Here is a 56,713-nt window from a genome sequence, read left to right on the forward strand (position 1 = left end):
ACATCCCTCTGTGGGGGATAATGATCATCTCAGTCCTTATGTAACAGTTATAGAAAGGCTCATTTGCTTATATCCTGCTCTCCTGTGGGAATCCTACTTGCCTCCAATCTGATGTAGCTGACTCTGTAATAAATTAAACCAGAGCTACCCAGTCTTATCATTAACAGGTGCTTTCTGCTTGCTCCTCACACTTGGCCTAAAGGCCCTTGTATATAAATCAGAGATCTTGGCTTCTGGAAGAAATATCAAAATAAAATTTACAGCCTTGGGGGTAGGGGCTGAAGGGGCTGTACCAGGCACTTTTTTTTTTTTTTTTTTTTTGAGACAGAGTCTTGCTCTGTCACCCAGGGTAAAGTGCCGGGACGTGATCTCGGTTCACTGCAGCCTCGACCTCCCAGGCTCAGGTGATCCGCCCGCCTCAGCCTTCCAACTATAAGCACGCGCCACCATGCCCAGCTAATTTTTTTTTGTAGAGACAGGGTTTTGCCATGTTGCCGAGGCTGGTCTCGAGCTCCTGGGCTCAAGCAATCCTCCTGCTTTGGCCTCCCAAAATGCTGGGATTACAGGCTGCATCACTGCGCCCGGCCAAAATGCACATCCTCTTTACAGGGGAAATTCCCTACTGTAGATAGCTTTGCCTGAATGAGCTCAACTACAGTGCGAATGCTGGGGCTTATTGTGTTGACTGTACGGTCACCACAGTTGCCGCATCCCGAGGACATGGTCACTTCCTTGACTACCTATCTTGCCTCAAGTTGAACATTTGAATTGTTCCCACTTGTTGGCTATTATGAATAATGCTACTGTGAACATTCATGTGCAACCTTTTGTGTGGAAATATGTTTCCACCCGCTGGGCACGGTGGCTCACACCTGTAATCCCAAAACTTTGGGAGGCCGAGGCGGGCGGATCACTTGAGGTCAGGAGTTCAAGACCAGCCTGGCCTACATGGTGAAACCCCATCTCTACTAAAAACACAAAAATTAATCCGGAGTGGTGGTGCATGCCTGTAGTACCAGCTACTCAGGAGGCTGAGGCAGGAGAATTGCTTGCACCCGGGAGGCAGAGGTTGCAGTGAGCCAAGATCAAGCCACTGCACTTCAGCCTGGGCAACCAAGTAAGACTCTGTCTCAAAAAAAAAAGAAATATGTTTCCAATTCTCTTGGGTATATACCTAAAAGTGGAATTGCTGAGTCCCACTCTATGTTTTATTTTTTATTTATTTATTTTTTATTTTTTTGAGACTGAGTCTTGCTCTGTCACCCAGGCTGGAGTGCAGTGGCGCGATCTCGGCTCACTGCAAGCTCCGCCTCCCGGGTTCACGCCATTCTCCTGCCTCAGCCTCCCGAGTAGCTGGGACTACAGGTGCCCGCCACCACACCCGGCTAATTTTTTTCTATTTTTAGTAGAGACAGGGTTTCACCGTGTTAGCTAGGATGGTCTCCATCTCCTGACCTCGTGATCTGCCTGCCTTGGCCTCCCAAAGTGCTGGGATTACAGGCGTGAGCCACTGCGCCCGGCCTCTATGTTTTAATTCTTAGAAGTGACAAGCTGTTTTCCAAAGTGGCTACACCATTTTACATTCCCACCAGCAGTGATTGACAGTGTACCATCATATAACTACTGATACTGCAGGGAGTAAACTCAGGAGTTCAGGCCTCTTTGTGTGAACTGATTTTGCCGCTGCACATGGATACCTGGCACATTGTACCAGAGCGCTTACATCTCAGGATTGCCAGGGTGCCTTTGTCTAGAAGCAGATAATTCTGCAAATGTGGACTGCTGACCCAGGATCCACCTATGGAGAATTCATTATGTAGAACTGAATGAAACCAATGATGAAACTCAGATTGTGTTTTGAAATGTTGTCGGTATTTTTTTTTTATGTTCTATATTCTGCTAGGCATGTGAAAAACATCTCTTTAGTCCTTTATGTTCCACCTCTAACTCTCAATTTAGCAGGCTTTAAATGTTCAAACTGAAAGGCACTTTCAACACACATAGTTAAAGGAACTACCCTAAATCTCCCTGATTATTAGCTTTGTGAGTCCTACCCTTGGTTGCTATATTATTTCAGAGGACCCCTCAAAATTCATGAAATGAATAATATTCTATACTTTAGATCATCCAGTTTTCAGAAATGAGAGACTAAATGCCTCAGAATACTTACCCACATTGCCAAACCCCCTTAGAATCCAAGATGTATTAAATGTTCTGTCTAGGAGGTCAAGACTGTAGAAAATCTTTTTTTTTTTTTTTTGAGACAGAGTATCTTAACTCTGTCCTCCAGGCTGGAGTGCAGTGGCACGATCTTGCCTCACCGCAACCTCCGCCTCCCGGGTTCAAGCAAGCGATTCTCCCACCTCAGCCTCCTGGGTAGCTAGGATTACAGGCACCCGCCACCATGCCCGGCTAATTTTTGTATTTTTAGTAGAGACAGGGTTTCTCCATGTTGGCCAGGCTGGTCTCAAACTCCTGACCTCAGGTGATCCACCTGCCTTGGCTTCTCAAAGTGCTGGGATTATAGGCATAAGCCACTGCGCCTGGCCAGAAAATCTTAAATGGAAAATTTAATCCAAATGGATAAATTAATATACAGGTAAATTTAAGGATGATGCCTCCAAAAAGTGCAATTTGTTGTAAAATGGGTTATGCTTAGCAAAACAAAATTTTCCTTAAATTTTTTTTTTCTTATTCTAACTATCGTATGCCTGCACATAATCAAGCCAGGCATGGTGGCTCACACCTATAATCCCAACACTTTGGGAGGTCAAGACAGAAGATAACTGGACGCCAGGAGTTTGACAGCAGCCTGGGCAAGACCCTATCTCTACAAAATTTTAAAAATTAGCCAAGTGTGGTGGTGCATGCCTATGGTCCTAGATACTCGGGAGGCTGAGGTGGGAGAATCACTTGAGCCCAGGAGATTGAGGCTGCAATGAGCCATGATCATGCCACTCCAGCCTAGGCAACAGAGTCAGATCCTGTCTTAAAAAAAAAAATTAAAAAAAAAAAAAGAGGGCTTACTTGCCTGTGAATGGGAGGGACAAAACTGAGACAAATTAACACACAATTCTTACTTACCAAGTTGTTTGACATTCCTCAAACACATTATTGAACAATATGTCTGCAAAATGAAACTATTCATAGTGCTGTGTCTGAGAATGATTAAACTTTAAGCACCTCCTATAGCTAAAAGAAACGCTGATAGACTTTGATTTTATTCTACTCTTGGACTCTGGTTTAGTAGGGGACTGAAGAAAATTTTTGGTTATACTATAACCAGGAGCAAGAGGTCAAAGACATAGAAATAATTAAGGATTATGAATAAGGGTCAGCAACATAGATAGTCTCAAATGCTATCGATAAGATGAAAGGGATTAAGGTGGTGGCTGCAGAATGTCTTTTCTTGGAGAAAGTACATATTGTACTTGGTTTTACTGTTTCACACCAGTTTTTGCCAAACTTCCTATACTTTGCAAATATTCTTGAAATGCTTCCAACAAAACATGTGTCTGATGAAAAAGACTTTGATCATGGACATCCTTTTACTTTGGTATAAAGATGACTTCCCTTTGAACAGCTGTCACTCCTCTCAACCATCCTATTACAGATGAAGGCCTCAAGTCAGTGCTTCACTGGAAATAATTTTGGACTTACTTCCCCTACCTTTTGCAAAAATGTCCCTCACTAATTCCACTGTTTGTTTTTTTTCCTCTTCTGGGTTTAACATAAAAATTAGCCCCTAGAAGAAATATGTGGTTCCGTTGGTACCATAATTTAACCACTCCTCTGATCTTCGATATTTGTATTTTTGTTACAAAAAAATTTGTGTTTTTTTTGTTGTTGTTGTTGTTTTTCTGAGACAGAGTCTCACTCTGTCGCCCAGGCTGGAGTGCAATGGCACAATCTTGGCTCACTGCAACCTCTCCCTCTCGGGTTCAAGTGATTCTCCCGCCTCAGCCTCCTGAGTAGCTGGGATTATAGGCACCCACCATCATGCCCTGCTAATTTCTTTTGTATTTTTGTAGAGATGGGATTTCACCATGTTGGCCAGGCTGGTCTTGAACTCCTGACCTCACGTGATCTGCCCACCTCGGCTTCCCAAAGTGCTGGGATTACAGGCGTGAGCCCCTGCGCCCAGCCAACAACAACGAAAAATTTTGAGACAGCATCTCACTCTGTCGCCCAGGCTGGAGTACAGTGGTGGATCATGCCTCACTGCAGCCTCAACCTCCTGGGCTCAAGCAATCCTCCTGTCTTAACCTCCCAAATAGCTGGGACCACAGATGCATGCCACCATGCCTGGCTAATTTTTTTTAGAGATGAGGGTCTCACTTTGTTGCCCAGGTTGGTCTCAGACTCTGGGTTCAAGTGATCCTCCTGCCTCAGCCTCTAAAAGTGCTGGGATTAGACAGAAGCCACCATGCCCACTCTTTTTTTTTTTTTTTTTTGCTGTTTTAAATAATGTTGCAGTGAACATTCTTGAACATACATCTCTGCTCCCATGTGTCATCATTTCCTTACATCACCACTTTCAGATTTCATTTTATTTTCCATGAAGTTTACTGAGAAGATAACGTGCTGTCATCAGGGACTTGGAAGAACTGTTGTTCAAACTGAATTGTTAAACTGGCTTCTACATGTAAGTGATGCTTGTGAAAATGAGGGTGAGAACAAACAGCTAGCCAAAGGCCTGTCCACCCCTCCTGGCGCCAGCTGATGATAGATGGCCCACCCCAAGGAGCAGAACAGACTGCCCTGGAAATGCAGATCAGTTTCCACCACTTTGAAACCTTTACTGGCTGTCAGCCTAGCAGGCGTCACATCTTCAGCATGGGGAGACAGGAGGCTGAGACGCAGGAGGATGCTTAGCCTCAGGCCCTGAAGGTCAGGGCAAGACTCTGCCTCCTGGAACTTAACCCTGAGCTGAGGTTAAAGCGTCCTCTGCAATCCAGCTGAGGGGTCAGGTTTCTGGACAGCTCAGCCAGTATTCCCTACCCTCTAGCATCCATCACAATTTAGGGAAAAAGTTCTCTTTCATACTGGTGTTTTACCTTATTTAGCAGAAAAGCCAACTGGTTGACCCCAGGTGGAAATCTCCCATGTTTAAAGGGCCTGGACTTTGTCATTACACAATTGGCTCCTTCTGATAATAGTTTCTAAAATCCTTTGCTTTTTCACTCCTTGTAGAACCTTAATGGGTTTTGATAAAAACTTGAGGTCCCAGTGACTAGCTCAAGATCACACAGCTGGTCAGTAGCAAAGATGGGCAGGACTAGAAGTTAGTTCTGCTGCCATGTTATTTACTTATCCAATAAACCGTTTTTAAACATGCAGAATGTATGTATTAGTTACAGTACAGAGTAAGTTTCTGTAACAGGGAGATCCCCAAACTTTTCCTGTACCTAACACTTTCAGAAGCTGATAGGTGGTCCAGGGCAGGTAGGCTGCTCAGCTACCTGAGGTTAATCAGGAGCTCAAATTCCTTCTATCTTGTTGCCTGGGTTGTCTTTTTTTTTTTTTGAGGTGGGGTCTCATTCTATTGCCCAGGCTGGAGTACAGTGGTGTGATCTCAGCTCACCGCAACCTCCACCTCCCAGGTTCAAGTCGTCCTCCTGCCTCAGCCTCCCGAGTAGCTGGGACTACAGGCATGCGCCAACAGCCTGACTAATTGTGTATTTTTAGTAGAGACAGGGTTTTACCATGTTGCCCAGGGTGGTCTCGAACTCCTGAACTCAGGTGATCCACCTGCCTCAGCCTACTAAAGTGCTGGGATTACAGGTGTGAGTCACTGCACCCAGCTGGCACTTTTTTTGTTTGGTAAATGAGGACCAAATGGCAAATATTTTAGGCTTTGTGGGCCAATCGTCACAACTGCTCCATTCTGCTAATGTAATGCCAAAGCAACCCTAGACAATATGTAAACAAATGAGCATGGCGTGTCCCAGTAAGAATTATTATTATTATTATTATTATTATTATTTACAAAACCAGGCTGCAGGTCAGATTTGGCCCATAGGCCAGGTGCAGTGGCTCACGCCTGTAATCCCAGCATTTTGGGAGGCCAAGGCGGGCGGATCATGAGGTCAAGAGATCGAGAACATCCTGACCAACATGGTGAAACCCCATCTCTACTAAAAATACAAAAATTAGCTGGGTGTGGTGGTACGTGCCCGTAGTCCCAACCACTTGGGAGGCTGAGGAAGGAGACTCGATTGAACCCGGGAGGCGGAGATTGCAGTGAGCCAAGATCTCCCCACTGCACTCCAGCCTGGCAACAGAGCGAGACTCCATCTCAAAAAAAGAGAAAGATCTGGCCCATAGGTTAACAACCCCTGTCCTGAGATGTCCTTTCCACCATCATATCTGTGTTCCAGAAAGAGGAATGAGGAAGTGGAGGGGTTGAATTTTCTCACAAAAACATGATCCACAGGTAGAAATAGTGCAGCATAGTCACACAATAGAATACTACGCTACAACAAGAATGAATGAACCACAACTACACACAATGCGGATGAATCTCACAAGTATAATGTAGAGCAAAAGAAGCTGACACAAAAGATTGCATATTGATTGATTACATTTATATAAAGTATAAAAACAGACAAAATTAATCTATGGTATTAAAAGTCAGGTTGCCTTTGTAAGAGATAGTGACAAGAGAAGACTTCTGAGATCTGGAAATGTTCTATTTCTTTTTCTTTTTTTCTTTTAGAGACAGGGTCTTACTCTGTTGCTTAGGCTGGAGTACAGTATGCAATGGTGCAATTGTTTTATTTGTTGATCTGGATGGCATATGTTCCCATGCATGAGTGTGTCCACATGTGAAAATTCACTAAGCTTACCATTTGTGTACTTTCCTGTATGTATACTCCAACAAAAAAAAGTTTGTATAAATTTCAAAAAAAAAAAAAAAAGTGATTCTGAAGTTGCAATCACTTCTAGGTCTCTTTCGGCCAAAACTTAGAGGACCACTTATGACTGCAGGGAATCTGGGAAATGCAGGTTCATTAATTTTTTTAATTAATTAATTAATTTATTTATTTATTTTAAGATGGAGTCTTGCTCTGTCACCCAGGCTGGAGTACAATGGCGTGATCTCAGCTCACGCCACCTCCCAGTTTCAAGCAATTCTCCTGCCTCAGCCTCCTGAGTAGCTGGGATTACAGGTGCACGCCACCATGCCTGGCTAATTTGTATTTTTAGGAGAGATGGGGTATCACCATGTTGGCCAGGCTGGTCTTGAACTCCTGACCTCGTGATCCGACCACCTCGGCCTCCCAAAGTGCTGGGATTATAGGCATGAACCACCACGCCTGGCCTGGGAACTGCAGTTTCCAGTTGGGTGGCCATATGCCTCTAAAATTTAGAGGAGTCTCTCATTAAAAGGAAGAAGGGAAGAATGTAATCTAGGGGGAAATTAGCAGGCTGTGCTGCAGTCCACACAGCAGCACAGGCCCATGACAGTTATCAAATCCTGCTGGGCATGACCTGTGAAGACCTCCACCCTGGCAGTAGAGTAAGTTCTTTGGTTAGCCCACCTGGCTGCCCTTGCTACTGTTTTCTGGGAATAACTCCCTTGACCTTAGTTCTCTGTATTATCTGAGTTTACTCTCAGATAGGTTATTCGTTTACTATACAGCATGGTCGCACCTTTTTGTCCTTTTTCCCTTTTGCTTTTTTTTTCTGCTTGGAACTTGGATATAATGGCAGGAGCTGCATCAGCCATCTAGGGGCCATGAGGGAGTCTTAGAAACCTCAGCCCTGATTTCCTTGGTCTTATGACATTAATAACTGGCTACTTCTGACATTCTTCTATGAGAAAATAAACTCTTATGGTTTAAACCACTGACATTGGGTCTTTGTTACCCAGAGCCAAACACAATTCTCAACTGATATGGAAGGCCTCCCTAAGAAGATGACATTTAAGCTGAGGCTTGAAGGGTTAGCAGGTGGCAGATACCAGAATAGCAGAGGAAAGCCAAAAGCCCTTTCCACTCCACTACACTGCTGACTGTCTATCATCCTCTAGGTAGGGAGATAAGAGACTGGAGAAGTCAGGAGAGGAGATTTCAAGGTGGGATTGATTGGCCAGGAATGATAGTGATGCTGTGAGGAAAGGAGGGCTTGGTGATGTGCTCTCATCTCCATGTGTATGTTTCCTTCATGGCACTTGTCACACAGAAGTTGTGATGACATGATGAACACCCGTCTGTCTGTTCTGCTAGACTGGAGTCTCCATGAGGGCAGGGACAATCCTTTCGACTGTTTATCACTGGCATAATGCCTGGCACATGGCAACCATGGAACAAGTTATTGGATAGGCCGTAGTAGAAAGAACTAGGGTAAGAGGAGGGAAAGAAAAGACACAGAAGCAGAAGAGTGGAAAACCTGGGATTGTGCAGGCTCCTTGTTAAGGGGACACCATCCCATTAGAGCACCACAACACTCCTCAGAGGCAGACAAGGGGGATTGTGGTCAAATGGTTCCTTCAGGCACCCACATGGCATGGGCTGTCCAGCTCACAGCCTGTCTCTCCTGGCTACCCAACAGGCATTAGCTCTGGGTTGGCTATCAGTGGTACCCCCCTCCCTAGCCATAACAATTGATCCAAGACATAGGTACATGACTCAGGCTGGACAATTAGAGTCCTTTCCAAGAATTTTTAAACAAGAGCTAAGAAAAGTAACTACTTCCTCTGCAGCTATGAGAGCATAAGCCTGGGTTTCCTATCATCTGGTCAAGCTTCCCGGAGGTGGCCAGCCTGGGGTAATGAGCCTGGCACCCAGAGAAAAGCAGGGAAAGAGCCACAGAAACAAAGCACTACGGGTTGTCAAATCCCTGGTTCCCGTATGCCTCAGGTCAGCTCCACCCTGCCCTTCCTAGTTTATGAGCCAATAAATTCCTTTTGTGTTTAAGAGAGTTAGTGTTGAGCTTCTCTCTTGAAATCTATCAACTACCTTTCTCTCCAAAATGCACCCTGAATCTGACCACTTCTCATCATCTCCACTGCCACCAGCCTGGTCCAAACTACTAATATGTTTTGCCTGGATGAATATAACAGCCTCCCAATGGTCTCCCTGTTCCTCTCTTGCTCTCCTACAATCCATTTTCCACCCAGCAGGCCAAGTGATCTTAGACAAATGTCAATTAGATTACGTCACTTTCCTGCCTAAACCCTCCAGTGGCTTCTCATCACTTTTAGGGTAAAATACAAACTCCTTACCCTGTTTTACAAGGCCCACCATGAGGAGTGGATACTCCTGTCTATCCTCCGACTTTATTCCATGCCACTTCCCCCTCATCACTATGATTCAGCTATATTGGCCACCTTTTTGTCCCAGACACATTAAGCTCATTATTTCTTCAGTGTCTTTGTACCTGCTTTCTTTCTTTCTTTCTTTCTTTTTTTTTTGAGATGAAGTCTTGCTCTGTTGCCCAGGCTGGAGTGCAGTGGTGCGATCTCAGCTCACTGCAACCTCCGCCTCCCGGGTTCAAGCAGTTCTCCTGTCTCAGCCTCCTGAGTAGCTGGGACTACAGGCGCCTGCCACCACACCTGGCTAATTTTTTTATTTTTAGTAGAGACGGAGTTTCACCTTGTTGGTCAGGCTGGTCTTGAACTCCTGACCTCAGGTGATACACCTGCCTTGGCCTCCCAAAGTGCTGGGATTACAGGCACGAGCCACCACGCCCGGCCTTTGTACCTGCTTTTTCAGGTCTTTGCATGGTTAACCCCTCATCATTCAGTTTTTAGTGTAGTAATATAGTAATCATGGCTCCCCCATCTCATCCCTTTCTATCTTATTATGTTGTTTAAGATAGTCACAGAAATGATCACTGCTATAATTATCTTTTAATTATGCTTTTGCTTACTTTTTTGTTGGCTATCTCCCCTGGAGTTTGAGCTCCAAGGGAGCAGGGCCCTCACCTGTCTTATTTACCATGTATCTACACAGTAGATGCTCAAGTAACATTTATTCAATGAATAAATGAATGCATTACAAAATGAGGAGGAGGTGGAGTTCCAGGCAGCCCCTAGGTTCCCTGTTGGGTCTTCTTTCCTCTGCCCCATGCACACACAGTACACACTGTTGACTAATGTTTAACTCATAGAGGAGTTTGGGCTTGACATGTGACCTCACTCAGCCTCTGTTTCATTTGTGAAGTAAGAAATAAGAGTGGGCGGCTGGGCGTGGTGGCTCATGCCTGTAATCCCAGCACTTTGGGAGTCTGAGGCGGGCAGATCACGAGGTCAGGAGATCAAGACTATCCTGGCTAACATGGTGAAACACCATCTCTACTAAAAATACAAAAAATTAGCCAGGCATGATGGCACATACTTGTAGTCCCAGCTACTCAGGAGGCTGAGGCAGGAGAATTGCTTGAACCGGGGAGGCGGAGGTTGCAGCGAGCCAAGACTGTGCCACTGCTCTCCAGCCTGGGTGACACAGCGAGACTCCATCCCAAAAAAAAAAAAAAAAAAAAAAAAAAAAGGAGTGGGCTTATTTCACATAAGCCCACTCCTTGCTAAACCAACAATGATTGTCTAAGATGCACGGAGCCAGTTGGTGGAAAAGTCCATAGACTATCAGAGTCGAATGGTGCTGGTCAGGTGGGAGGAGCACCTCATTCCTGCTTCCCCATCAAGTTGCTTGCCTTGGCCTGCTTCCTACTCTCTGGGTCACTGGTGCTCACACAGCCTTTCCCAACCCCCACCTCCAAAGGTCATATTTTACAGCTCCTTGTGAGGAATTCACATCATGCCATGACCTTCACTATGAGAAAGCACAGGCTGTAAAAGGCCAGCCTGGCTCCCTGCTCCGTGGTTAAATATTGATGATATTGGGCAATAGAGACCTGGAGTGGGCACACTACATATCCCCCTGCAGTGATGGAACCCACAGACTGCAGGTCCTCTGCAGTCCATTCTCCTGCCTGTCCAGAGGATTCGGATGTTTTCTCTTTACTTGAGGCCAACACATAACAAAGAAAGCACTGGGCTACTGGTGCTTCCGGATTGTGAAAGTCAGGTGGAGCCTGTTTGCACTCTGAGTGCACTCATTCAAGAGGTCAGTCACCCCGGAGTGATACAGAAGGCTCCAGGCCTGGGCGTGTGCTAAGGCCAGAGCTATCAGATGGGTCCAGCTGCCGCAGGCTCTCCAGGCACTGTCCCCTAAGTGACAGCTGTTACTGCCTGGGAGAGCTCAAGTGCAAAGACTATCCTGTTCTCCCATAAAGAGGAGGAAAAGGAAGATACAGAAATCAGTGCTGCTCCCAACAGCAGATCAAGGCAGTCGTCAGGAACTCAGGATCCGGGGTGAGTGTCCTCATCTTGCCTTGGGGATGGGTGGCCCAGGTCTTTGGCAGAAGTCACAGTCCAATGGCAGATGGTTAAGCCCTGTTTAAAATGCAGAGATCTCCCAGAGGGGCTTAAGGAGACAAGACAACTAAATGCAGTATGACATCCTAAATGGGATCCTGGAACAAGAAAAGAACATTAAAGGCAAAACTAATAAAATGCAAATAAGGCATAACGTTTAATTTAATCATGCAGATGACAATATGATGCTCACTTTAGAAGCAAACTGGATACGTGCTTTGATAGAAATATGTCTTTGGCCGGGCGCAGTGGCTCACGCCTGTAATTCCAGCACTTTTGGAGGCCGAGGCAGGCCGATCACCTGAGGTCAGGAGTTCGAGACCACCCCGGCTAACGTGGTGAAACCCCATCTCTACTGAAAATACAAAATTGGCCGGGTGCGGTGGCTCATGCCTGTAATCCCAGCACTTTGGGAGGCCGAGGCAGATGGATCACCTCAGGTCAGGAGTTCGAGACCAGCCTGGCCAATGTGGTGAAACCCCGTCTCTACTAATAATACAAAAATTAGCTGGGTGTGGTGGCGGGCACCTATAATCCCAGCTACTCAGGAAGCTGAGGCAGGAGAATCACTTGAACTCGGGAGGCGGAGGTTGCAGTGAGCTGAGATGGTGCCATTACACTCCAGCCTGGGCAACAAGAGTGAAACTCTGTCTCTAAATAAATAAATACAAAATTAGCTGGGCATGGTGGCGGATGCCTATAATCACAGCTACTTGGGAGGCTGAGGCAGGAGAATCACTTGAACCTGGGAGGTGGAGGTTGCAGTGAGCTGAGATCATGCCATTGCACTCCAGCCTGGGCAAAAAGAGTGAAAGTCTGTCTCAAAAAAAGAAAGAAATATGTCGCTTGTTTCTGTGGCATCTAACATAGCTGAGGAGGGCTGACTCTCGGTTCTGGATTTGTATCCAGTTTGTCATTTTGGTTTTTTGTTGGTTGGTATGTGTTTATTGTAACAATATTAAACATATTTTAAACATATTTTGGCCAGGCGCGGTGGCTCATGCCTGTAATCCCAGCATTTTGGGAGGACAAGGTGGGCAGGTCGCTTGAACTCAGAAGTTCAAGGCTGGCCTGGGCAAGATAATGAAACCCCATCGCTACAAAAAATACAAAAATTAGCTGGGCGTGGTGGCACATGCCTGCTGTACCAGCTGCTCAGGAGGCTGAGGTGAGAGGATCGCCTGTGCCCGGGAGATGAAGGTTGCAGTGAGCCAAGATGGTGCCATTGCACTCCAGCCTGGGCGACAGAGCCAGACTCTGTCTCAAAAAACAAAAAACAAAAAAACACCACTCCACTGTGGACAATAGCTTACCTGCGTCTTTGTACACTGATCTGATTAGTTCCATTAATTAAATATCAAAAATTGGAATTGTTGTCTCAAAAGGTATAAGTACAATAATACCTACATTTAAAAATGCATACAAAGGCTGGGTGCAGTGGCTCACACCTGTAATCCCAGCACTTTGGGAGGCTGAGGTGGGCGGATCACCTGAGGTCCGGAGTTCGAGACCAACCTGGCAAACATGGTGAAATCCCATCTCTAATAAAAATACAAAAATTAGCCGGGTGTGGTGGCCCATCTCTACTAAAAATACAAAAATTAGCTGGGTGTGGTGGCACATGCCTGTAGTCCCAGCTACTCAGGAGGCTGAGGCAAGAGAATTTCTTGAACCTGGGAGGCGGTGGTTGCAGTGAGCCGAGATCACACCATTGCACTCCAGCCTGGGCAGCAAAAACAAAACTCCATCTCAAAAAAACAACAACAACATACAAATAGACAAAATATACATAGAAATATATACACACATTAAAAATGGAATTACATGTATTGTTCTCATGAAAGCAGTGTATACCCATAAGAAACCACACAATACAGAAGTGGTCAACATGAATATCCCATGTGTCTAAATCTCATCCCACACCCTAGAAGAAGACTGTGTTTGGTTTCTCAACTTCAACACTTTTCTTTGTGAGTTCAGGGGTTTGCATATGGCACAGGGGCCTGTGGCTGATGTTACTAATCAATCCAGGCACTCTTACATCTGAGACTGGATGGAATGTCACAATCCTTCTTGGACAGTGCTCTGGACAGTCAGTTGGAGCTAGAACACAAGATCACATCTGTTGGCCATTCTTGTAACTTTGTCTTTCCATGATTTTAGATGGGTAGGTAGGCAGATAGATAGATAGACAGATAGATCGATAGATGATAGATAGATAGATAGATAGATAGATAGATAGATAGATAGATAGAATCTCCCTCAAATGAGTAAGTAGGCAGTGTGCATGTGAGTCCTTGAAAGTCTAAGAAAGGGCCAGGCACAGTGGCTCAGGCCTGTATTCCTAGCATTTTGGGAGGCCGAGGCGAGTGGATTACCTGATGTCACGAGTTCAAGACCAGCCTGGGAAACATGAGGAAACCCCATCATTACTAAAAATACAAAAATTAGCCTGGCGTGGTGGCATGCCCTGTAGTCCCACTACTTGGGAGGCAGAGGCACAAACGAGAACCGCTTGAACCCAGGAGGCATAGGTTGCAGTGAGCTGAGATCACGTCACTGCACTCCAGCCTGGGCGACAGAGCAAGGCTCCATCTCAAAAGAAAAAAAAAGAAAAAAAAAAAGTCTAAGAAAGGTCTTTTTTTCTCCCTGACTTCCATCTCCACCTTGGCATATGAATGATCATTCACATATGAAAAGCTTAAGTCAGTATTGTATTTGTGTCAAAATATTTTCCCTTGCAATTTGTAGATATGCCTTTTTAGTTTTCTCAGAGCATTTAGTGCTAGAGGAAACTCTGATGTAAAGCTAGTCCTTTTGTTGATACTCCGATTTTCTGTCTGGCTGTTTGCCATCCAGCTGTTTTTGAATGCCCCTGGCTCAGTGTCCAAAGGCTATTTGGGGCTGAGATTGTTGAGCACCTAAGGCAGTGACAGAGTGTGAGGGGACCTGAGAATGCTTCGATCCTCCCTGTACACTTTTTTTTCTTGGTGCCCTATGGCATGTTTTATAATTGATCTGTTCAAAACACTTCTCTTGTTTTATTTTAGTTACGTTTATCTCCATTCCTACTCTCTTCCTCCTCCTCCCCAAGACACAGCTTAATGTGTTTAATGTGTGTCCTTTCAAAAAAATGTGTTATTGGGCCGGGCGCGGTGGCTCACTCCTGTAATCCCAGTACTTTAGGAGGCCAAGGTGGGTGGATCACCTGAGGTCAAGAGTTCGAGACCAGCCTGGCCAACATGGTGAAACCCCGTCTCTACTAAAAATACAAAAATTAGTGGGGCGGTAGTGACATGCGCCTGTAATTCCAGCTACTTAGGAGGCTGAGACAGGAGAATCGCTTGAACCTGGGAGGCAGAGGTTGCAGTGAGCAGAGATCGTGCCACTGCACTCCAGCCTGGGCGACAGAGTAAGACTCCGTCTCAAAAAAAAAAAAAAAAAAAGAAGCGAAATAACTTAACAATTTTAATATTGGCCTGAATAATATATGTTGTCAAAATTAATTTTACCTATTTCTTTTTGTTTTGTAAAGTATGGATGCTAGAAAATTTTATATTAAGTAGTAATAATGCAGTTAGTACAAGAAGACGTCAAAATGTCTGACTGTTTTGAGATTGACTGAGGTTCAGTTTATTATTAATAGTTGGGATGGAAATAGGCCTACATGAAGTAAGGGATTTATCCAGAGAGCATGGATTCAGGTTCTTCCCTTGCAAATAACAGAAACCAATTCTGCTAACTTGTCCAAAAAAAAAAGGAAAAAAAAACTCTCGGGGTCGGGGCAGGGGGTGCCCTCTCAGCATCAGGAGCCGGCAGCTGCCTTTCCCTCCGGCACTTTTCCCTTTTCTCCGCTCTGTGTCGTAGGCGTGCCAATCCCCAGGAGAGAGGCGTGATAGGCCCAGCCTTTGACACGTGGGGAAACACAGGCCTGTGATTGGCTACCGCATGACACCCAAGGGACAAGTTGCTATGGCAACGCGTGGGCGCGCTGTGGGCTCGTAGAAGCCAGGTACGGACGCTGAACAGGCGAAGACCCGAGATGTCCTTTGCAAGGGTCCCAGAACTCGCCAGTGGCTCAGTCCTCCTCACTCCCAGAACTGCTCCTCCACACATGCGATGGCTTTTAATAAATATTTGAGTCACTCCCACTTCCACAGTCTCTGCCCCTCCAGGCTCCACGTGCTCCTGGGTTCGTTTGGGTCGTTTTTGTCCCATAACTTTGGGCCAGAGGAGATCTGGATTTGGGCACAGAGGGAGATCAAACTCGGGTGGGACATCCAGTCATGCTGTCTGCTTTGTTTCCAGGGGTCTTCACGGCTTCTCTGCCCAGGGGCCAGAACCGAGGAGGCCAGGAGGGCTGCTGGGGCTAAAGGGTCTAAGGACCTCGTTGCACACGCTACCAGGAGCAGGGGCATGGAGCACAGTGAGGGGGCTCCCGGAGACCCAGCCGGTACTGTGGTGCCCCAGGAGCTGCTGGAAGAGATGCTTTGGTTTTTTCGTGTGGAAGATGGTAAGTGGTGAGAGATTGACGGCAGGGGTGGGGGTGTGCCCCTCAACACAGAGCAGAGTTTGGCTGAAGGCCCTGACACTGTCGTCCCCTCCAGGTCAGGCGGTACATTTCCTCCAAGACAGGGAATCAGTCGGGGTGTCTCAGTACCCAGAAGGGTCTGGCTGGACCGCCCCTTCCTTTTCTCAGGGTGTGGTTGCTTATTTATACAGCCCTCCAATCATCACAACATTTATTAAGCTCCTACTCTGTACCAGACACTGTTCTCAGCACTGGGGCGACAATAGTGAATAAAACACAAAAATCTCTGCCTTCATGGAATGTACATTCTAGTGGGGATTAAAAATGAACAACTAAAACGCATAGTGCGTTGGTGATGAATAATAAAAAGAAAAATTAAACAGAGAAAGAGAATAGGAAGTATGCAACAAGGGCAGTAATGTGGTCAAGGAAGACCTCACTAAAAAGGTGACATTTTTATCATCAGGAAGGTGACTTGCAGGAAACTAAGGAAATAATTAGCTATGCAAATTATTTGGGGGAGGAACATTCCTGGAGGGAGGACAGCAAATGCAAGAGCTCTGAGGCTGGACCCTGCTTCATTTGGGTACAGCATGGACAAATCTTGAGTAGCCACATTCAGTTTAGTCACTTCATGTATTATCTGTGGGCAGTTGCCATTCCTTCCACCCTTCTCCCTGCCTTCTTTCTTTCCTTTTTCTTTTTTTTTTTCTTCTTTTTTTTCTTTTGCCATTTTTTTGAGGCAGGGTCACTCTGCTGCCCAGGCTGGAGTGCAGTGGTGCAATCTTGGCTCACTGCAAGCTCTGCCTCCTGGATTCAAGTGATTCTCATGCCTCAGCCTCCTGAGTAGCTGGGATTACAGTGTATGCCACCACACCCGGCTAATTTTTGTATTTTTAGTAGAGACAGTGTTTCACCATGTTGGCCAGGCTGGTCTTGAACTCCCGACCTCAGGTGATCCACCTGACTCGGCTTCCCAAAGTGCTGGGATTATAGGCGTGAGCCACTGAGCCCAGCCTTCTTTCTTTTCCTTGTGCTCCGCAGGTCCAGCCCCTGGCAAAACTGAAGATTGTAAAGTTTATCTTGGCCCACCTGTCTCCTGCCCTCCATAGGCCTCTGCCCTTCACCCCTGTTGCCCCACTATTATTTAACAGCAGTACTGTCTCCTCCATTAGATTAGGGCTTCTCCAGAGTAGAGACTGTGTCTTCCACCCTCCCACCTGTTAGACTGGGAGTGCCCCAGGGCAAGGGGCCCATCTTTGATTAGGGTCTCCACGCAAAGGACAGTTGATGCTGTAAGCTGGGTCTGAGCCCAGGCCCCAGCTGTTAGCGGGCTTGAGAGGTGCCTGGCCATTCCTCAGGGCTCTGTCCTGTGTGTCCTTCCCCAGCATCTCCCTGGAATCATTCCATCCTTGCCCTGGCAGCTGTGGTGGTCATTATAAGCATGGTCCTCCTGGGAAGAAGCATCCAGGCAAGCAGGTGAGGAGCTGGTCCTGGGGGGATGGGGTGGTCTCTGTGGGGTAGAGGCCCTGCCTTCCCAGAGGGAAATCTAGAGAGGGGTCACTTAGGGATCATTGCTGTCCACCCTTTGGGACAGCAAAATTCAGTCTTCAGTGTCCTTCGAGAACCCAAAGCTGTTAAAAACAAACAAACAAACAAACAAACAAAAAACAGCAACAGTCCCTGATTACCACCCCCTGGCCCTGGACAGGAAGCAGGCATGACCTGGAGGAGTGTAGCTATTCAGAAGGCGAGCTTGCCCCTCTCACCCTATCAGCACACATGCACCTCAGCAAAGTCAACTCAGAGATGAGTGGCTGTACAGCAGACCTGTTCCCCCTACGACCCAGCCAGAATCTCTAGGCAGACAGCTTACCACCGCTGGGTCCCTCCACTATGGCCAGGAAGTCTAGGGGTACCTTGAATAAAACCAATCTGGAGAGAGGACAGACACATGGGAGTTATTAAGGAAGTGGGCAGTGGGAGCCAATGAAGGTGGCTGGGGGAGGGGAGTGATGTGTACACGATGGGGTTTTAGAAACATGACTGGTGTTGTGCCTAGGCTGGTTTGGAGAAGGAAACACCTAGAGGCAGAGAGATTAGTTAGAAATTTCCTGCAGTAGTGTGAGGGATGAGGTGTGAGGTGACAAGGACCTATGCTAAGTAGGATGACAGTCCAAGGTCAGAGACAGTGTGGTTAGGTGAAAAGAACACAGGATTCAAGAGTCAGGAGGCTTAAGTGCACACACTAGCTATGTGCATCCTTGGCTTTTTTTTTTTTTTTTTTTTTGACACAGTCTCTCTCTTGCCCAGGATGGAGTGCAGTGGCGCAATCTCGGCTCACTGCAACCTCTGCCTCCCAGGTTCAAGTGATTCTCCTGCTTCAGCCTCCCAAATAGCTGCAATTACAGGCACAACCACACCCAGCTAATTTTTGTATTTTTAGTAGAGATGGGGTTTTGCCATGTTGGCCAGACTGGTCTCAAACACCTGGCCTCAAGTGAGCCACCCGCCTCAGCCTCCCAAAGTGCTGGGATTACAGGTGTGAGCCACTGCACCTGGCCTCCTTGAAGCACATTTCCTCACATGGAAGGTGCGGGGGTGGCAATGATACTTGAGCTCACAGGTGACAGTAAGGATTCCTTGAGATGACACACACGCAAGGGTAAGCCATTTCTCTGTTGAAGGAATATCCAACCATTGCCGCTTCTCCTCTAGTAGCTCCCAAACTGCATATAGGATTTTCCCCTTAGACTCTTTAAGCCATTTGGGGGACCCAGTCCTGCCCCAACCACTCAGCCCCCCTCATTAACACTGTTCCCTGTCCCCCCAGAAAAGAAAAGATGCAGCCACCAGAAAAAGAAACTCCAGAAGTCCTGCATTTGGATGAGGCCAAGGATCACAACAGCCTAAACAACCTAAGAGAAACTTTGCTCTCAGAAAAGCCAAACTTGGCCCAGGTGGAACTTGAGTTAAAAGAGAAAGATGTGCTGTCAGTTTTCCTTCCGGAGGTACCAGAAACTGAGAGCTAGTGAGGGTTCAGAGAAGCCCCATCCTAAGCCAGGCACATGATGTGGGCTCAGCTCAGTGGCCTGAAACCTCTCAGGTTTTAGAGTCTCTCCCAAGAAGCCGCTTTTTTCTTTTTCTTTCTTTTTTTTTTTTCTTAGCAGATACAATGAATGAACTGCAAGCAAACTAAAATTCTGTTATTAAAAAAAATATTTTATTAAAATGCTCCTGGAAGTGAGCAGGTGGTATTGCATAGTTTGTTCAGATGGCAGTGGTACACACACACATACACACACAAGTGGCCTGGAGCAAAAGTGCAAAATCCGTAGCTGGCCTGTGGGTCGGGAAGCCTGGCTAGGACTCCACGCATGTGGTCTTGAGTAGTTCACAGCCCCCCTCTGACCTCAGCTCCTCCATTTACAGAATGAGTCCGAAGACTGGGTCAGAGATGCTGTTTGCAATCCAACAGTAGTCCTGAGACTGCTGAGAAGGGAAGGAGCAGGCCTCCAGGCCCAGAATCCCCTTCCCAATCCTTCCACCCACCAGGACCCTCTCTCCTTTCCCTGCTTGTCTGCTAAGAGTCTGTGCAAGACTTCCCTGGGACCTGGCGTGTGGTAAACAAAATCAGACAACTACCACACTGCCTGCCTTGGACAGCCTTTTCTTGCTAACAGTGGGATCTCAAAGGTGTGTCCTGATCCCATGTCTGAGCCATGCTGTCTTAGTATAAGCTGCGGTGACACCACCAAATAACATATGCAAAATTTTGCCTTATTAACCCAAAATGCTTTAGGTTCTAAAGTGGGCTTTGAACACTCAGACTCATTGCTGAGGGTCCTGGGTCCTGCCAAACCAGATGACAAATGGGTATACTGTGTTTCTACCTGCAGGGGGGCAGGCCCTGTAGCCCCTGGATGGGTCTGATGCTGCTGTGGGCTCCCTGGAGCCCTGGGTAACTCACTGGAGTGACAACTTTCTTCTGCAGCCTGGATCATTAAGCTTGAGGGAGCTGATGCTGAGGTTCTTTGGACAGAGTGCTTAACAGTGGGAAAACACATGGGGAATCTGTCTGCTGATCAAAGAACTCTGGGGCTCCTTACATTGGACAACCTACAGTCCCTCCCTTTTATCCTCATTGAGACGCCAAGTGTTGGAAATACCCCTTCCTGGGGCTTCTGTCCATTGGATTATTTTAACTAGATTTTCCTTGGATAAACTGTGGGGTTTGTAGCCTGGGCCTTCTGTGAAGTCAGCAGATGACAGGAGGGCCAGGCTCTGGCCTCTGAAACTGCAGCCGCCCTGCCTTTCCCGTCCACCAGGTGGCACAAGGACCCCAGGCTGTCATTCCGCAGGCTGTTCTCGGGGCTGACATTGACAGAGCTATCCACCCAGACCATCCACTAAGGCCACAGCTGGCCCAACTGTAGCTGGAGCAGGAAGAGCTGATGGCAGCAGGATAGACACTGCAATTTCTTCCTACTTAAGGCTGACCCCAGGTCTCTGGGTTGTCACAGTGGCTGTTTCCCTCTACGGCCACAGACGCGGTGGTTACCATGAAGACCAAGGCCTGGAGGGAACAGAAGCAGCATCCCTGCCTGCCACTCCAGCTCACACAGTGAATTGAGTGTAGGGACACTGCTTGGTGCTGGAGGCGGGGTCTGCTGTCCATCAGACGGAAAGGCCGGTGGTGAGAAGCCAGCCCCTGTCCCGCTGCAGTCCTGTCCAGCCACCGAGCCTAGGCTTCCTGGGGAAGGGCCCTTAGAAGATCTTGAAGCCCTTCAGGAGGGTCAGGGTAGGCGCCTTGCGCTTGCTCTGGGCCCGGGATGACTTCACGGTGACCAGCTTGGCCTGGGCCACAGTGGGCATCTCCTTCAGGCTGACGGTGGAGAGCGTGTTGAAGGTGCAGCTGGCCAGCCCATGCCGGGCGGTGAGCGGGGCCTGGTGGGGCAGGGCCCTCTCCTCGGAGATGAAGAGGGGCCGAGTCAGGGGGCTCTTCTCCAGCTCCCGCCGTGCCTCTCGCACTGCCTCATGGAAGACATGCTGCACGTGCTCAAAGTCCAGACAGGCAGAGACCTCGAAAAACAGGCACCCAAACCTGCCTGCCAAAGCCACACCCTCTGCCTTGGTGACTTGCCTGGTGAGGAAGCAGTGTGAGGCAGGGAGTTAGGAGCAGGCTGTGCCAAGTCAGGCAGACCAGCTCCTACACCCAGCGCCCCATGGACTAGCTGGGTGGCCTGGGGTCATCTTCACCTCTCTGAGTCTCAGCGTTCTTATCAGTACAGTGGGTTACTGCCCTCTGCCTCTCAGGGTTGTTAGGATTACGAAAGACAATTTGTTTCAAGTGCGTAGCACAGTACCTGGCACAGAGTCAGTGCTCAATAAATGGTAGCTGATGTCACCCAAGCCAGAATTTTGGGATGAGGATAAGGGTAAGAAGCTACTCCAAATCCCCTATGCTAGACCCTGCCTGTGGCTGAAGGAAGCAGGCCATTCCCAGCCTCATCTCTTCTCTACCCCATCGTGGGTCCCTGGGGCAGGAAACAGGCCACCCACAGCTCTGGCTTGTGGGATCAGCTCTAGAGAGAAGCAGTCGTTTGGACTGAAGGGTTAGACCATAGAGGTGACTCTAGAAGCCTGTGGTTGGCAGAGTTCTCAGGGCTCCTGGGGTTTGTGTTTGTGAAAATTCATTATTCAAGCCCCCACAATGACAAAGTTGCAGATTCAAGCTCATCATAAAAGCAAATAATAAAACCAGGGCAGAGGCAGGAGAGGGCAGGGGGGACAACATTTCATGGTGAGGAGGGCAAAAGGAGAGAGGGGGCAACACCTATTCTGCCTTGGTCCTACACCACCTCCCGTGAAGGGAGGATAGAATATCCGGAACTTGGGAAGGTCCTGGAGGCTTCTGACCTGAAAGCCATGGGAATCGAGGCGGGAAGAAAAAGAAGACTGGCTCTTGCATAGGTCGGATGTCTAGAAGAGGGAAGAGATGGGGGGGGTCCCTGAGGTCCTGGGGCCAAGACTCCACTGGCTGGATCTTCCTGACCTACTGCTGAGCTGTCCCACTGCCCATTCCCGAGGATAATGGCACAGCCACTAGATGAGAGGAGGCACTCGAGTGGGCCATGGTGGGAAAAGTTTCTGAGCCCAAGGCTGACCTGGCAGGAGCAGGGGCTGAGAGTGGGCTAGCTTCCCAGAGTGCCACTCCATGGTGGGGGGCGCGGTCTGAGAGAGAGTGAGTAACTGGGACAAAAAAGAGTCAGAGGCATCGGATCTATTCCCCACCCTGGGCTGGTTGCCCTGGTGCCAGTAAGCTCACCGCTTCCTGAGGAACCCTTTTGGAAAGAACACTTGCTATTATTTGCTTTTATGATGAGCTTGAATCTGCAACTTTGTCATTGTGGGGGCTTGAATAATGAATTTTCACAAACACAAACCCCATGTGTGCGTGCATGTGTGTGAGTGGGTGACAGAGGCACAGAACATTGTCCTTTTTCTTATTTTGTTGCATCCTAGGGAAAATTTTATCAGTGGCTTGGGAAGCATCAACCTAACCCACATTTTACCCTTTTAACAGTGAGACAGTCGTGGGAGACAATGGCCAATGCTCAGCTAAAAGTTAGACTTCCTGTGCTTCCCAGAATCCTAATCTACTAAACTTGGGACTTGATCGAAGAATGAAATAGGAATACATTGCCCTGAGTTGTTTTTAGGGAACGGGTGGGATCAGCTTCATTTGAGCATGTATTCTTTGTTATTTGCTCCCAAACCATTTTAGACAATCCCTTTGGCAAAGATTGGGGTCAAAAGAGTGATCTGTAGCTTTTTTCCCCGTACTGAAAACTGGCCTACTCACAATCCAGTCTTCTGACCCCTAAGAGGGTCTGCGATTCCTCAAAGACTACCTTCAGCAGCTTTCAGGTCACGTGACTTCCCTCATTCTCTGAGACACAATTTGCCTAGGTCTGAGGGCTTGGCCACATTTGAAGGCCTCTCACCATAGTCCCCTTTCACGGTCCCACACCTCTCTTTTTCCCACTGCCCATCTGACCCGTTCTAAACAAAGGGTCCCCTCCTTGCTAACACCAGTCAATGTGCCCTTGGGGCCTAGGGAAGCAGGACTGACCAACCGTGAACAGGGAGGGATGAGTGGCTGGTGGAAGGGGCTATCCCTTGCAGGTAGACTGGCCACAGAGGACAAAGGTCAGTGCTGGAGAAATCCAGTGGCGTTACTCATCAAGTTCAGGCATCACAGCGTCAAATGCTTCAGGGCCAGGCAGACAACTTGAATGTGTGGAGAGGGTGGAGGTAAACCACGGGGAGTGGTGAGGCCTGGGGTCGGCTGGAGAGAGCGTGCCCCACCTCAAAGCATTCCAGTTCTAGGTCTTTTAAGACACTATGCCAGCCAAGCAAAATATGGCTGCAGTATTCTTCAGTAATGCGTCCTCTGGCCCAGTCTCTGACCTCCGATTCGAGTCCAACCCTTTCTAAGAGAACCTGCTCTCAGCCCAGCCAACTGTGGGAGTGAGAGTCGGAGGCTGGGTCTGGGTGAGGTGAGAGCCAGTTGGACCAGAGCAGACACCTGACCAAGGAGCCCATCAGAGCCTCTCTCCTTAGAATTGGAATTGGGCACTAGACCAGTCAGCTGCTGGGAGTGAGACCGGAAGGTCAGATAGACTCATGCAAGAAGGGTGAGTCCAAGAGAATCCACAGAGACCTAAGAGCGCGGAAGGAGCTGCCACTCTTCTGACTTGCAGGGTGCAGTTGCTGTGTGACCCAGAAGCGTTTCCCTTCAAGTCCTTGGCTGCCTGGAAGACCAACATCTACCATACCCTTACAACATAATCCCTTTAGCCGGGCACGGTGGCTCACGCCTGTAATCCCACACTTTGGGAGGCTGAGGCAGGTGGATCATGAGTTCAGGAGTTCAAGACCAGCCTGGCCAAAAAGGCGAAACCCCATCTCTACTAAAAACACAAAAATTAGCCGGGCGTGGTGGCAGGAACCTGTAATCCCAGCTACTGGGGAGGCTGAGGCAGGAGAATCACTTGAACCCAGGAGGTGGAGGTTGCAGTGAGCAGAGATGGTGCCATTGCACTCCAGCCTGGGTGACACAGTGAGACTCTGTCTCAGAAAACAAACACACACACAAACAAACATATAATCCCTTCTACCACAATTCAAGGGGATGACTGTTCTTAGCAGCCCACTAATCCCTAAAGATGCCACCTGCCCTTACAAGTGAAGAAAGCGAGCTCTGGAGATAAGGGCCAAGCAGGCTGTGCTCACCTGTACTGAGCCATGTCCAGCTTGTTGCCCAGCAGCAGGGCAGGGATGCTGCGCTGTGTCTCCTTCGCGTGCAAGGCAAGCAGCTCCAGATAGCTGCTGCTGCTATCAAAGCTCTGGCGGCTGTCGACGCTGTACACCACCAGGAAGGCATGGGCCCAGTTCAGGTAGCGCTCGCAGTTCCTGGGGGTGTCCTGGGGTGAAGGAGAGAAGCCCCGCCAGGGGGCAGAGGAGGTTGGGGTAAAGGCCTTCACCTGAGCCACCCAATCCCACCTCCCCACTCCCCGGTCTTTGTATATTGTTTCTCAGCAGAGCCCTTTCAAAGGGGCACTTGAGTGTGGATTTGGCTTGGTGTGAAAGGAGACATTGTCTCATGAACCTCCCTCCCACCACCCAGCCAGAGACTTGGAGACCTTGGCCCCTTGGGCCCAGAGCCAAAGACTCTGGCATGCTCCCTACAGAGACCTGGCTGTCCCTGGGCACCGCTGGTTTTGGGTTGAGTTCATGCTGCCCCTTTGGCTTCTGAGAGTAACTGGCATCCAGCCTTGGCAGGGGGTGGTGAGGACATGGGGGGAGACTTGTGTGTGGGAGAGACCTGGGCCGAGGGGCTCTCACCAGGAGCATCTGTGTAGACAGGTGTGCACCTGTCTCCTCGTGTGCACAGGCACAGAGCCCCACAGCACAGGATCTCCGAGCAGATGCCAGCAACCATCATGTCTCTCCAGGCCCTGTCCCATCCTTCTCATTTGGCAAAGGAAGGATTCAGACCCAGAGAGGTCAAGTGCCTCATTCAGGGTTACACAGCAAAGTTGAGCTTAAAAGGCATCTAAATGCCTATCTGAGGTCCCGCACTCTGGGCCAGGACTTCTCAGGAGGCTATACTGACTCACAGCAGTGCATAGGTAATGGAGGTAATGTTACCAGGTCTGCAGTGTCCATGACCCTCAGGTGGACAGGCTGGTGGTCCACAGTCTCCTCGGAGCTGTAGGTGTCCTCTACAACACAGATGGTTAGCCAGGTCAGACACAGTGCCTTGGGTGTAAGTTTGAGCTTCCCTCTGTGCTAGACTCCTGTGTGGCCTTGGGGGACCTTAGCAGCTGCTCTGGGGCTGGGACCACTGGAAAGTCCTTGGTTCTCACCCACATGGAGGCTACAGGCAGAACCTCCCACCAAGGAGATGCTGCTCCACCTGCAGGGCTCAGCGTCAGTGGTCACTCACAGACCACACCTCGGGGGTGGGTCTGTGTTCTGGATCCACACACAAAACCAGCAGGATAGAGTCGAGTGTGTGGCCCCTAGACCCTGTTAGCAGCACAGGCTGGCTCAGGAGCAGCACTGCTAGCCCCTCTATCCCAGAACCCCAGGCTTTCCCACTCTCTTCCCCTACAACCAACCTCCTGTCCCCAGTGGGAGAAGAGACAAGGGAAAAGAGAAGTACATAATACAATGGAAGGAATGGCAGTCAGACCCCTTTTAGAAGTTCCGAGAAGGTTTTACAAATAATCCTTGTCAACATGACAGCAGGGGAGTCTAGTGTAGTCAGAAGTTTTCAGCTGGAGAATGTGGTATTAAACCCAATGTCAGCTGCTTTTTAGCTTTGTGACTTGGCCAAATCACTTCAGCTCTCTGAGGCTGTTTCCTCATTTTAAAATGGGAACACTGTGATAACATTACTAACAGTTTCCAAGTCTTTCCTTTGTCCCAGGCGCTGTGCTAAGTGCTTGACATTAGCTCATTTAACGGTCCCATCTCCCAGGGCTCTGTAAGAACTGGATGGGCCCCCCAGGCATGGGGCCTGGCTCACCATACACGCCTGGTGAGGGCAGTGGGAATGATGGTGTTCCAAAGTTAATAGGGCAGGATCACATTCCCAGGTGATTTTTTTTTAACTTTTGAAATAACTTTAGACTGACATGGAAGTTGTAAAATAGTACAGAGTTCCCGTGTACTCTTCCCCCAGCTTCCCCCAGTGTCATCACCTTACATAACCATAGCCCAATGATCAAAAAGAAATTTACATTGATACCATACTATGAACCAAACTAGTGACCTTATTTGAATTTCCCGAGTTGTTACTTTTTTTATATATATGGTTCTCATGATCTCAAATCTGAGAAAGCAGCAAGTGGCCAGGCATGCAGAGGACCTTGCGGCCATGTTGGCAGTCATTCTCTGCACCCCCAATCTGTGCCTGTGTCATTGGCCCACATGTGTGAGTGCACTTGGTTATCACCTTTCCCTAGGTGTCCCCTGCCCCTAGTGACCGTAAAGAAGACACCTTTTGGCAGAACTGGGGTGGTCTCTGCCTTCCTGGCAGCATCTGCTGTGAGAGGGCACGCCCCCAACCCTGGCTGAATTTATAGTCAAACACTTCTTTCTGAGGGCCACTGGCAGCCAAGCTGGCCTGGACACACTCCAGGTCCACTAGCATCCAGCATGAATCACAGACAGCTTCTTGTCCCCAGCCTGCTTTGGGGACTTGGATAAATAGCTGCTCTTATGCAAAGACAAAAAAAATCTAATGGAAACTATGTTCCAAATGTTTAACTATATTTGGTCCAAGAAGAGCTGCCCCTAGATGCTTACATCTCTTTCAGATCTGTCTTTATTTTCCAGTCAAAGATGTCAGATGCACCCCTTTTAGGAGTTCCCCTCAATGGGCGCAGTGTCCTGCCCAGCCCAGTGAAAGGCGCTAGCCCAACCTTGGTCTCCTGCCCACAGCATGACAGCCTTTCAAGGTTGCTGTTAGCTCCATTGTAGAGAGATGGCAAGGTGAGGCCCAGAGAAGGGATCTCACCCAAGGCCACACAGCACCTAATCAGCAGAAGGAACTTGAACTCAAGGCTTCCAGGCTGGGCTGTGTTCACAATGGGACCCCCTCACCCCGTGACTGCTCAGTGAATCAGCCCACCCTCCAGCTCTGTCTGGGCAGAGTACAAGGGAAGACCAGAATCGCCCAGTCTGGTGGGGATGTGGAACATGCCTGCATGAGCTGGAAGAAGCCTTGGAGCTCATACTGTCCAGCCTCCCTTTACAGAAGTGACAGGCCTCAGGGGCTGGGGCAGGAGTGAGGGGCTCCTTTCCCAGTCACAGTAATGTCCAGACTTCCTATCACCAAGTCCCTGCCTCAGAGTACTCTGGTGTCCTTAAATATATGGGTTTCCTAACACCTGGTTGTAATTAATATCCTGTGGACTTTTGGGTAGAGAGAAGAGTCATTTCCCAAAGTTTTGAATTTGCCAATGTTTTCCTCTCATTTACAGTAATAATTTTTAAATGGCACCACAGAAGCTCACGTCAGAGTGTATACAGGGTGCTGCCTCAGAAATGGTGCCTATGTCAGGCCGGGCGTGGTGGCTCACACCTGTAATCCCAGCACTTTGGGAGGCCGAGGCGGGCGGATCACAAGGTCAGGAGTTCTAGACCATCCTGCTGAACACGGTGAAACCCCGTCTCTACTAAAAATACAAAAAACTTATCCGGGCATGGTGGCAGGCACCTGTAGTCCCAGCTACTCGGGAGGCTGAGGCAGGAGAATGGTGTGAACCCGGGAGGTGGAGCTTGCAGTGAGCCGAGATTGCGCCACTGCACTCCAGCCTGGGTGACCAAAAAAAAAAAAAAAGAAATGGTGCCATGTCCTCGCTGGAGGAGAAGGAGAGCAAGAGGAGTGAGAAGCTGACATTCTTCCCTGGCTGAGCCAGATGAGGCACCCTCAGCCCTTCTGGGAGAGGAGAATATTCTCCTGGAGATGCCTGCCCACTCCTGCGGGGCTCAGCACAGGCAAAGCCCTTCCACAGACACTGCATCTCTCAGCTACTACCAGCTCTAACAGCCACACCCCAGAAAACGGTGCAATTCTTACACAGCCAGAGCACAGGCTATTGGTCCCATCTTCCAGATGGGGAAACCGCAGCTCAGAGGGCCCCATGCCACACAGACCTCTGACTCCAGGCCCTCTATGACATGAGGCTGCCCCTAGCGGAGAGCAACTGGAGCCATGCCTCATCTTCCTTTGTGCCTGAGGGTCTCCATAATCTTAAGGCAAATCACTGAGCCCTCTCTTCCTCCATTTCTCCACCTATAAAATGAGGATCGTGATAGGAGCTCTTCTTTAAAGGGTAATCCTAAAACCAAAATTTACCACCCCCCCCAGTTAAACCCTCATCTACACTGAGGCTAGTACTGTGCTACCTGCTGGAAATGGGAATGAATCTCCACCCTCAAGGCTCACCAAATGAACTCAGGCTCTCAGAAGACCTAGGAAGGGCTTAGAGAGTTGTTTTACCAGCATTGCTGATGGCTAGCTCCCCAGTGGAATGTGGAGGCCTTTATCCACAGAAGGAAAGGTTCTCATCTCAGTCTCTGCTGCTGCTGGAACCAACAATGGGACAGTGGCCGGAATGTTTAGACCCCTCCTAGCAGAACCTTCGAGGAGTGGCACTGGCCTCCCAGAGAGTCTGAGGGGAGAATGTCTGGTTGGCTCTCTGACTCGTGGGCTGTCAGTGTAGTGTGAGAGACCACAGGCCAATGGGACTGACCACTGTGGGGCTGCTCACTTCCCAGACAGTCTGCCCACGCATTCCACTACCAGGTCAGAACTCCAAAATTACTCAATCAGGAGGCTCAAACCACCACCCTAATAGGCTCATCCGGTGGGACCCTGTGACAGTATCGATTGGAAGGCAGGGAGGAAGACAGACTGGAGGTGAGATGCCAGGAAAAATACAAGATGCCCAGTTAAATCTGAATCTCAAAAAAAAAGAAGGAATAATTTTTGGTATAAGCATTACCCATGCAATATTTGAATTAGGCCGAATATGTCTTTTGAGTCCCTGTCCTTGGGAATTCCCCTTGTCCTTTCCCAGACACTGTGTCTGCTTGTGTGCCTTTCCTTCCTGTCCTCCCACCTCACCTCTGTCCTCAGTTTCTCCACCCCATCTCTATTCCATGCTCTGGCCTCTTCCAACACCTCGCCGGCCAGTGCACCATTGCATCCTGTGTCCTCCTCTCTCTGGAGCTGACCTCTGCTAATCAAAGGGCCTCCTCTGGGTGACCTTGGCCCAGAGTCTTCAGCTCCTTGGGCCTGTTTCCTCCACTGTAGCACTGAAGGGCTGTGCCAAGGCACCGGGGGTCAAGCAGAGCTTCGAGGAACAAATCTCTTAGGGACTGTAACCATGTCACCTGCCCTGCATCCCTGACTTACCCATGGGAACCCCTTTGCTCTCTCTGTTTGACACCCTAGGGTTCTGTTTAAAATCTGGAAGAAGGGATTCTGCTACCTAAGGAAAAGCTTTTTTAAACCAGGGGACTAAATAGCCCTGATGTCTCTGCCTGCTGCAACACTGGTGCTGGACTCCAGCCTGAACTAAGGGGCTGGGCACCACTAGGGTAAGGAGCTCTCCCCTCCAGGTGCGGCAGGAGCACTGTATCAGGGGCCTGCTGCAGGGAGCGCAGGGGGTTTCCACTGTGTCACAAAGCCTTGGGCTTCTTTGGAGGGCTCTCAGGGGTCCCATGAATGCTTTAATTGATTTTTATGAATGGGGAAAATAATCCAAGACTGCAACACCCATTTTCTAAAGGCTAAGATCATCCAGACACCTTATGGCTCTCAGTGAACAGTTTACAATAGACAAATGTTATACATGTGAGCTTTAAGCAACATTTATACTAATAAAATCCTGCTTTGATTTGTTTTAGAAGGGAATCTAAGCTATTGTGTATGGGAATCCATTTGAGGAGGAAGGAAAAGCAAAAATGCATTGAATGCCTACTGTGGGTCAAGTACTAGGCTGGATCTTTTACATGGGCTATTTCTTTAATCCTCACAGCAATTCTCTGTTTTTTAATGCCCATTTTACAGATGAGGAAACAGTAGCTCAGAGAGGTTAGCTGACTGGCTCAAGGTTGCCAATAAGGAGCAGAGCCAGGTAGGATTCAAACCCAGCTCTGACTGACACCGAAACGTTCCTTTTTCCAATATACCATGATGCAGCGATGAAAACAACAGTTGTTTTCTCATACGGTTAAAAAACTGGTTCAGAAGCCAGCACCACTAGAGAATTTCTCGAATGTCCTGCCCAGCTTTTCTGGAAGAGAACACTGAGTGACCATCTTGAAGAATAATACCTATTTGTTTTTGAGTTTTTTTTTTTTTTTTTAGACAGAGTCTCCCTCTGTCGCCCAGGCTGGAGTGCAGTGGCACTACCTTGGCTCACTGCAATCTCCGCCTCCCGGCTTCAAGCAGTTCTCCTGCCTCAGCCTCCCTAGAAGCTGGGATTACAGGCACACACCACTGCGCCCAGCTAATTTTTGTATTTTTAGTAGAGACAGAGTTTCACCATGTTGGCCAGGCTGGTCATTAACTCCTGACCTCAGGTGATCCACCCACCTCAGCCTCCCAAAGTGCTGAGATTACAGGCATTAGCCACCGCACCCGGCCCGAGAATAATACCTGTTTGGATGTGGATGTCTTGCTATGTTTATTTTTATTTTTTTAAGTTTCTTCACACCTCATATTTTAGGGTAAATCAGCCTCTCTTAGTTCTGTGAATTAAGCCAACCCCCCAGTTGTCTGGGGTGGGCTGTGGAAGTGGTATTTCTGACACTTAAAACATTTTCCCCCATGGGCTGGGTCATCCTGGCGGCTTCTCCCTTCTGTCCCCAGACATGCAGTCCTGGTCAGTGCCCACTCACGGGGTAGGTCCCAGGGGAGCACTCCAGGTGGGGCGCAGGCAGCAGAAGGTATGGGGAGTAGTTTCTTACCCAAGTTGGGGTCATATTCACTGATAAACCTCTTGGTCAGAAACTTCACGGTCAGGGCTGCAAGAAGCAGAAAGAGGTTGGCTCCATCTCTGCGGCCATGTCTAGCTGCTGGCCCCTCTTTAAGGCAGGCCTTATCTAACCTCTGTGATCCCCGGCTGACACCAAGCTCAGCTCTCCCAGAGAACGAAGCTAGGGAACTGAGGAATTGGTTTGAGAGGCTCAGAAGGAAACCAGAACTACGGGGAGCCAAGTGTCTCTAATTGCACCGTGGGAATTTTTTTTAATGGCAAGGAAAGCAATGAGTGGCGAGCCTAAGGGGTGTTTGTGAAGGTATGAACTCAGGGGTCAGGACCCATGCAACCATTACCCTAGAGTCAGCCTGGTGAAACCTCAACTGAAGGGAGGTGTCGCCCACCCCGGACAAGTCACAGAGATTCTGAAGTGTGGGGCTATTTACTCCAGGCTTTGGCTACAAGCCAAAAACACAGGAAGAGCAGAGTTGATTGCAGTGGTTGATCTTTGGGAAGGGTATAAATCCCCAAGCGCCTGGGCTTTCCAGGTAAGGTCCAGGTGAGGTCTGTGTCCCAAAGAAACACACTCTGGTCCTGGTCTCCCACATCGCAAGTCTTGGCCTCTACACTCATCACGGGTATCTGAGCAGAATGTAAAACTCAAGAATTAAGCTCTCTTTGGTTCAGAGTGTAGCCACATAAAGCAAGGACCAGCCAACTACTATACTGGACCCTCAAAAAGTAATGTTCACTACTGCTTGTTTGGAAAGAAAGAAAAGAAAAGAGAAGAGAAGAGTAGAGAAGAGAAGAGAGAGAAGAAAAGAAAGAAAGAGAAAGAAGAAAGAGAGAGAAAGCAAAGAAAGAAAGAAAAAGAAGAGGAGAGGGATGGAAGGGAAGGAGGGAGGGAGGGAAAAGAGAACAAGAAAAAGGAAGGAAGAAAAGAGAAAGAAACAAAGACAGAAAGAAAGAAAGAAAGAAAGAAAAAGAAAAAGAAAGAAAGAAGGAAGAAAAGTAATGTGATGCCTGTAATTCCAGTGCTTTGGGATTGAGACCAGCCTGGGCAATGCAGTGAGATTGTATCTCTAAAAAAATTGAAAAATTACCCAGGCATGGTGGTATGCCTGTAGTCCTAGCTACTCAGGAGGCTGAGAGGGAAGATCACTTGAGCTCAGGAGTTTGAGGCTATAGTGAGTCATGATCGCGCCACTGTACTCCAGCCTGAGTGACAGAGACACTGTCTTAAAAAAAAAAAGTGACATTGTGAATAAAATCCTTAAAATTCTTTCCTAGGATTCCTAACAGTGTCAGTTTGCAAACTAATACCCAGGGAATACATATTTTAAAATTTAAATTCTTTCTTTTATGTAGTCACTGGCTAAACGGTGCCAGTTACAGAGCTATGGATAACAATCTGATTCTCAAAGGGCAAATCTTTCAAAGGAAGAGGGTAATCCCTTCTGTAGGAAAACCAGATTCAGAGTCCCCTCTCTGGGGGTGGGGCTGGCTTCAAAATCAGAGAGTAGTCCCCCAGTGAGTCTTACAGAACACTCTGGGGAGGAAACCCACAGCCAGCTGAGCTTGGGTTGGCCATCACTAATGGCTAAAACTGGAAAAACAGCCAGTGGAGGACCCCTTCTGCCCTCCCTCCTTCAGCCAGTCAGGAGTGGCATAGTTCAGTGTTGACACAAATTATCTCAATGGAAGCCCAAGATCTTGGCTCATCAAGGACAATCCCATGCACCTGGAACCATAACCCAATGTGTTTCCAGAAAGTTGAGAGGGGTCTGGCTTGAAACAAACACATTTGATAAGAATGCACAACTTGTCCCAGAATCCCAGGGAAGGGGGGTGGGAGTGGGGGAGTGGACCTTCCCTGAGAAATCTCAACAGCTAGTGACTTCACCAGCTCCCTTCTACGGGGAGGGGGTGTGGAGGGGGAGGGGTTGGACTGGAAGTCTTCCCCCAAGCCTAATCAGGGAGTAGCAAGGCTGCGACTAAGCTCAAAGAGGCGCCTTGGGTGGGGGGATCAGTGCCCAACAGGTCCCTTTGAAGCCAGTCGCCAAGACTGACTGCTGGCCCCAGGGTAGGTCACAGGTGTAGGGGTTGGAAGGTTGGTGGCAGAGGAGACCGACCAGTAAAGTACTCCGAGACACAGAACAAGAAAGAGGGGAGAGACAGCAGGGGTCACTGATACGGAGGACAGAGACAGTGGGAAGACACAAAGGGAAGAGGCAGGCAGGGAACAGAAGACAGAGATGGTGGAGCTGAGCACAAAGCCGAGAGAAGAGAAAGCCCGGCAACAGGGAAACTGAGGCAAAGAAAATCACGGTGTCTTGTGCGACCCTCCTGGGTGAAGGAAGCTCCCCAAGCCAGTGGAAGAACCTGCCCCCAAGAGCACAGCCCACTGTCCCCCCACCCACGCCCAGCTCCGCACTTGGCGGCCCAGGTTCCCCCGCACCACTCACCAGACTTGCCAGCCCCGCGGCGCCCCAGGATGGCCAGGTTGACCTCGAGGGGCACGCTCTGAAGCCCGATGCCCGCGCGGGGTTTTCCAAACACCGAGGACATGGCGACGCCCTGGACGGCCACGCAGGTCTGCGGCCGGTGGGCCCCGCGCAGTGCGCCCGCCCGTCGGGGCCCAGGGGAGCGGGATGCAGGCTTCCCTGGAGCGCGCGGCCCCGGATCCGTCGGCGTCCGCGCCCTCGGCCCCGCGTCCAGCGGGCTGCCACCCCGCGGGGAGGAGGGGCCGGTGGAGCCTGGCGGGCGGGGCCACCCCAAGCGCCACCAAACTCCTTGTAAGGGCTGCGGAGCCCCCCGCGGGGCGCACTCAGCCGGCTCCTAGAGCAGGGAGGGAGCTCCTGCCGGCCGCGCCCCCACCGCCGGGCTGGGCCTCGAGGACTCGGCCGTCACCCTCCCAAGCGCCCCCAAACCCAGCCGGGAAGGAGCAGAGAGGAGCCGCCCCAGGGCTAGGGGGAGAGAGGGGAAGGATGTTTGCACTCTTCCCTGAACCTCCCACTCAATCTCTTTTCACCAGCAAGAAAATCCACCCCTCCCTTTGTTCTACCAAGTCAGCCCCGCCTCCTCCTCCAGGAAGCTTCCTGGGTTCAATTCCAAGCCTTGCCCTTTCTTTAGCTCAGCCTTGGCACTCTATATCCCCAATCACATTATTCTGCCCTTTGCTGTGGAGACTCTAGAGGCCTCACTGCAGAACCCATTCGGAACCCAGGCTTCTGGGGGAGGGGGCGGGGTGGAGAGAACCCCTTACTAAGATTTCAGGGCCAATATGGGTTCAGCTTCAAGAAACCTAATCCATTCTGAATTACTGTCTCTCCCTAATGGGAGCTAATGAGTTGCATGTGTTTGTGGCCTGTTGTGTAAATGGGGTGTTTGTTCTAAAACCTGGCACCGCCTCTTGCCTACAGCAATTCTGGGATTGGTGGTGAGCCTGGCAGGGGTCACCTGGTCATTCCCCTTGGGACTCAGGGTAAATCTGGTCATACCAAAGACAGGGCAAAGGGCCCACACCACGAACCTGGACGCTTAGGATCTAGTGCTAGCTCCTGCCCTAGAGTGATCTTGGGCAAGTCACCTTGCTTCTTTGGGCTTCGGTGTCCCCATATATAAATACTGAAGGAAGGGGAAAATGAGGCAAAATAGAGAGTGACAGAATCAGCCCTGGGCTCCAGGCCTGCATACATTCTAGAACCCTGTGAGGCATCTCTTCTGGAGTACACTCCAGGTTAGAGCAGGGAAAGGCATGGGAGCCTCAGAGACCTCTCACGGCAGCCCTTCTCCTTCCCCTTCCCCCAGATGGTTAACTCATCTACCCACCCACCCACAGAGGAACCATGGAAAACCAGGTGTGCAGGCAGGGCCCAGGGTCAGAGCTGGACGGTAATAACGACTCTTCAATGAAGAACAATTATTTTCCTGGCCAGGACATGAATATTGACTCAGCCTAGTTGTGTTTTGGGGAGATCATGGTAAACCAGCTGTGTTATTAAGGTAGCAGGTGGAATTTGTTTAGATTACACTCTCAGGCCAGAATTAGTCACACAGCTAATGGCCAAGGGTATTCCTTTGAGTTGTAGGAGTTGAGAAAGTGGGAGCCAAGTTCCAGTCACATTCCTGGGCTGGCCCCGTTCTGTGAAGACAGACTGGTTCCAGATGGGGCCTTTGGGGACAGAACCAATCTCAATTGGAGACAGGGCTAACTGTGGGCCTGCACGGGCCCAACTGCATGTAAATTCAAGCTCTGCTACTTCTCAGCTTGTGGGATGCTGGGATGTTACTTGACCTCTATCTGTTCTCAGTTTCCTCATCTTTAAAACTTGACCAACCAGGAGATGGGAGCTGCAAGATTCTAGCTCAGTCTGAGGGTGAACTCTGTAACCATCTGACTGTCCATAGTTAGAAGGGACTGTCTTTGGTGGAACTCAACCCCTCTCCCCTGACACTGGCAGCAACCAAGGGGGTGACCACTTCAAGGAAGTGTTAGAGAAGAGACTCCTTCATGACTCGAATGTTGCAGTAAGATGACCCTTAATTCTCTTCCAGTTCAGAGATTATTTGAGCTAGTGGCCACCTGGTTACTGGGGCCCTCAACTGTGACAGCTCATTGCTCAAAGTCTGCCCCTTCTCTGAGGCTTGGGAGGAAAACAGTGCCCACCTCATGGCTGCGACCTATCCCTTTCTCCATCCCCAGTTTCCTCACCCAGGGGCTGCTACTGTCAGACCCTGGAATAAACTACTTTGCCCTTCTGGGCCTCTGTTCCTCATCTTTAAAATAGGGACAAACCTGGGCAACATGGTGAAACCCTGTCTCTACAGACGCATATAAAAAAATTAGCTGGGCATGTTGGCATGCAACTATAGTCCCAGCTACATGGGAAGCCAAGGTGGGAAGATAGCTTCAGCCCAGGAGGTGGAGGCTGCAATAAGCTGTATTTGTGCCACTGCACTCCTGCCTGGGTGACAGAGTGAGACCTTGTCTCAAAATAAAATAAAACAGAGACAATATCAATAAGTATATTAGATAACATGTGTCCTATCCAGAGCTTGGCCCATGGCCCAAGGAAGTGGAGGTTAGTTCTGTCTACTCCTCTGGATATAAATAGCACACATTTCTCATCCACCTACAAAGAAGTCATAACCGTTTAGTGACCAGAAGTTTGTACACTTCAGATCAAGAGAGAGGTTATTCTGCTAGGGCAGGTAACCCAACTCTCCTTACCCTCTACCCCCAACCCTCATCAAGGGTCTCATAGGAGGCCCCCAGGCACTCAAAATCTAGAGGATGTGGCACCAGGCCCAGCAGTGGGCATGCAGCAGGTGCTCAATAGATACCTCTGGAGTGAACGACTGGAGCAAATGTAGGTCTAGACACGTAGGGCCTGTGAGGTTTTCCTGACGGCAGGACCTACCCTTGCCACCCAACCCTCAGGAGCCCTTTCATATAAAGCTAAGCTTTTGGTACCCTTTCGTGATGTGGTTGCCTCTTCTGGAGGCACAACATGACAACCACTTCTGTGGTTGTCCAATGATAAATTCAGATGTCAAAGGGGAACAGAACCTTAGAAGGCAGATTCAAATTCCACTTTACAGATGAAGCACTGTAGCCTGAAGAGTTTGGGTAGCTTTTGTAAGTCAGTGGTGGCACCAGCATCAGAGCCCAAGCAGGAGTCCTGACTCCCAGTCCAGTGCTCTTCCTCCTCTAGGTCCAGGCAGTAGAAGCCACTCACTACCCTATGTGCAGAAACATCTATGTGCATAAGTGGCAAGGGCCAGGGCGTTCCCATCAGACTTCAGAGAATGGGGGTGTCTCCCAGGGGCAAGGGTTATATCTTCTCTATCAGACTGGAGACTCCCACAGGTTAGCGCCCCAGAGAGTCTACTTAACAGACGCCTACTGTGTGCCCATCGTTGTGAATACAGGGATAAACAACACTGGGTCTGTGCTCTAGAAAGGCTCAGAGTCTGAGGCAGGCTCCTTTTTCCTTTCTTTGCCCCCATCCCCAACCTCACACAGTGTGGGGGATGCAGAGTAGAGAGGGAGGTTGGCGTGGGGTCGAGCAGGGCCTGGGAACTCTGTGGGCTGCCCACAGCCAGGATAGTTCCTTGTCCTCTCCAAATCCCAGAGGGACACTCAGTGTCCAGGAGGAGGAAACTCTCCCCAGCTGCAGGCAACACCCCACTGGGGCCTTGGGGGCGGGACCAAAGGGCTGATCCTCAGCCCAGCCTCAGGAAAACATGACCCCCCACCTTGGATGACCCTCTCCCCACTGTCTGGCTGCTGGAGGTGGAAACTGGGTGGGTGCCCGAGCCCCAGCCCACTCAAGGCAGGGCTGGACATGGAAAAAATCAAGCCAAGAGCAAACTTCAGCCAGGAGGGGTTTGCACTCCCTCCTCCTCCTGCTCTCAGGAGAGGGCCTGGCAATGGTTCCATCTGGTTGTGTCTGCCATTTACTAGGTGTCTGGAACAGGCCATTTGGGAGGGAACTGTAGTCCCGGGACCATGCAGCAGCCCTGGCCCCCTGGGAGTCAGCCCTTCTCCAGCCCTGCCCCCAGCAGAAGGCAACTGTTTCCCTGCCCTGAGACAAGGCTAGTGCAGGTGAGGAGTGGCAGCTGGGGTCAGTGGGCAGGGTTCGATTGAGCCTCACATCCCCATTCATAACCAAGGAAAAGCCCAAATCATTTCTAAGCCTTTGTTTCCTCGTCTGTGAAATGGGAATAGTCAGACACTCTTTCCCTACCACTAAGGCCACCAGCAAGGACACAGTCAAGACCCAGCACTGAGAGCCCACTGGTCCCCAAGATTGGGACTGTCATGCCTGCTGCCTGGACATCCCAGACCATTCAGCCAATATCTATCTGGCCTTGGGGAAAGAAAGAAACTGGCAGAGGGCCTGGGATAGTATTCGTGGGGACTCCTGCCCACCCATCCCCCCATCTCCTCCTCCTCTTCCTGTCTGGTCCCTGGGGCAGAGTCAGAGATATTTCTGGCTGCCTCCTCCAGGCCTCTGGCTTCCCAGGCTCACACAAGTGGTCCCCACATCCCATCACTGCTTTGATGGAGTGAACTGGATGGGAGTTCCCTAGCAGGGGAGGCACATTTGTGTTGGCTCTGCAGATTCATACGTGAGGATCTACGCATATGTATCCTAAGGGGGAGAGAAGTTCCCCTGCCTCTTCCCACCTTCTACTTGGTCATTGTGAGCCACTCATCCTCCCTAAGGAGGCCTGCAGGTAAGGATGGGGAGCTAAACATCTGAATGGCAGATACCATTTTACACGTCTGGGCCTCAGTTTCCTCACCTTAGAATAGGTGGCAAGAGGAGATAATTATTAAGCTCCATTCCATCCCAAGCTCCACTTTTGGACCCATAGTTTTAGCTGGTCACCCAGAAAAGTTCTGTGTAGTAGGAAAAGTGCCATGGAGTGGGCAGCAGGAGGCCTGAGGCTGTCTGCTTCAAGCTACAAGACCCTGAGCACTTCCCTCCACTGTGAGAGGATTGAACCATATGAGCCTGAGGTGCCTTTCAGCTATGCCCTCCTGACACAAGGTGACTGCCCAGCATTTGTAGCACAGAGAGGCATCGGAGCACAGTGGTATGGCCCAGCACTTTGGGAGGCCGAGGTGAGTGGATCACTTGAGGTCAAGAGTTCAAGACCAGCCTGGCCAACAAGGTGAAACCCCGTCTCTACTAAAAATACAAAAATTAACCAGGTGTGGGTTACTCTGTCACTCTGGGTGACAGAGTGAGACTCCATCTCAAAAAAACAAACAAACAAACAAAAAAACCCCAAACCAACTAACCAACCAAACAAACAAAAACCGACAACAAAAAACACAGTGGTATGGGCATGCCCTCTAGCAGTCCCCAACCTTTTTGGCACCAGGGATTGGTTTTGTAAAAGACAGTTTTTCCACAGACGGCGGAGGGGAGATGGTTTCATAATTATTCAAGCGTATTACATTTATTGTGCATTTTATTTCTATTATTATTATAACATATAATGAAATACTTACACAACTTGCCATAATGTAGAATCCATGGGTGTCCTGAGCTTGTTCTCCTGCAACTAAACAGTCCCATCTGGAGGTGATGGGAGACAGTGACAGATCATCAGGCATTAGATTGTCATAAGGAGCAGGCAACCTAGATACCTCCCACATGCAGTTCACAATAGGGTTCGCCCTCCAATGAGAATCAAATGCTGCTGCCACTGATCTGACAGAAGGCAGCACTCAGGCAGTGATGAGGATGGGGAGCGGCTGTAAATACAGATGAAGCTTTGCTTGCTCACTGCTCACCTCCGGCTGTGCGGCCTGGTTCCTAAGGTCCGTGGCCCCAGAGTTGGGGACCCCTGCTTTAGAATCAGGCTGGCTGCATTCCAGGCCTAGGTCTGCCACTCTCTGGCTATGTGACTAAACCTCTTGGTGCTTCAGTCTCTTCATATATGAAATAAGGTCATTAATAATTTCTAATGCATAGTGTTGCTATAAGCAATAAATGGATAATATCCATGGGGGGAGAAATAATAGTATCTACTCCTGGGATTGTTGTAAGGACTTAGTATAAAGTGCTTACAACAGTGCCTGACACATAATGCAATTAAAGTGCTAGCTATTATTATTTCAGGAAGCCCCTCTTCCCATCCACAGGCATATGATCCCCTAGGCAGCCCCAATTCCTTTTCCCAGGATCTGGAGCCTCGCAGCAAGTGTGGAATTCCCATTCCCATCCCAAGTCAGGGGCTTTATGGGATGCTCATCTGCAAAGCAGGGTTGCTACCTTTCCCATTTTTCAGAGAAGAAAATTGAGACTCAAAAAGAGATTGGACTGGCTCAGAGTCAGAGTCCGAAGCCCAAGCCAAATTAAAACCCTGGTCCTGTACCCCAGCCTGGCCCAATGTGCTTGCTCCATTTCTGCCTTGTTCTCCAACCTGCCTGTCCCACTCCTCTGAGCTGAAGGGGTGAGGTGGGTATTCATTCTGTCCCAGCTTCTTCCTAGCTGAATGACCCTGGACAAGTTACCTAAACTCTTTCAGCCTCAACCGGGATATTTCGGATACTGTCCCATGACTGTGAAATAGGGGTTATTGGCCCCATTTTATTTTTTAATTAATTTTTTTTTTTTTTTTGAGACAGAGCCTCACTCTGTTGCCTAGGCTGGAGTGCAATGGCACGAGCTCGGCTCACTGCAACTTCAGCCTCCCGAGTTCAAGCTATTCTCGTGCCTCAGCCTCATAAAGTAGCTGGTATTACAGGCACGTGCCACCACGCCCGGCTAATTTTTTTGTATTTTTAATAGAGACGGGGTTTCCCCATGTCGGCCAGGCTGGTCTCAAACTCCTGACCTCAGGTGATCAACCATTTTCGGCCCCCAAAAGTGCTGGGATTACAGGAATGAGCCACCGTTCCTGGCCTACTGGTCCCATTTGGAACATGAGGAACAGGACATTCGCACAAGGGCACACAGCTGGAAAGATGCAGGTGAAATGGGTATCTCCCTAGCAGCCCTCAGTGCGCCCGCATGCTGCAGGTGCACGGTATATGGTCACTATTATTGAGAGGTGACAGCATGCTGGCAGTCCTCAGAGCCCTCGCTTGCTCTCGGCACCTCCTCTGCCTGGGCTCCCACTTTGGCGGCACTTGAGGAGCCCTTCAGCCCACCACTGCACTGTGGGAGCCCCTTTCTGGGCTGGCCAAGGCTGGAGCCCACTCCCTCAGCTTGCAGGGAGGTGTGGAGGGAGAGGCGTGAGCGGGAACCGGGGCTGCATGTGGCGCTTGCGGGCCAGCTGGAGTTCCAGGTGGGCGTGGGCTTGGCGGGCCCCGCACTCGGAGCAGTCAGCCAGCCCTGCTGGCCCCGGGCAATGAGGGACTTTGCACCCGGGCCAGTGGCTGCGGAGGTTGTACTGGGTCCCCCAGCAATGCCAGCCCACCAGCGCTGTGCTCGATTTCTCGCCGGGCCTTAGCTGCCTTCCCGCAGGGCAGGGCTCAGGACCTGCAGCCCGCCATGCCTGAGCCTCCCATCCACTCCATGGGCTCCTGTGCGGCCTGAGCCTCCCCGACAAGCACCACCCCCTGCTCCACGGCGCCCAGTCCCATCGACCACCCAAGGGCTGAAGAATGCGAGCACATGGTGCAGGACTGGCAGGCAACTCCACCTGCAGCCCTGGTGCGGGATCCACTAGGTGAAGCCAGCTGGGCTCCTGAGTCTGGTGGGGACGTGGAGAGTCTTTATGTCTAGCTCAGGGATTGTAAATACACCAATCGGCACTCTGTATCTAGCTCAAGGTTTGTAAACACACCAATCAGCACCCTGTGTCTAACTCAGGGTTTGTGAGTGCACCAATCCACACTCTGTATCTAGCTGCTCTGGTGGGGCCTTGGAGAACCTTTATGTCTAGCTCAGGGATTGTAAATACACCAATCGGCACTCTATCTAGCTCAAGGTTTGTAAACACACCAATCAGCACCCTGTGTCTAGCTCAGGGTTTGTGAGTGCACCAATCCACACTCTGTATCTAGCTGCTCTGGTGGGGCCTTAGAGAACCTTTATGTCTAGCTCAGGGATTGTAAATACACCAGTCGGCGCTCTGTATCTAGCTCAAGGTTTGTAAACACACCAATCAGCACCCTGTGTTTAGCTCAAGGTTTGTGACTGCACCAATCGACACTCTGTATCTAGCTGCTCTGGTGGGGCCTTGGAGAACCTGTATGTCGAAACTCTGTGTCTAACTAATCTGATGGGGACGTGGAGAACCTTTGTATCTAGCTCAGGGATTGTAAACCCACCAATCAGCGCCCTGTCAAAACAGACCACTTGGCTCTACCAATCAGCAGGATGTGAGTGGGGCCAGATAAGAGAATAAAAGCAGGCTACCTGAGCCAGCAGTGGCAACCACCCTCCTATCCCCTTCCACACTGTGGAAGCTTTATTCTTTTGCTCCATTGCAGTAAATCTTGCTGTTGCTCACTCTTTTGGGTCCACACTGCTTTTATGAGCTGTAACACTCACCATGAAAGTCTGCAGCTTCTCTCCTGAGGCCAGCAAGACCACAAGCCCACTGGGAGGAATGAACAACTCCAGACACGCTGCCTTAAGAGCTGTAACACTCACAGCAAAGGTCTGCAGCTTCACTCCTGAGCCAGCGAGACCATGAACCCACCAAAAGGAAGAAACTCCAAACACATCTGAACATCAGAAAGGACAGACTCCAGACACGCTACCTTAAGAGCTGTAACACTCACCTCGAGGGTCCGCGGCTTCATTCTTAAAGTCAGACCAAGAATCCACCAATTCTAGACCCATTATTACCATTTCTTCTAAGGATATGAGTGATCACACACAGGTCTCCAGATGCCCTCTGGGCCTGCAGCCATACAGCCTGCGGGCCACCACATCACATGAGCCGTACTATCTTTAGCCAGGGAGAGATATTTATAGCCCCCAGGGAAGTTTTTCGCTCCAGGGGAGCCCCAGAGTTGGTGGCTGGCTAACCCAAGGCCCCAGCGGCAGCCTCCGCCCGGCCAGCTCGCCATGGCACGGGGTCCGCAGACCCTGGTGCAGGTGTGGGTGGGCGGCCAGCTCTTCCAAGCCGACCGCGCCCTGCTAGTGGAGCACTGTGGCTTCTTCCGCGGCCTCTTCCGCTCTGGCATGCGGGAGACCCGCGCGGCAGAGGTGCGCCTGGGCGTTCTGAGCGCGGGAGGCTTCCGCGCCACGCTGCAGGTGCTGCGCGGCGACCGGCCGGCGCTGGCGGCGGAGGACGAGCTGCTGCAGGCCGTGGAGTGCGCCGCCTTCCTGCAGGCGCCGGCGCTGGCTCGCTTTTTGGAGCACAACCTCACGTCGGACAACTGCGCACTGCTGTGCGACGCAGCCGCCGCCTTCGGCCTGCGCGACGTATTCCACAGTGCCGCGCTCTTCATCCGCGACGGCGAGCGCGAGCTGGCGGCCGAGCTGGCGCTGCCCGAGGCCCGCGCCTACGTGGCGGCGCTGCGGCCCAGCAGCTACGTGGCCGTGAGCACGCACACGCCCGCGCCCGGCTTCCTGGAGGACGCCTCGCGCACGCTGTGTTACCTGGACGAGGAAGAGGACGCGTGGCGCACGCTGGCTGCGCTGCCCTTGGAGGCCAGCACGTTGCTGGCCGGGGTGGCCACGCTGGGCAACAAGCTTTACATCGTGGGGGGTGTGCGCGGCGCCAGCAAGGAGGTGGTAGAGCTGGGCTTCTGCTACGACCCCGACGGCGGCACGTGGCGCGAGTTCCCCAGCCCGCACCAGCCGCGCTATGACACAGCGCTGGCCGGCTTCGACGGCCGCCTCTACGCCATCGGTGGCGAGTTCCAGAGGACGCCCATCAGCTCCGTGGAGCGCTACGACCCGGCCGCGGGCTGCTGGAGTTTCGTGGCCGACCTGCCGCAGCCGGCCGCCGGCGTGCCCTGCGCCCAGGCTTGTGGCCGTCTCTTCGTGTGCCTGTGGCGGCCGGCCGACACCACCGCCGTCGTGGAGTACGCAGTGCGGACCGACGCGTGGCTGCCAGTGGCCGAGCTGCGGCGTCCGCAGAGCTATGGCCACTGCATGGTGGCCCACCGCGACAGCCTCTATGTGGTGCGCAACGGACCTTCCGACGACTTCCTGCACTGCGCCATCGACTGTCTCAACTTGGCCACGGGCCAGTGGACGGCGCTGCCCGGCCAGTTCGTCAACAGCAAGGGAGCGCTCTTCACGGCCGTGGTGCGCGGCGACACCGTCTATACGGTCAACCGCATGTTCACGCTGCTCTACGCCATCGAGGGCGGCACCTGGCGGCTGCTCAGGGAGAAAGCCGGCTTCCCGCGGCCCGGCTCCTTGCAGACCTTTCTCCTAAGGCTGCCTCCTGGCGCTCCTGGGCCTGTGGCTTCGACAACGGCAGAACTGTGACCTCTGGGCTGGCTTTAGGAGGGAGGAAACGCCGCGACTCCTCCCTGAGCTATGGCTGAGTGTGTGAGGCCGGCCTTAGAAGTAGCTGGCAACTTCCCTCTTTCTACTGAGACACCCAGGTCTGGTGCCTTCTGGTGGTGTGGACATGTTCAAGAAGCTCAGGGAGCAGTGATGATGCCCTCAAATTACTTGGGCTCTGCTGAGAGCTGGTGGGCACAATGTCAGTGAACAGGGTAGAGGGAGTTGGGATTTGAATAATCCGGGCTTATATGTAATGGGCTAGTGATTGAGCATCGCTGGGAGTGACTTAAATGATGTTAATCAAACTGCAAGTAGTAGGCAAGAATTAGGCACCTACTGTATGCCCGATACAGTGTTATGCGTAATGAGAGCTATAGTTGCCACACAGGGATCCAGGAAGCTTAAAGGATAACCTAGAAAAAATCTTAACAGTTACAGGACAACAAAAAGGTTTACACACACTTGATCCACAGAGTTGAAGGCAACATGCAAAAAAATTTAAAACCGCATACAATATAATAAAGTGCTGAAGAAATCAGGGCAAAGGGAAAATAGGAAGAGGAAAAATATATAACTCCAGAAAAGAAGAGAGTGTGCAAACTCTATGGAGGAGATGAGCAGGATACCATTAGCTGCTGAAAGGGGAGGCTTAGACCATGGAGGCTGAGAGCTCAGAAGAGAAGCAGGGTTGGGGAAGGCTAGAGCAGATGGGGAGGGTCTCTGCAAGTCCAACCATACCAGCAGAGCAGCAGTAGTTGGGGCATCTAGAGAGGGGGTGAGACTGGGCCAACTTGCAGCAGATAGTGACTGAGCTGAGCCTGGAGTGAGACCTGTGGGGGTGAGAGGATTCTTCACGTTCCTTTTTGGGACCCTTAGGGGAGCATCCAGGTGTAAGCCCTTGCCCACCCTGTTTTTGCCATCACCACAGGGGCAGTGGACTGTTAACCCACGTGACTTCAGGTCAGTCGAGGTATGAGCCAAATCCTGCCTCATCTTCCTCAGTTGTAGCCCCTCCTCCACATTCTACAGGTTTGTTCTCTTCCTGTCCTATTCTGCCCTTTGCCATTCCCTGGGCTGGAATGCCTAGTGTCCTCCTCTCTCCCTGTCAGTGCTCTACCATCCTCTGTGCAGCATTGGCTCACCCAGCTCTTCGTTTTCCTGACCTGGGCTGCCTGCATTGCTCATTGGACCCCTGGCTGTAACATCATTGTGTGTGCACAACCACGTGTGCGGATTGTAAGGGCAGAGATCCTGTTAAGTGAGCTGGGGGACTTCCCTGTCCCTGATTAAAATGATGATGCCTTGAAAGAAGCCAGGCTACAGAGGCCACTAGTTAGGAACCTAGTGCTGACCTCTGTTGTTGGATGAGGACTCTCGTTCCTTCATCAAAATCCCCAGCTCTGGCTTCTGGGCAGATGCCTGTCCCAGCCCTTTCCAGCCTCTCCATGGCCTTGGGAAGACTTCTCTGGGTGGTTCTGATTGGTCTCCATCCCCCAGGACCTGAGGCCCATGGGGAATCTTGGCCTCGTCAGAAGTGGAGAATGCAGTGTCGGCATGGCACCTCCGGGGCATGGAGGCTCGCGCCAGGGCTGCACCTAACTGCCTCTTCTCCTGGCCTATGTCCCAACCCTGGAGAATGCTGCCCTCAGAAGCCTGGGACCTTCCAGCCCTGGAGTAGCCTAGTCTGATAAGTCTCAACAATAAACCCTGACTTTTGCATCTTGTGAATGATGTGCAAGGTACTTTCACATCTGTCTTCCCCCTCCAGACCTACCTTGGGCCTGGGAGTTGGGTACCCTCTTCTTATGGCAGAAACTGACCCACTGGCCCAAAGCCACACAGCATAGCAACAAGAGTTCCTCACTTGTAGTTCTATCAAAGTGTAATTCATTCTTTTTTTTTTTTTTTTTTGACACAGGGTCTTGCTTTGTCAGTCTGGAGTACAGTGGTAAAATCATGGCTTACTGCAGCCTTAACCTCCTGGGCTCAGGTGATCCTCCTACCTTAGCCTCCCCAGTAGCTGGGACTACAGGTGCACACCACCACACCTAGCTAATTTTTATAAATTTTTTTTTTGAGACAGAGTTTTGCTCTAGTTGCCCAGGCTGGGGTGCAGTGGTGTGATCTCAGCTCACCCCAACCTCCACCTCCCAGGTTCAAGCGATTCTCCTGCCTCAGCCTTCCCAAGTAGCTGGGATTATAGGCATGCGCCACCACACGTGGCTAATTTTGTATTTTTAGTAGAGATGGGGTTTCTCCATGTGGGTCAGGGTGGTCTTGAACTCCCAACCTCAGGTGATCCGCCCACCTCGGCCTCCCAAAGTGCTGGGATTACAGGTGTGAGCCACCGCGCCCGGTCAATTTTTATACAATTTTTTGTAGAGGTGGAGTCTCACTGTGTTGCCCAGGTTGGCCTTGAACTCCTGGGCTCAAGCAATCCTCCTGCTTGGCTTCTGAAAGTTCTGGGATTACAGGCATGAGCCACTGTACCTGGCCTCAAAGTGTAATTCATATCACAAATCAAAGATTTATTTAACTCATCTGTAAGAGAACCAAAAAGAATGGCAAAGCTGATTGAAAAGAGCATTTGAGAGACAGATTTGTGTATTTAGTTGGAAGAGACATACTAAAATAAGTTTGCTAAGTTAGAGACAAAACTGGCATATGCCTTACAGGACAAAAGCATAATTTTTTTGGTTCTCTACTGAACAAAAATCCTTTGCATCTTTACATACATGCATGTACATATTTGTGCATATGCCTACAAGTTAGCATGTAACTTCACAAAGTCTGGGCTCTATAGTAAATTGTAAGGCAAAGGTACATTCCCCTTGAAAATTAAATAACTCTTCTCTGTTCAAAGTGTCCCAAAGTGACATTGAAAGGAAATAATCCTTCTTTTGCCTTACTTCCAAGTTATGGATAACTTTTCATAAGTTTCATAACAGAGCATTTTCCTCCTTCCTCCTGACCAGTGCTGAACACCTGAGACTTGCCACATGATGATCCATCGGCTCCTAGTCTCTTATCCCACAGCAATGTCTGCACTTGGGGCTGCTTAGCCCCAGCCTGCTGGCTCCTGGCATTTGATGGTTCTTCCCTTCATCCAGGGCAGCCCTTTCTGAGATGCCTTTTGTGCATAGTAATAACACAATGTTCACAGAGAGCTTTCCCACAGTTGACTTACTTGAGCTTTTGAGAATTTTAAGTGGTAGATAGTTTGCCAACATCCCTACTCCTGCAGCTTAATGGAGGGAAAAAAGCTCAAAGGTCATGTGATTAGAAGAGGCTCGTTAGGTAGTGGCAGAACCTGGCTGTGAACCCAGGGCCACAGGCTTGTCTTCTGTGCTACATTCCTGCTTGGCTGACATCCTGAGATGGACAGGGTGTTTCCAATGGTCTCCTTAACACTCTCTCCGTTTTGCCTTTCTCTATGTATCCCCACCTCTTTTGGGGGTTCGTTTGTTCCCTTGGACTCAGCCCTTTCTCTTCCCTCTTCCATAGGAAAGTTAACTAGTTCTCTTCCCTTAGGATAGACCTGGGAGACCAGTAGCCCCGTTCAGCCCAGGTAATGACTGGTTTAGGCCCTGGGGGATATTTGCACGTTCACTGATACTCCCTCGTCTCAGGAAGTGTGGGGAAGCTTTGTAACCCAGCCCACCTTCTCTGTCTAAGGGTTCTCACAGTTAAGGCTTTGCTCCACCCTCAGTCAGCATGTGTCACCACTGCCCACCACCCTCAGCAGGGATGGTGACCGTGCCTGGGGTGCCTGTGAGGAAACCAGCAGAAAGCCAGAATGGCTGGCTCACCCAGAGTCACACAGGCAGTTAAGTGGAAGAGCAGGGACTTGAACTCAGGACTTGGGATTCTCAGCCTCTCATTCCCCGGCACCTCGGCTTGACTATTGCATGAAGGTGTGGGGGGCACAAACCAGGTGCAGCTGGGCAAATTACAGAAACACTTAGGAGTTACTGAGCTCAGAGGGCTGGATTTGAAATCTCTCTGTCCCAGCCCAGAGGTTTACTCTGAGAAGTCCGTCCTTTCTGAGAGGCCTACACTCACACAGCTTAAAGCTGCAGGGATCATTTTCCTGAACCTGGTGGCAGCCCTGCAGCCCGACTCTCTGGAGTTCTCTCCAGTCTTCCACAAACGTTCTCCTTGCCCCTGACTCCAGATGTCCTGCACCCCAAGCCTTCCTCTCCCTGAAATCATCCTATGTGGTTTATATAGCCCGCCTGGCAGAGGCAGAGAAGCTGCCCCACCCCTGTCCTCCACCCAGGACCCGCTTCCTTGCTGGCTTCCCTTCAGTGTGCTCACAGGGCAGCCAGAGCCATCCTAGTTCAACAAAATGCCAGTCAGAGCCTGGTGCACCCCCTCTGAAAGGCAAAGTCCTTTCAGACTCTCCCACCCTGTTTCCTCCCTGACTTCATCTCCTCCCACTCCTCTCTGGCCTCATTGCTCTTCAGACGCACCAGGCACACTCCGGGCTGAGGGTGTGTGGCTGGTGTCCCTCTGCCTGCGCACTGCCTCAGCCCCACCCTGCTTCCTGCAGGTCTTGGCTCAGATGTCACTTCGATCCTACAGGCTCTCCTAACCTCCCTACTTAAAATCTATCTCTCCCTTCTATACATGTTCTCCTCCCTTTTCCTGTTTTATTTTTCTGCATAGCTTTTAGCATCATCTTCCATGCTATCTTTTCACTTGTTTGCTGTTGGTTTTCTCCTACTAAAATTTGAGCTCCACGAAGGCAGAGGGTTTTTTCTGTTTTGTTCACTGCTCTCTCATCAGGACCCAGAAAAATGACTAGAACGTAGTAGGCAGCTTAAGAGATGATTTATTTAGTAGGGACTTAAGAAATATTTGTTGAATGAATGAATGGCACTCAACAGATGTTTGTTGAAAGAATGCATTAATGAATTGATCAGTCAATCAAGGAAACTCCATAGGAAAGGTACAGAGAAAGGCTCTCAGATTTCAGAGGACAGGAGTATCATTTCTGGCAGGGCTGTGGCAGGTGGCCAGGGAAGACTTTTCTGTGGAGGTGACGAGCTGTCAAGTTTGCAGTCCACCTTGGGAAGAGTGGGATCTGAGAAGGGCAGCCACTCACCGGTCACTTTTCTTTCAAGGGAAGGGAGGAAGCTGGGATTAGAAATGCTAATCATCTCTTGAAGAATGGCTCCTCTTGGCGGCAGAATACACACAGGGCTGCTCTGTTTATTTTCCTTTGGCCTCAAGGAGCTGGGCCTCTTTTTCATCCTAATTGCTTTGCTTCAAGTTGCTGTCATATCCCAGGAATGGCAGCAAATTAACTGTGCTTGTGGGAGACACAGCTGTCAGAAGACAGGCTGGCCCCAGCAGGCCAGTAATGGGCATGGGATACAGGACCCCCCTAGAGGAGGTCTTGTCCCAGCAGCATCCTCTGCAGCCCTCATGATTCTGCCCCAGCTGGACTGGGGAAGCATGAAAAGAGGGAGCCCTTCTCTCTGGCATTCGAGTAACTAACAAAGGGAAAATGGGCCTTTTGTTGGGCTGCAGGGTCTTGGAGCAGGGTATAAGCCTCTAGTTCCACCCCTCTCTTCACAGGGAAGGAAAGCCAGGTCGCGGGTTAGGGGAAAGCAACTTTCCTGGAGACAAAGCAATGCAAGTGGACCACCCAACCTAAAGCCTGCTTCTCTGGAATCCTCCTCCCATCCTAACATGTTATTTCCTGTGCTGCCTTCCAGGGCACTCATGAAAGAGCTTCCCCATGGTGACCCATCATCAGGCTGCCCTCCCTGATTCCAGGCTTCCATCCTTATTTTTTCTAGGAAAGTTCCTCTACACGCACACACCATTCAGCACGCAGATTCAGCAGATGGAGACAAAGGAGTTAGTCTCTAATGGTATTTGGGCACCTGGGCCCTTCAGATCACACACTCATGCGTACACACACACAATTTTGCCAACTCTATAGGAGGTCAGAAACCATTCGCCCAACATGCTTCTCTTTCCAGGTAACATATTTTCATTCTAACAGGAGTCTTACAAAAATACGCCTAACTGCAAAGTCCTGATTAGCAAAGGGAATTTCAGAGAGGGAGCTAGCACTGGGTTGCGGTGGAAACGAGGGACTGAGGACTTTGTAGGTGCCACTCTGCAGAGGGACAGTGCTGCCTGCCTGCCAGCTGATTTTGCAGTCAAATGCTGGCTCTGACAGGGACTTCTGTTTGACCATGGGTAAATTCCTTAAAGTTGCTGAAATGAATGAAGGTGTCTCAACTCTAACCGGAGATGATAATTCCAGGAGGGTTGTCCTGAGAGTGAAATAAGAGCTTCTAGACCAGCATACGCAATCCTCACCTTCCAAGTTCCTTGCCCTGGTTCCTCTTCACACTTTCCCCTCCACCCATTATTGACACCCTTACTGTTTGGAAGGCACAGTTTTGGTGAATGGACCGTGTTCCAGCAGTCTGTGCTTATCGCTCATGACACAGCAGGATGGCATCCCGGGGACCTGGGTCCATATTCCAGCTCCACTTGCCAGCTGTGTGATGTTGGGCAAATGGAGATGATGATGAGAGACTGTTATAGAGTCTCTGTGCAGATTATGTGAAGTGCCTGTAGTGGGGCCAGAGAAATAGGCTGGAGTCTGAGTGTGAAGAGCCTTGAATGCCAGGCTGGAGAACTTGGGCTTTATTCTGTAGGAAGTGGGGAACCACAGTAAGTTTTTGAGGCAGTAAGTGTGACCGACAGAGCTGCTTTTTGTATTCAGATAGCAAGCCCCTCATCCAGCCCTGGGCTGACGGCTCCTTGTCCCTGCAGATCAGCTTGTCCCTCCAGATCAGCTCCTTTCTCCTGCTCCGCACCCCGAGAGGTGGTCCTGTCTGGGTGATATCACTGGACTCCCTTGACTGGCTCCCAATACAGAGCAGCAGCAAAAGGTGGGAAGTGGGGAGGCGTATGGAGTCAGGGAACTTAGTTCCTGGCTCCCTCCCTGTGGGGTGATCTTGCACTGACCTTTTTCCTTCCCTGACTCAAGTCCCCGCCACTGTCAGCTGGTCCTTTCCTTACAGCTGTCTGTCTCCAGGCTGAAGTGGCTGCCCCCTTCCCTCCTGCCCAGACACAGGAGTGGTGAAGCCCCAAGCTCACTAGCCTTGTGCTATCCCTTAGGGGCCCTCCACCCTTTGTGAACAGCCTCTTTCCTCAACACTCCTCTAGTGACCTGATTTGAGTGTGCCATCTCTTTCCTGTCAAGACCTGCTGGACATGTGCCCTGTCCCCTCTGACCCTCAGCTCTCTGGGCTGTGTTACCAAGTGGCTTGGCTGGGGCACAGTGTACTGGAAAATGCCCATCTCAGTGCCTCTGCCTGATCACACAGTTATGGGAACCAGAGGAATGTCTTACAGGCAGAGGTGGCGCCTCCGTGACCGGAAGCCAGGGCCTTGCCTCCCAAGGCACTTGAATTTGAGGGGGAAAAGATTGACCTTTAGAAGCTCTCCGAGGAGTGGCTGGGAATGGAAACAGAACCAGATGGCATGAGCTCCAGAGTGCACAGCTTCTGTCACCCCCTCCCAAGTGAGGGGCCAGGCAGGCCTGCAGCCCCGACCTCCACCACCCTGGCTGGACCGGACCATTACCAGATTTATCCAAGGGGTCCTGCAAGGTACATAGAGGGAGCCCTGGGGATCCTTGCTTCAGGCCCAGCCCTGCCACCTGTTTGCTGGGTGACATGGGGCTGGTTGCATCACCTTTCTGAGCCCCAGTTTGTATCTGTGGTTGAGATGTGTCTGGTGCATACATTTACTGTGGGGTCAGGTTGGGGAACGTGTGTGCCGGCTCACTGTGAAGGGAGCCAGTGTAGTGGCAGGGAGGCTCCAGCTGCGGCTCAGACTTCCTGGATTCTAATCCAGTTCTAATACTTTCTGACTGTGTGATCTTGAGCAGTTGCTTAACCTCTCTGAGCCTGAGGTGGGCATCTGTCAGGACAGCAGAACCTAAACTGAAAGGGCTGTTGGGAGAGTAAATGAGAGAGAGCACAGACAGGGCGTAGAGCAGAGCCTGGCTGTCAGTGTCAGTGAACCAGAAACCTCCCTGCCCTCAGGCATGGGCAGTGGAGTATCTTGGCGATAGCAGTCAGTCTGACTTCAGATGGAGAAGGCAATTAATGACTGCTTGGTGTAGTTGGGAGCCCCAAAGAGTTTTGGCCTTGAAAGGATCTCTCATCATTCCTCCTGATTAGGGCATTGTCTGCAGAATATGACCCTAGGGACAAAGGCTGGTGCCCCCTCTGGTGGAGGGAGGACAGTGCTTTGGTGGACAGGCAAGTGTGTGAGTCCTCTCACCTGTGCAGGCAGCCTCTCCAGCCCTGGGTCTGACTGAAGATCCAGATGCTAAGAAGGTGGCATCCCTGTGACCCATGGGCCCCAGCTCTGTAACTGAGGTCCCTGCACTCCTGGGGAGCTAAAGACGCTTCTCTTAGGTTCAGTCTCCTACCTTGAACCCCCAGAACAGCTCTGGACTGCCTCTAGGCGGTCTCATGGGCCACCTGCCCCCACCAGACCTGGGGTTGGTATGACAAAACAAAGCTCCTCATCACAGGCACGGGGTGGTGGCTTCCTTGCCCAGCAGCACCCACTGCTCTCCTCAGAGTTCAATCTGCTCCACTGCCAAGTGTGGCCACTGCTCCTGGCCTGCTCAAGGACAGCAACCCACACTTGTCTCTGCTTGCCTTGCTGCCATACAAAAGGTGCCATGTGGTCTCCAAAGGAGCACAGCACAGGGGGTGTGAACCAGCTGGAACCTCACTCCCTTCCATGGGCACCAGGGGGCCTGTGCAGATCAACACCAGGACCCTCCCAGCAACGATGGGGATCCCTTCTTCAGCCCCAGCCCTGCAGTCCTTCCAGGCTCTGAAGTCTGGGCGCTGAGGAACGGGGGTGGCTGCCTTGTTTCTCGGAAATCACCTCACTAGTAGTCATCCCAAGTACTAGAGCTTCCTTGAATCCCTTCTGGCGGGTCTTTCAGCTGGAGTTCAGTGACAATCCTTTGGAAGGCAGCTCCCTTTCAGCATGGGCCACTCCTCGGGTGACTCTCCTGGGCCCCCCTCTCCCCCCACTCTTTTTCTTGTTCTTCTTTCAGCAAACACTCTGTGCACATCCTCTAACCAGAAGCTGTGCCAGGCGCAGGGGCAGAGAGACAAGCCAGGTTCAGCCCCTGCCCCCAGGGCCTCACAGTAGAGCGAAGGAGGCAGCCAGCTCCTGCAGCAGTTAGGACCACAAGGTGAGCTCCCTGATGGAGATAGCGTCCCTCCTGGTGGCAGCCTCAGCCCAGGGTTCTCTCATCCAGCTTAACATAACTTCCTCTAAGTTCGCAGGGAGACAGCACACACTGTCTGCCCCACTTGACTGCCACCGCCTTTACTTATGTTCTCTTGCACTCAGCAGGGTGCTTTGGTTGTCAGCCAGGGAAACCTTTGGCTAAGTTCAGGAGAACAGGATCTTACTGGAAGGACTTTGGGTAGCTCAGTGCTTCCTGGGAAGGCCAGCACACCTGGCTGGAAATGGACAGTCCACAGCATCGGGAGCTGCTCACAGTCCCACTGAGGCTGCCCCAGAATGTGTATGCTCAAGATTCCAGCGCTCCAGCCCGGTGTTGGACTGGCCTTGTGTGGGCACCATGCGCTCACCCCCTAGACAGAGGACCACAGGGCACTCTAACAACACAAGAAGATGGCCCACAGCTGGGGGAGGGTCACCTCCCCCAACTTCAGTGGGTGTCACTTAAGGGGAAATGGCCCGCACAGGGCCTGCTGGAGTTCTTAGAATCGTTCAGCTGCTGGAGTATTTGGGATATGTGGCTAAGTCACGCCCTGTGGCTGTCAGTCCTGGGTCCCTGGCTCCCAAGCACCCTGGCATTCATCCTTCTGCCCTCATCTGGCACCCAGTTAATGTCTCTGCTCAACCTGGAAACACTTTCTTAACGACAAAAAAATAAAATCATAAGTTAAAAATCTCGAGCAGTAAAACAGCAGATGACGTTGTGTGGGCAGCTGCCCAGAGGACACAGAACGCACGTCTCCTGAGCGGGTGGCCTTATAAGGACAGGTTCAGGAGGAGAATGGGCAGGAGGGAGGGCCACCCACCAGGAGAGTAGGAGGCTGGGGTAGGGGTGGGTGCCCCACCACTGGGCTGAGTGTGGAGCCAGCAGGGTGCCTGGCCAGGACCTGACTCCACAGAGGGACTTGGCTGCGTGCAAGAGCCAGAGGCCCTTGTGGGCCAAAGCCTGCCCATCCCTCCGCCTTCACTGTGTCACTGTCAGCACAGGCACTGACCTGCTCTCAGCCAGCTGCCACGCAAACCCACCTGGCAGCCTCACCCTGGGAACCCCCTCCCTCCAGGGCAGAGGCCATTTCCCATCCTTCATCCCACCTTCCCCCACTCCTGGGCCCAGCAGGCCTAGCACCAGCTGGCATGATGTGCAGTAAAGGTTTGTGGGGTGACAGAATTAGGAAATGAAGGGTTCTCTGGTGGAAGTTTTGGCTCATCACCTGGGCTATAGCACCTGGAACTCAGGGCAGCGTCTTCTCTCCTCAGATGGCCCAACGTGGGGCTGAGGAGGTGGGTAGGGCTGGGCAGTCAGTTTTTGCCCTGCCCAGGATCACCTTTGTCCCCAGTGTGAAGACACACGTACCATCAACTTCCTCCTGATAGGGTGGAAGAGTTTCACTCCCCCGAGGTCAGAGTGTGTGTGTGTGACAGAATGTGTGTGTTTCTGGGAGAGTCCTGATTGTCTCTGCACTTTTCTGACCCCAGCATCACTAGGATTAAAGACCTGGCCCTTGGGATCTGAGGGTGAGCAGAGGAGCATCCCAGGAGGTCCCATACTGAGGGAAGGACTCTGGAAGCCTCCCCAAACCCTCATTCGGAAAGATCCTTCCCTGAGCTTCCTAAAGCCCCACGTTCCTCTCGGGGTGAGTCCTGCATAGACACAGAATGGATGGTCATTTGAGGAGAGCTGAGAAGGTCACGCCTTCCCTTTGACAGCTTGCACTGTACCTAAAACCCCATCATTTATGAGCTATTATCCTTAAATAAGCATTGCCTTGTCCCATAAGTTCTCTCTTAAAAGGCAAAGAGTGTTCCCTGCAGAGGTCAACAAAGGAATTCTTTAATCTCCAGATAAGACAGGAGGACAGAGCAGCTAGAGGCAGCCTAGGCAGCCTGGGCAGCATGGGGGATGGAGAGTGGAAGGAAAGGGCTGAGAGGGCAGGAGGGTCCCAGAAGAGGGAAGCGGCTCCTTACCTCAGTTGATCCTTGGAGGCCAACAGTGACCTGAGAGTGTGTTCCCTCCCCCCAGAGTGGAAGGGTCAGGGCCGATAGGAGGTGCTGGCAGCCCCTCAGCTGGCGCTGCTCCCATGCCAGAAGAATGTCATCAGCTGCGGAAGGTTGACTTGAGATGAAGCAAGAGAGCAGAGGTGAGAGAGGATCGGCGGCAGCTGTGTGTGCTGGAGCCTGCCTGGGGGCCCAGCCTTGTATAATACAAATACAAGACACAAGGAAACCCCCTGATACAATTGTCTGAAATGCCACCATTACACATGTATTATTTTCGGTTAAGCAGTGCCTGTCTGTGGTAGGCTGAATAATGGCCCCCCAAAGACATCCACGTCCTAATTCCTAGAACCTGTGAATCTGTTACCTGGACTTTGTAGGTGTGATTAAGGATTTTTTTTTTTTTTTTGAGGTGAAGTCTCACTCTGTCACCCAGGTTGGAGTGCAGTGCTACAATCTCAGCTCACTGCAACCTCCACAGTTCTCCTGCCTCAGCCTCCCAAGTAGCTGGGATTACAGGCACGCGCCACGATGCCCAGCTAATCTTTGTATTTTTAGTAGAGACAGGGTTTCACCATGTTCGCCAGGCTGGTCTCGAACTCCTGACCTCAAGTGATCCACCTGCCTCGGCCTCCCAAAGTGCTGGGATTACAGGTGTGAGCCACCGCACCCAGCCGTGATTAAGGATCTTGAGGTGGGAGATTGTTCTGGATTATCTGGGTGGGCCCAGTGGAATCACGAGGGTCCTTCTAAGAAGGAGGCAGAAAGTCAACCAGATAGAGGGCACTGTGCACATTTCCCCAGGAAGGGAACACCTAAAGGCCTTGAGATCTCAGCCCGAATGGGTTAGGAGACATCCCTCCTGTCAGAGTCAAAAGGCTGCCTTCAGCCTGCTCCACTGGGCCTCTGGGGGAACATGGTGGGGACCCAGAAGAGGAGACAAAGCATAAGGGGACAGGAGGGAGAGCAAGAACCAGGGCAGAACTCGCTTCATTCTCCTTACATGGGCCAGGCCTTGGCTTGCTCCTGGAACCTGGACCCTGCCATCCTCCTGACCTCCTCTCTAAGGGTCCTCTTGTCCAGACCATGCTTGAGTGTGTCAACTGCTGCTGTTTCAAGGACGCACCAAGGCAGCCACCTGATCCTTAGTATTAACTGTAAAGATTGTCCTTCTCCCAGGTGGCACTCCCAGAATCCTCTGCTCCAGCCAGTTACCTTCTTTAACCCTGCTGACCTGAGAGGCAGCGAGTGGTTCTCCCAGGGTTTCTGAGTTTGATGATAAATGCTGGAGATTTGTTAACCATAAAAGTGATGAGGAGGATGATCATAGTAAAGGTAATGATGATGGAATGAGGCAGGGTATAAATATGTATAAATAAGTAGCTACTGGATACCATGGCACAATCTTCTTGTACACTATCCTGCTCAATCATCACAATTGGAAAGTTTCAGTATCTGTATTTTATGGATAAGACAC

General features: G+C 50.6%; 3 protein-coding genes across 7 annotated transcripts; 2 read left to right on the top strand and 1 right to left on the bottom strand.

Annotated features, from left to right (window-relative positions):
• The first annotated feature begins 11,124 nt into the window (after positions 1-11,124).
• Positions 11,125-19,161, top strand: SLC51B (SLC51 subunit beta). Of its 3 annotated transcripts, none has more exons than XM_004056346.5 (4): positions 11,125-11,320; positions 15,692-15,896; positions 17,303-17,393; positions 18,748-19,161. In XM_004056346.5, the coding sequence occupies exons 2-4, from the start codon at positions 15,800-15,802 to the stop codon at positions 18,944-18,946; spliced, it is 387 nt and encodes a 128-aa protein (XP_004056394.1). In that variant the 5' UTR covers positions 11,125-11,320; positions 15,692-15,799; the 3' UTR covers positions 18,947-19,161. The 3 variants fall into 3 exon arrangements, with proteins under 3 accessions (XP_004056394.1, XP_018866858.1, XP_055218582.1); XM_019011313.3 differs by lacking the exon at positions 11,125-11,320 and adding an exon at positions 15,346-15,395; XM_055362607.2 differs by lacking the exon at positions 11,125-11,320 and adding an exon at positions 15,385-15,575.
• On the bottom strand, positions 19,116-42,324 carry RASL12 (RAS like family 12). Of its 3 annotated transcripts, none has more exons than XM_063698613.1 (5): positions 42,240-42,324; positions 30,972-31,028; positions 25,131-25,204; positions 24,213-24,403; positions 19,116-21,057 (listed from the first exon to the last, which is right to left on the bottom strand). In XM_063698613.1, the coding sequence occupies exons 1-5, from the start codon at positions 42,307-42,309 to the stop codon at positions 20,682-20,684; spliced, it is 768 nt and encodes a 255-aa protein (XP_063554683.1). In that variant the 5' UTR covers positions 42,310-42,324; the 3' UTR covers positions 19,116-20,681. The 3 variants fall into 3 exon arrangements, with proteins under 3 accessions (XP_063554683.1, XP_004056391.1, XP_004056392.1); XM_004056343.5 differs by lacking the exon at positions 42,240-42,324 and adding an exon at positions 33,448-33,981; XM_004056344.5 differs by lacking the exons at positions 30,972-31,028; positions 42,240-42,324 and adding an exon at positions 33,448-33,983.
• Positions 42,325-42,403: 79 nt separating this feature from the next.
• KBTBD13 (kelch repeat and BTB domain containing 13) lies at positions 42,404-45,701 on the top strand. Its single transcript, XM_031002380.3, has one exon. It carries the CDS (start codon positions 42,529-42,531, stop codon positions 43,903-43,905), a length of 1,377 nt encoding a protein of 458 aa, XP_030858240.1. The 5' UTR covers positions 42,404-42,528; the 3' UTR covers positions 43,906-45,701.
• Positions 45,702-56,713: the final 11,012 nt, after the last annotated feature.

This window comes from Gorilla gorilla, chromosome 16 (assembly GCF_029281585.2).
Source record: "Gorilla gorilla gorilla isolate KB3781 chromosome 16, NHGRI_mGorGor1-v2.1_pri, whole genome shotgun sequence".
NCBI classification, from domain to species: Eukaryota; Metazoa; Chordata; class Mammalia; order Primates; family Hominidae; genus Gorilla; species Gorilla gorilla.

What these genes read in the sequence shown, in the direction of transcription:
- SLC51B (XM_004056346.5), top strand. Translation starts at nt 15,800, where the DNA reads ATGGAGCACAGTGAGGGGGCTCCCGGAGACCCAGCCGGTACTGTGGTG. An exon ending in GTTTTTTCGTGTGGAAGATG is followed by an intron (nt 15,897 to 17,302) that starts GTAAGTGGTGAG and finishes GTCCTTCCCCAG; the next exon opens with CATCTCCCTGGAATCATTCC. An exon ending in AGAAGCATCCAGGCAAGCAG is followed by an intron (nt 17,394 to 18,747) that starts GTGAGGAGCTGG and finishes CTGTCCCCCCAG; the next exon opens with AAAAGAAAAGATGCAGCCAC.
- RASL12 (XM_004056343.5), bottom strand. Translation starts at nt 33,550, where the DNA reads ATGTCCTCGGTGTTTGGAAAACCCCGCGCGGGCATCGGGCTTCAGAGC. An exon ending in CCGCGGGGCTGGCAAGTCTG is followed by an intron (nt 31,029 to 33,447) that starts GTGAGTGGTGCG and finishes TGCTTCTTGCAG; the next exon opens with CCCTGACCGTGAAGTTTCTG. An exon ending in CTGGACATGGCTCAGTACAG is followed by an intron (nt 21,058 to 24,212) that starts GTGAGCACAGCC and finishes CTTCCTCACCAG; the next exon opens with GCAAGTCACCAAGGCAGAGG.
- KBTBD13 (XM_031002380.3), top strand. Translation starts at nt 42,529, where the DNA reads ATGGCACGGGGTCCGCAGACCCTGGTGCAGGTGTGGGTGGGCGGCCAG.